This window comes from Numenius arquata, chromosome 7 (assembly GCF_964106895.1).
Source record: "Numenius arquata chromosome 7, bNumArq3.hap1.1, whole genome shotgun sequence".
Lineage (NCBI taxonomy): Eukaryota > Metazoa > Chordata > Aves > Charadriiformes > Scolopacidae > Numenius > Numenius arquata.
In genome coordinates this window covers 36,577,796-36,643,041 of record NC_133582.1, presented here as the reverse complement: position 1 = coordinate 36,643,041, position 65,246 = coordinate 36,577,796, and the positions used below count along the sequence as shown (strand labels likewise).

General features: G+C 41.9%; 1 protein-coding gene across 1 annotated transcript; it reads left to right on the top strand.

The window, feature by feature from the left end:
* The first annotated feature begins 11,535 nt into the window (after window positions 1-11,535).
* DPY19L1 (dpy-19 like C-mannosyltransferase 1) lies at window positions 11,536-63,844 on the top strand. Its single transcript, XM_074150560.1, has 23 exons — window positions 11,536-11,830; window positions 12,827-12,895; window positions 18,676-18,700; window positions 20,310-20,397; window positions 21,042-21,179; window positions 26,747-26,867; window positions 29,480-29,573; window positions 35,383-35,440; window positions 37,278-37,369; window positions 39,968-40,067; window positions 42,091-42,168; window positions 44,846-44,932; window positions 46,446-46,505; window positions 49,048-49,128; window positions 49,932-50,033; window positions 50,431-50,502; window positions 52,608-52,657; window positions 53,771-53,795; window positions 55,486-55,605; window positions 59,899-60,073; window positions 61,065-61,164; window positions 62,543-62,668; window positions 63,688-63,844. The coding sequence occupies exons 1-23, from the start codon at window positions 11,536-11,538 to the stop codon at window positions 63,842-63,844; spliced, it is 2,313 nt and encodes a 770-aa protein (XP_074006661.1).
* The last annotated feature ends 1,402 nt before the right edge of the window (window positions 63,845-65,246 follow it).

The window sequence follows — 65,246 nt, the reverse complement described above, 5'->3', positions numbered from 1 at the left end:
TTTACTATCTACCAGATAGTAAACTTTCTACTTTCTCTACTTCCATTTGTTTGTTTTCTACTTACTGGTTGGATGGCATCCAGACAGGTGTAAACCATAATGCCTTTTCGGATTATGGATGGTAAGATAGATAAGTATTTTTTATTAACACTCTTATTTTCAGCACATATTAGTGTCTTCTGTAATAAATCCTATCTGAAAAAGAGAAAATAATTAGCTTGTACCCACATGTACTACTTGTACTACTTTCTCCCCGGAGACAAAGCAAGTGCAACAGTCCATATCTTAACAAAGAAGGTGTCTTCAAATACTTTTGGAACACGCACTCAACACCATACCCGGGCAGAAAATACACAGCCTGATTTTCATTTACACAAAAGCCAATTTATCACACACAGGAAGCCTCGCGAGGCCTAAAGCGGTTTGTCTGCACCCACTTAAAGCTTCCTTTCCACACCAGAGCCGTGTAACCGGATGGTTGTTTGGGACGTGCTGTTGCTGAACCGGGTGAGTGTGTCACACCTCACACCTTACTCGCAGCAAAACTATGGAGATTGCGTATTTGCATGAAGCTGCCTGTATTTTATTTTGTGGCAATGATTTGCATGCTTTTGCAGACCTTTTCTTCGCGTCTCAGAAAGCATGATGACAGTGAGCTGTACAGAGACTTGGCGATTCCTTCTCTTGCGGTGGTCTCAATGTTTTGTCCTCTTTTCCTTCCACTCTTTGCACAGATCTAAATTGCTATTAAGACAGAAGCCATCTGAATACAAACCCACACCCTACTCTTGTAAAATCTGACTGGTGAATTAAGTTCAGGCCAAGTGCCGGGTCCTGCCCTTGGGTCACAGCAACCCCCTGCAGCGCTCCAGGCTTGGGGCAGAGTGGCTGGAGCTGCCTGGCAGAAAAGGACCTGGGGGTGTTGGTGGACTGTGGGCTGAACAGGAGCCAGCAGTGTGCCCAGGTGGCCAAGAAGGCCACCAGCATCCTGGCCTGTGTGAGGAACAGCGTGGTGAGTAGGACTCGGGAGGTGATGGTCCCCCTGCACTGGGCACTGGTGAGGCCCCACCTCGAGGGCTGTGTCCAGTTTTGGGCCCCTCACCACAAAAAAGACATTGAGGGGCTGGAGCGGGTCCAGAGAAGGGCAAGGGAGCTGGTGAGGGGTCTGGAGAACAAGTCTTGTGAGGAGAGGCTGAGGGAGCTGGGGGTGTTCAGCCTGGAGACAAGGAGGCTGAGGGGAGACCTTCTCGCTCTCTCCAACTCCCTGAAAGGAGGGTGTAGCCAGGGGGGGTCGGTCTCTTCTCCCAAGTCCCAGGCCATGGGACAAGAAGAAATGGCCTCAAGTTGCACCAGGGGAGGTTCAGGTTGGATATTAGGAGAAATGTTTCCACGAAAAGGGATATTGCACATTGGACTGGGCTGCCCAGGGCAGTGGTTGAGGCCCCATCCCTGGAGGTATTTCTAAGCCGGGTTGACATAGTGCTTAGAGACATGGTTTAGTGATGGTTTTATCAGAGTTAGGTTGATGGCTGGACTAGATGACCTTGGAAGTCCCTTCCAGCCTAGGCAGTTCTATGATTCTATTATTCTATGCATGCAAACACACACAATTATATATGCATGAGTATGTGTACGCTCAAAAGCACATTGCTTAGTGAACTCTACTCATTTTGCTGTCACACTAACATGGGAAAATGAATGCTGTACTATATTCAGGCTTCAGTCCATCATCAATATATGCATTGATATATAACATTAATGTAATCTCTCTGGTAGGAAAATCCTCCAGACTCCCACGTGTCATGGTGTGGGGAAATCCTGCTACAAGATCCCCTACTGGGGAACAAGTTGTAGCACCTTGAAGAACTGGAGTGGTTGCACCTGCCTCGTGAAACAGTAAGCCAGCTGCTGCTTTCTGAGCATAACGAGTTGTTCCGTAAAGCTGAAAAAAAAATCAGAACATGAAAGAAACAGTATAATTTCACCAATACAGGTTGGGGTCTGACCTGCTGGAGAGCAGCTCTGAGGAAAAAGACCTGGGAGTCCTGGTGGACAACAGGATGACCATGAGCCAGCAATGGGCCCTTGTGGCCAAGGCCAATGGCATCCTGAGGGGATCAGGAAGAGTGTGGCCAGCAGGTCAAGGGAAGTCATCCTCCCCATCTACTCTGCCCTGAGGAGGCCCCATCTGGAGCACTGGGTCCAGTTCTGGGCTCCCCAGTTCAAGGACAGTGAACTACTGGAGAGGGTCCAGCAGAAGGCTACAAAGATGATGAGGGGCCTGGAGCATCTCTTTCACGAGGAAAGGCTGAGGGACTTGGGGCTTTTTAGTCTGGAGAAGACTGAGGGGGGATCTGATCAACGCCTATAAATACTTCAAGGGTGGGTGTCAGGGGGATGGGGCCAGTCTTTTTTCAGTGGTGCCCAGGGACAGGACAAGAGGGAACGGGCACAAACTTGAACATAAGGAGTTCCACCTAAACATGAGGAGGAACTTCTTTCCTGTGACGGTCACAGAGCCCTGGAAGAGGCTGCCCAGAGAGGTGGTGGAGTCTCCGTCTCTGGAGACATTCCAAACCCGCCTGGACACGTTCCTGTGCAACCTACTCTGGGTGGACCTGCTTTGGCAGGGGGTTGGACTAGATGATCTCCAGAGGTCCCTTCCAACTCCATAGCATTCTGTGATTCTGTGATTTTAAAAAGAAGTACCCCCCCTCCCCAACCCTTTCAGTGCTACCTGCTGCATGCTTCTTAAGAAGTGGGTCAGGCTACGGTTTTTTGTTGGCTATAGATTCTTCTTTTGAATTGAATTCTCTTTGCTAAATCCAAAAGAAAGCAGGATTTTCTGATGGTAGGGATAGGGTGGGCAGAGCAGCCTTTGTCTTGTGTGAAGGTAAATGGGGCTTTGGGGCGAGAGAGGGAGCGTCCCAAGGGGTCTGCAGTTTCTTGTGAGAGATGGGTTGGGGGAGAGCAGGGATGGTCCCAGGATCACTTGTAGGACAGTCGGTGGTGCCCCAGAGGACACTGACAGGGGAGTGAAAGCACCTAAAGTACCCTGTAGTGCTCATGAAGAGAGATGGTGAAGGCAAACACAAACAGGAGAAGAGTTTGTAGAGAACGCTTCCATATGCAGCAGGTGATTTGTGTCTGCGGAGTCGGAGTGATCACCGGGAGCAACACAAACCTGCGGCAGGTGTATTTACAATTTGTACTTGCAACACAGACCTGGTTGTTCTTACTTTGCCTGTACGTCAGAGTGCTTCCTTGCCTGGAATTACTCCACATTTACAAGTCAGGTGTGATTCAAGCTCTGCATAGATCAGTGGTTTAATTTAAATTAAGAGGGACTTGGACAAAGCAGCCTTAGAGTCAGCAAGAAATGACGATGCCCCGGACAACCTGTTTTCTGTCCAATCCAGAAACCTAGTCTAGATGAAAGCGTGTGTCGGGACAGAAATGAATGCGTTAATTCTGGGAAGAAAAAAGAAAAAAAAAAATACTGATTTTCAGTGAGTATATAGAAACACTTGGCACAGTGCTTTTTTAACCAAGACAATGCAGAAGAGGTCGCCTTAGACAGTAGAGGGCACTGTGACCTCAAAAATAAGCTCCAAAGCGGGCTGTAGTTGTACCTATCTGTCAGCACAGCCAACGGGACACAGCCAAAGGCCTTATTCCAGCTGAAAGGGAGCACTGCTGGTTTCACAGCAGCTGGAGAGACCGGCGTGGTGATGTGAAAAAGTAAAGGAGGACAAACCGATAGGTCGTGTAAAGCGGTGATGCCTCCAAACGAACTATCTTTCCACGTGGAAAATTGAAACGGATTAATTCCATCAAATTCTTGGAGGCTGTGGCGCGTCTTAATGTCTTGGGAACACAGTCTACAAAGCCCAATTTGGGTGCTTTTATTAGCAAGGGCTCGGAGTGTATAACGAAAGCACTCAGTCAGGATCGTGCGTGATTTGAGATGGATTATCAAAAAGTTGAAAGGGTGAGGAAGGAGATGAGGAAAATAAGCTGCTGCTGTCAGTCACCAGCAAGGACTCCATATGGGATTTTCAAAATTTTTGTGTGTAAACTTTGTATTAATTTTTTATTTTTGTGTGGCTGTAAATTAAAGGGTTTGTAGCCTCAGCATCATTTCCTCCCTCCTTGATAAGGTCTCTGGCAAAATGACCATACTTACCAAGAAAGGATGCCCTGCAACCCTCAAGGTGACCACGTCAGTCACAAAACATTCACCTTTGCTCAGTCATACGCAGGAAGCAAACATTCCCAAGTCATGGCTTTGTTTGTCCTTTAAGGGGGTGTTTGACGCATAGGATCATCCTCAGTCTGGTCTGCCATTCTGCTTAGTTTGCCAAAGGCACTTTCTATCACTGTCTGTGGGTAATTAATCTGCTTTTTCTCTAGCTTCATTAACCAGAGCAGTAAGAGATATACTGAAATGAATGGGGGTGTTCAGCCTGGAGAAGAGGAGGCTGGTGGGAGACCTTCTCGCTCTCTCCAACTCCCTGAAAGGAGGGTGTAGCCAGGGGGGGGTCGGTCTCTTCTCCCAAGGAACAGGCCATGGGACAAGAGGAAATGGCCTCAAGTTGCGCCAGGGGAGGTTCAGATTGGATATTAGGAAAAATTGTGACACTGAAAGGGTTATTGCACATTGGCATGGGCTGCCCAGGGCAGTGGTTGAGGCACCATCCCTGGAGGTATTTCAAAGCTGGGTTGACATAGTGCTTAGAGACATGGTTTAGTGATGGTTTTGATCAGTTAGGTTGATGGTTGGACTAGATGACTTTGGAGGTCCCTTCCAACCTGGACAATTCTATGATTCTATGAATATCAGGGAAAGCAAAGGGTGAAACAGAAATAAACTTGCTGACATCCGAACAGGCAAACTTAGACCCTGCTGCTGTTTCCGATACAGCTATCTGTAAGCATTTCACAGTGGTCCACAAGCTTCTCTCACTCTCTTGTCAAAGTAGATTTGCCAGTAAATCTCCAGCAGTGTAGCTTTACTAACTTTGATATGGCAAAACATCTCAAGAGCCCTACTGTTTCTCACATATATTCTCTCATATTCTGTGAGCACTTCCAGATCCTTGCTTTTCTCATGCTTCTCTTCTAAATCCATTTGCTGCCTTCCTGTATTTCCACCATAAACGGTGCACGTATCCTCAATCTCACGTAGAGGGCATCTGCCATGAAATACAGTAATAGCACAGCCCATGTTCATATGAATCTGTTTTGTTGTTGTCACTTGGCTCCTGCTTGTCACTGTAAGCTGTTTCCTCCGTCTTTTCCGATGCATCTTTTGGCAGCAGCTACTTAGAGACACACCAGATAAACACTGACTCTGCAAAAAAATGAAGCAAAACCACAGTGGCTGGTAAACCAGGTTAGGATCCGTCCCTTCTGCTTGTAATAGCGAGTTCTGTGGTCCTCGGCTAAGTTGCTCTATAATTTACTCCTCCAAATAGAAGCATAATGAGACACAGTTGCTGTGGCTGTGAATCCTGATATCGATGCCAAATGAGCATGACTACTTGCTGGGGCCAAATGCCACGCAGCGAGAGCGTGGAGCGTACAGCAAGAGACCTTCATTTTGAAAGCTGTAAGGAGATTATATCGTGCAGGGGAGTTAAAAGTCCTCAGAACGGTGAAGAATTACAGAAACATTCCAGGCCCCAGTCGGGAGGAGATGATCACTCTCCATGCCGTAAGAAGGGGCATTGGCAAATCTCCCAAAGCAGCTGCTCAACAGGGCAATCGGATGGCTGTGCTGCTGTGATCGTTCTGTCTGCCGCGAGGAAGGAAGGGTAACTGCAGGTGCGTTAGACCTATGAGGTTACCAGTGTGGCTTCCATTTTTTTCTTGATATTCGTACTATTTCTTGTTCCCCTTTTTTTTTTTTTTTGAACTTTTTTTTTTTTTTTTCCAGAGCTGCAGGGGAGCACTCAAGGGGAGCATGAAAATGGTGCGGGAAACCGAAAGCCAAGAAATCAGAACCAGTCTGGTAGAGAATAATCGGGTTTTCTGAGTCACTAGTGTTCTTCAGCGTTATTCTGGCAGCAGGCAGTTTGAGACTTACAATCATCTTTATAGAAATGAAGGAAGTAATTTATGTGTCAAAGAAAAAAAGGGTCTTCAGGATCTCTCATTCTAAAAATGTGATTTTTTTATTTTATTTTATTTATTTATTTTGTTGCCAGGGTAGGCAAGCTGGGTAAATTGTTCTCATTTGTTTCTAGTAGAAACAAGCTTTCACTTGTATGAGAAGGAAGCCATACAGACATAGAGTTCCAGTTCTATATAGTTTTTTTTATATATATATATATATATACAGCTAAAATACAATTGCAATTGCTCTAGTTATATATAGTTACATATATATATAGTTAAATGCAACTGCAGTTTTAAAAGTAAGAGAAGATAGGTGTGAACAGAGGTATGCAACTAGAGATCAGACTGCTGTATTACTGACTCACCAGGAGTATATTTTTCCCTCTTGAGGGAAAAAACCTTCTTGAGTTTAAACAGGCAACGCATATTTAATGAAATTAACTCCAGTGGGTTATTCGTACCCTGCAGAAGGAGAGCTGGCCCCACAGAACTGTTAAATAGGACAATGTACACACTGTAAGTTGTTTGCCACTATATTCTGCTGGTTTTTCCTGGCAGATTCCTCCACGTACAAACTCCGAGGGCGATCCCGCTTCTTTACTTCTGCCTTAAAAGACTCCGTAACCTTCTGCACTTCTATTCAGCCCGCTCATCACCAGAAGAGGTCCAAATTATTCCTGTTCTCATCAAGTTCTTTCCCTAGGTAAGAACTTGTCTGCTCTGTGACTGAAGCTCTAGTAAGATTAATAATGATTTAAGTCAGATATTGCCATGTAGTCTGGAGCTCAAAATGCCCTAACTGCCTGGCTGGTTTCCTGAGGCTCTGAGCTCCCCATCGCTGCAGCTATGTTGCTGTCAGCACTCAAAATGGCTAGTTTAATGGTAGGCTGAGTACGTCTCACCAGGCAGCAGCCACACAAATGTTTGCTGAAGAGGCATACTTCCCACATTATGCCTTCATTGCATGCTAACCTTGGATTAAATCAACCAAGGAAAGGGAGCCTGAAGTTCCCTAACTTTTATTTAACTCCCTGCTGTTATTAAGTCTGCTGCTGAACGTGTGGAAGTGTGTGGGATCGACACAAACTTTGCAGAAGCAAAGCCCTGTGGTAGGCGGCAACGGCAGCCTTGCCGCAAAAGCTGCAGAATATGCTCTGCTGGAACAAAGCAGAGCAGCGCACAAAACATCATTACAGATATAAAAAGGGAATTCTCTACAGGCACTCTCATTCAGATCACCTGGCGAGGGAGGAGGGGTTGGGATTGGTAATAATCTGCAATGTGACGGTCTCGCGTGAGGCCAGAGGAGGAATGAGAGAACAGGTGGCAAGAAATAGTACAGAAGAGAATAAGTGGAGGAAAAGAAAGAAAGATGGGGAGTATTTGGTGACAAGGTGTGCATGCCCAGCGTCCCGAGGAATGAACTCCGCTAGGGAATATATAGGAAGTGCCAAGGCAACGTGTTTTACTTACAGGGTATGATACCTGAGGGCTGTGAGTTATCTCCGTTGACAGCGTGTCACAACCACCGTCCCACTCAGCACCCTGAGGTTGCTGATCTCAGGCAGAGTAATTTGGAAACATGAAGAGACAGTCCAGTGATTGTGAAAAATATGTGGTCAGAGAGACAGGGAAGACTTAGCAGGAACACGAACATTGTGGTCCATGATGGGCTTTGTCCTGGGACACCAGAAAACTGTGGAGCAATATCTTACGGATTTTGCTGTCCCTGGAGAAAATAAATTAGGATAAGCTGATTAAGCTGATGTTTCTCCCATGGCCTAGTGTATATCCTTCAGCACCCTCCAGAGTTGAGAGAAATCAAATTTACTTTCGGAGTTATCACATTCCCTCCCCCTTCCCTCCACCCACCTTTTTCTTCCTTTTTCTTTTTTTTTTCTTTTTTTTTCTTTTTTTTCTTTTTTTTTTTTTGTTATAAATAGCAAGGTATGTGCTGGCTTACTGGGATCACTGCTTTCGCTGGGATGCGTGGGATTAGTAATGAGCGGCTCTGTATGAAACGTGATGTTGGAAATAAACAGAGCACTTCTGGAAAAATACGCAACTCCTGTCATGATATAAACCCAAGGTTTATTTCTTACTACTCGTGTCTCTTACAGATTGAAGCAAGTGTCGTTTTATTTTTAGAGGTGTACTGCTCCACTGCAGCTCTTTTGAAGTAGCGTTGAGTGTTTTCTTCAGCAATTCACAGTTGCTGAATATGGGCACCTTTACATTTAAGAATGTGATGTTCTGCCCTTGCACCCTGATAATAACTTTTAAAATCATTAGAGTTGTTTAGTTTTGTAGTGTGTGCCTTTGTAATCAGGTTCTGCGGGTGGTATCTTTTGAAATAAATTGCCTAGAAGAGTTTTAATAAAAAGAAAACAGCCTGAAAGTAATTGATTTGCTGCAGCTGGAGCAGGCCCAGTGAATCTTAATGGCTGAGCCATCCCACAGCAATCATTTAAACCTTAATAATCTCAACCCTCCGAGTTCTGAAGTGCCCCCCGACCCTATTGCTTTTTGGCAAAAATTGAAAAGATTTCAGGAGTTAAAAATCAGCACACATACCGTATTGCTCTTTTTCTATGCCAGTTACAGGCAGAACTCCTTAACTATCTGCAGCCTGTACGTTTCAATCACACAGCCAGCAACAATAGACTCCTTTGGTTACTAAATTCATGATAAGCAAATACGAAAAAGAGCAGATTGTGGAACTTTTTCTCTTGGAAAGCAGGCAGGAAAATAGTAAGGAGCTTCCAAACATTCAAATGGTGTTCCTTTCACATTTTCACTTATACTTAATGTATAATAACCACAGATGAATGTTTCTTGAAATACTAAACTGCTCCAGGTAATTCATTTGGAAGGCGGCCCTGCGTGCTTGGGAGACTGGCTGTTGAAAATAACTATATAAGCTGGTCAAATGAAAAATACTATTTCTTCCTTGCTCATTTTTTGCGATCAATGCCCTTTGCGATTATTTCCCCCAAACAGCTGAGGGTAGAAGGACGATTTTCCCTCAAAAAGCAAAAAAAACGTGGAGCCAAGAGCACTTGTGGACGCACAGACACTCTGTCAGTCCCACAGGCTTGTTTGTTTTATCCACCTGTACCAGTTTGCATGTTTATACCCTTATTTTGGTTACAACATTCCTCCTACCACAAAGCAGACAGCAAAGGCCATCCTGTTCTCATACGTCTGTTACCTCAGTAGCTGAAGCTGGACCAAAATTACCTTCCTGTGCTAACAATATGCCAACTATCTATTTACTAAACATATTTTTGAAAATACTTTGTATGGTATTTGCCACTTAAGGCTCAAACCTTGCATTTCACAGGATAGGATTCATAAAAATAAATAGGAAAATGCGATGAATAAAGAAGAGAAGCTGTAAACATTTTAGAAAGAGTCCCGCATTTGTTATGTCAGAGGAAAAGGGTGTAAAGGCCAGGAAAAATAAGCACAGTTGAGTGGAAAGATGAAAACTCAAAGATGTGGAAAGCCTGTCAGCAGAAACGTACAGAGAGAAATGAAGAGTGAACAGGATCAAAGAAAAGCCTCGAGACGGGGACGAAGAGCATCTGGGAAGCAGGGAATATATACGGTCAGGAAGGAACTTCCAGGGCAAAAAAATAACAAGGGGACAGAGAGAAATGAGCGAACTGAATCCGCTCGGAGAGGCTGCAGTTAGTGAAGAGGTTATACTCTGCTATATTTAATCAGTATTATCAAAAAGCAGTAATCAAATTAATATATCCCTATCAGATGAATCAGCCTGACCGCTGTTATGTGCTGGGCAAAAAAGCAGGCGCAGGAGGAGGAAAGATAGTTCTGCTGTCGCTGGGACTTGTTTGACAGTCGTGTTTTATATTCAGCACCTGTAAGGTCCAGTTTCTCGTCCAGTTTCACACCCAGTTTCTCACACCACCCTTAAAAGAAGAGGAATCGCAACGTTGGTTAGTGTAGGGGCCACAGTAACCGCCGCTGCGAGATGCTGAGGGTGACTTGCCTCTAGAAAGCTGTGAAGTGACTTTTCAGGCCTGGAGGGTCTGCTGTGACACGGGACCCTTGTGTGACAGGGGACCTTTCAACCCCTGAGCCCAGAGAAACGTTTTCGCTGGAGCTGCAACAGCACCTGTGGCCTTGTCCCACTGGAAGGCGCTTGTAGCCTTGTCCCACTGGAAGGTGTTTGGAGCCTTGTCCCGCTGGAAGGTCCTTATGGCCTTGTCCCACTGGAAGGTATTTGGAGTCTTGTCCCGCTGGAAGGTGTTTGGAGTCTTGTCCCACTGGAAGGTCCTTATGGCCTTGTCCCACTGGAAGGTATTTGGAGTCTTGTCCCACTGGAAGGTCCTTATGGCCTTGTCCCACTGGAAGGTATTTGGAGTCTTGTCCCGCTGGAAGGTGTTTGAAGCCTTGTCCCACTGGAGGGTGCTTGTGGCCTTGTCCCACTGGAAGGTGTTTGGAGCCTTGTCCCACTGGAAGGCGCTTGTGGCCTTGTCCCACTGGAAGGTGTTTGGAGCCTTGTCCTGCTGGAGGGTGCTCGTGGCCTTGCCCTGCTGGAAGGTGTTTGGAGCCTTGTCCTGCTGGAGGGTGCTCGTGGCCTTGCCCCGCTGGAAGCCTCGGGCCTGCGGGCAGCCCTGGGGCCCAGCTCTTGGGCCTGTGGTGGAAGCCACCCAAGTGTTGCCCCACCACCGGCGTGCAGCGAGGCCAACCCACGCCTCAACTCCCAAAATAAGGCGGAAGGAGTGTTTTCTGTGGCCCCGGGGACACGTCCTCCTGGCAGTTAACATTTTGGGAATTTTGAGGGGGGGTGGGGAGTGGGGGTGGGGACACCACACTCAGATCTCCTGTCATTTGGGGGTGGGCTTGATTTCACCGAGGCCATGCTTACGGAGCTGAACGGGGGCGGGAAGGAAGTGGAGGGGGAGGCCGGGGGAGGCTCCCGCCGTCCCTCCCGGGGGCGGGAAGAGGCGAGGGGGGGGCGGGAAGAGGCGAGGGAGGGCGGGCAGCACGTGCGCCCCGGGGTGGGGAGGCACTAACGGCTCCCCCCCCCCGCCGCCGGGGCGGGGCGTGCGTGAGGGGCGGGGCGGGGCGGCGGGAGCCGTTACCCGCCCCGGCGGGGAGTCCCTCCCCCGCCCCCACGTGGCCAGCCGGGCGGAGCGGCGGCGGCGGCAGAGTAGTGGGCGGCCGCCTCCTCCCCCCCACCTCAGTTCTCCTCCACACGTTCCTACCAGCTCCCTCTCTCCGCTTCCGCTCTCCGCCTCCGTGGCCTCCGGGCCCTTCCCCGGGGGTTGGGGAACCTCCTGGCGGAGGACCGCCCCCCCCCCCCCCCTTCCCGGTTCGCTTCCCTTTTCCGGCGCCGTACACCCCCCCCCACCCCGCCCCGGCCCCGGCGGGGACTATGCGGAGATGGTCGTCCCGAGCCGAGGCAGGAACAAAGAGTCGCCGCCGCTCAAGCCCGGGCAACAGCAGCACCAGTCGCCCGGCGCCAGCCCCGGGAGCGGCCGAGGGCGCCCGCCACACTCCCCGGGCAGGCAGGTCCCCGGCGGGGCCCGCGCCATGCGGAAGGGAGGCGGCGGCCGGCGGGGAGCCCGCAGCGACCCTCAGAGACCCTGCAGGGAGGGGCCGGCGGCCGAGGGGGAGCGGGACGTGCTGGGCCGCGGGCCCCTCAGGCTCCTGCGCGTCTGCAGAGACCGGCTCGGAGGTGAGGTGGGGGCTGAGGGGAGGGACACCCCCCCCCCCCCCGGCTGCTCCCCCAAATCCTGCCCGCTCCCGCTCGGCTGGCAGGGGAACCAGCCCTGTCGCCTGGGGAAGGGAAGCGGGATGGGGCTCAGCCTCTCTTCCCTTCCCTGCTGTGGGGAGGCTTGCCCGGCAGGGCGGGAAAAGCTCCCCCTGGACACGAGGCGGCTTTTCCCTCCCGCCTGGGGAAGGGGAGCGGCGGGACGTCCGTCCCCCTGTCCCTCCGTCCCTCCCTCCCTCCATCCGCCCCTCTGTCCCTCCGTCCGTCCCTCCGTCCGTCCTTCCTCGGTGGCCGGTGGGGGGGGGGAGCTGCGTGTGGCGCCGCCGGGGGCACGGCAGGCGGCTGGTCGCTCGCCCTCCCTTCCCGTGCTCGCCCTCCAGCCGGTCACGGCGGGAGGAGGTTTAAAAAGCAAAAAAAAAAGCTGCCGAGAGCCACGCTGGTATCGGGGGAGAGGAGAAAGGAAAGGGCTTTTTACCGCTTTAGCATCTTTTTTTGGGGGGGGGGCGGGGAGAGAGAAACGGGGGGAAAGCGTGGTGTTGCTGTAACTAATTCTTGTCAAGGCAGCCTCTCTAGTGGCGTTGAGTAGCTCGGCTTGTGTGTGCGTGTGGCCTGAGCAGTTCGTGCCTCGGTAAGGCTTTGCTGAAAAGGGTTGCTTATCCTTTAAGAGGAGGACTTTGGGTTTGAAGGAATTTGTCAGTGACACACCCGTGTATGTGCCTGTTCCACCTATCGCTCTTTTGACAAGTTATTTGGTAAAAAGTTACTTCAGGAATTAAAAACCTCATGACTCGCGTATCTGTCTGTGGTGTTTAAAGCGTTTGTGTGTAGTTGCTGACTTGCTGTATGAAATCTTTCAGCGTTTTTGAAGCCTGGTTGAGATTTTTACAGAAAACTAACAGTGCAGAGTTCAAAACAGATTTCAGGGAGGCTGTTCTTAAGGTATTTGTTTTCTTTCGACAGTATTTGTTGATGACAGAAAGGCCTTCATCGTAAAAGCTGATAGCAAGATATGGCTCACTTTCCTTCTGGGTAAGTAGAAGGAATATGTGAGGGGAAGATACTGTTCTTTTTACCTTTCTTTCTCTGGAATTGTAAACTGTATCAAAGTATAACTTGGAAAAACAAAAAGGCGTAGCTAATGTTGAAAAAAGGGCAGTAAATAACTTCCTACCTGGTAACTTTTGTAAAGCTGTTATTGTAGCAGCTGATGCAGTATCACAACATTTGTAGGAAAATAATTGTCTGGGTATTTATGGATCTCTCCTCTCCAGTCATTAATTTCTAGGGGGGCGGTGGGGGAAAGCAACTCTTACTAAGTCATATAATGAAAACAGCTTGTTTTGTAAGGATTATCTGTGCAAGAACATACAGCTGTAGGAGGATGAAAATTCAAATGTTATTGTCTTTGGGAATATTTTGGAATAAATAATAAAATGGCTGATGGCCAAAGCCTTGGAAAAAGCACCTAAAGTATTTTGCAAAATTAAATGTGAAATCTATTTCTAAATATATTTAACAGATTATTTAACAAATGTTAAATAATAATAGGATATTTGTCAGTTGCGCAATTAGATGTACTGTTAAAGGTATTGTAGTAAAAGACTGTCGGGGTATTCCAAAGATGCTGGAGCTATTAATCACCTTACCAGTAGTCCTTGCTGCTAAAGGGAGTTTCTTCAGTTGAATGAATTACATTGCAAAGTAGCAGCAGGGAAACAACCCTTAGCTTGCAAACTAATTGATGAATAAAGTTTTCCTGAATTGCTTTGCTTACCTCTCTTTATTCAGCTTTTCCTAGATTAGTAGTTATTTAAAAGACATAGAAACGTTAAACTGATGGTCAGAATTGGAAAAATGCTTTCATTTGATAGAAACTGGAGGGCAGATTAGGTCGAGAGCTTTATCATTTCTGGAGTTTGAAGTTGGCTGTGAAACCCAGATAACCAATTAAATACTTCAGGGAGCTATTTCCATTTTTAGTAGGAGTAAACCCTGAATAGCAAAGTATGTAATAGCATACAGTATTTGCAGTAGCAAAGAATGTACATATTCTAAATATGAAATAGTGTTCTTTGTTTAGTTTTAGTGGGATCTGAATTTTTATTCTTATTCAGCTTTAAGGTCCAGATTTTTATAACAGAGGCTCCTACAGCTGGTGCTAGTTTTCGTATAGGGTGTGGATTTTTTTCTCTTATCTTCAATTTATGTGCAACAATAAAGTTGTCAGATTTTCGAGGACAGTCTTACACAACGCTTTGCCCCATTATGTTATGGTTTTGTTTTATTTTAAATTACCTTTGAATTGAGGCCTTATTCTTGAAGACATCCTTTCCACATCGCACACAATCTTACGCCGAAACATCTTAACTAAACTGCAGGAGTAGTTGATACTTGCCCGTTCCTCGTTGTTCCCAGTTCTGCTGTATTCCTACCGAGTCCCTTCGAGGATACATCCAAAGTATTAATCAGTTCCTGTACGCTTCACATACTGTTGCGTTACAGAATCTCACCATTTGTTGTTCTCTTGCTAGATGAGTTCTGTATATTATGGCTTTATTCTGCAGTATTTAATTTCCGGAATCAGAATGCTTTTTATAAGCCACTCGTGCTGCTTTTCTTGGAACAGAACACGGGCGAAAATAGGAAAGCTGAAGAATAAACTGTCAGATTTTATGTAATAGCCCTAGTCTGCAAAAATCTGATCATATGCTTTGCTTTTTGGGGATTCTTAGGTTGGGGTGAGAAAATGGCATCTGCAAGTTCAAGTCCATAGTAGCTGTGTAAGTCTTTGTAGCACTAGGACTCTAGTAGTCCTCTCTTGTCCTCTCCTTCATTCCCTTCCCAGTAACGACATTAGTGGGGTCAAAGGAAGGTAATTTAAGAGACCTAATCTGCATGTTTTCCGCCAGAAACTAGTTTAATGTTAGTCTGAGTGCAGTCTGTTGAAAAACGTCGATTTGGACTCACAGTTTAAGTCCATGAATTAAGCGCATTGTCTCTTGAAATGCGAGTAATTACATGAATTGCTGCGTGATTATAAAAGGTCTTTCATAATAGAGCGATACTGTGAAGTTTTATAAAACTGTATATGAAATTCTCCAAAATACCAATGAATGTATTTACACTTAATGCATTGACTTTAAATAAAACACTTAGCGAAGGGAAGAATCAGATTTAAATATATTGTTTTCTCTATGAAATAAGTGGTATGTTTGAATCTGAAATGTAATTTCCATATTAATAGATAAATTACTTGCAACAGTAAAATGCTGCATATTTGGCTTATTTGAAGCCACATGAATTTGAGATCATGAGCAGTATTGGTAGCTAAGGTGCATTTATTTTGACTTTACTGTATATTCTTACCTAATGTGTAATCTGTCTTAAAATTGATATGTTTTTTTATAGTTGAGTTGTGTATGTAAATGTATTTCAGCATCTAATCGGTGATCTTATTAGGAATCTGAAAAATGTTGCTGGGAAATGAAATAATGTGCAAATTTGAGACACAATAAGTAGTAACTAGGAAAGGTATGGACTGCTCTCTTTCTTTCCGTACAATTACTGCAAATTGTGTTTATTTATGGAATATGCTTTGCTGTTTTGCTGATAACAGCTAATGTGATACGGAATTCCAGGGAAGCGCGTCCAGATCTGCTTTTCTGAAAAAGTTCTCATGGGGAGCTGCAAATTCCTAACGTAAATGTCCTTGGTATATAAAAAAACCCCCAACTCTGTAGCTCCAGAGACTTTCTTAAGACATTAAATTCTATTTAATGTGAACTATACTGAGCAATCTTTCAGTGAATTTTTTTTTTTTCTAGAAAGTATATGTAAAAATGTAGTTTTAAATGAAAGCTTGCAGTATTCACTTTCTAACTGAAATCCAGGCTTCTCTGTAAGAAAACTACTTCAGTGACTGAAGTGGAGCTGAAAAACTCCTAAGGAAGTTTCAGTGTGGTATTGTACAACCTGGAGTACTATGTGAAGTATGTAACTTGAGGTAAATGTTAAATTGTACAGGTAGGTAGCTTAGAAATTCTTTTTCCCCCATAGGTAATTCTTTTTTTTTTCCTTTTTTTTCTCCGTTGTACCCTTTTTCACCTGATACATCATTGTATACAAAACCTTAATATTAAAATTGAGGTTCATAACTGTAGTTTGTTGCATTATGACCTGTGGTGACAATGATAACAAATACTGCCAGCAGCAGCATCGTGGTGACGATGATAATCAGGAACAGCGTGGTGAGTAGGACTCAGGAGTTGATCATCCCCCTGTACTGGGCACTGGTGAGGCCCCACCTCGAGGGCTGTGTCCAGTTTTGAGCCCCTTTCCACAAAAAAGCCATTGAGGGGCTGGAGCGGGTCCAGAGAAGGGCAACGGAGCTGGTCAGGGGTCTGGAGAACAAGTCTTGTGAGGAGAGGCTGAGGGAGCTGGGGGTGTTCAGCCTGGAGAAAAGGAGGCTGAGGGGAGACCTTCTCACTCTCTCCAACTCCCTGAAAGGAGGGTGTAGCCAGGGGGGGTCGGTCTCTTCTCCCAAGTCCCAGGCGATGGGACAAGAGGAAATGGCCTCAAGTTGCACCAGGGGAGGTTCAGATTGGATATTAGGAAAAACATTTCCACGGAAAGGGTTATTGCACCTTGGACTGGGCTGCCCAGGGCAGTGGTTGAGACCCCATCCCTGGAGGTATTTCTAAGCCGGGTTGACATAGTGCTTAGAGACATGGTTTAGTGATGGTTTTGATCAGAGTTTGGTTGATGGTTGGACTCGATGATCTGAAAGGTCCCTTCCAATCTAGACAATTCTATGATTCTGTAACAAGTACTGCCAACAGCAGCAGTACTTCCAGGCCCTGTGTTGGAGGAACGTGTGGTTTGGGGATACATACTGGGGCATGAAGTGTACGTTCAGCCCACTCCTCTTCCACGTACATTTGGTGGTTTTGCAAAGGTGATGTTTTTTCTCATGTCCTGGCTGTTTTCTAGAGACAGACCACCGTATGCATGGAACATGAGGTCTGAACACGTGCACACGCACTAACTCTCTGATGATGTTCTGCATCAGCGTGTAGGAATTTGGTGTGTTTTACCCATGTGCCAGCACCTTGCTGGTGGGCCGTGCCGAGTGTGGAAGGTGTGTGCAGTTCAGCACCCTGGAGAGGGACACGGCGGTCAGCACCTCTGGTTCCAGTTGGGTGTGCGCAGGAAGGGTGGTTGCCCTCTCCGCGTGGTTGCCCTCTCCGCGTGGTTGCCCTCTCCGCATGGTTGCCCTCTCCGGAAGTGGAGAGGACAACCACCCTCTCTGCTCCGCATAGCCCCTGTGAATGAGAAGGCTGAACGTTAACCATAGTAGAGAGCCACTGTGTTCCTAGAAGGCAACCAAGACACCTTAAGTCTAGAAGGAGCACTGTGTTCTCTCTAAATGCCAACTCTTTATCCCTCACTCACTCATGCTGGCTTTGCTTCCGTGGTGAGCTCTGGATATGTTGTGAATACTGCCCAGTACTGGGCAGTGCTGTGAATACTGTCAATAAAATCATAGAATCTATGTTGGTTGGAAGAGACCCTTGGGATCATCGAGTCCAACCATCTACCCTACACTACAAAGTTCTCCACTATATCATATCCCCCAACACCACATCTAAACGTCTCTTAAATACTGTGAATACTGAGCAAAATTCTGCTCTCTGTAGATCTTGTCATGCTCAGGAAGTCAGAGGCCTAGACTGTTTATCCACTGCTTTATCATTGTTTGTCTTTTCCCTCTGTCCCTCAGATTATTTCCCTTTTTCTGTACCTATGTAACAGCAGTGCATATAGTCTCTGAATGGACAAATGGCGTATTACATGCAATTATAGTCTCAGGCTTGTGTTTGTTATCATGGTCTGTTTGGATCTCTCAAGTTTACAGGATAACATACTTTGTAAATTAAACTTTATTTTATGAGCTCACTAGGAAAGCAAACAAACATGACAAACAAGGGCTCGGTCCATTTGTACAGAGTAGTCTAACATGGGAATTCACTAATTCATCAATTAAGGCATGAGGTTTCTAACTTACAAGTTCTCTAATTCACGAGCTCGTAACTTCTTCCTTCTAACTTGTGCACCTATGAGCAAAACAGCTACCTAGTTGATGGTGGGAGTGCTCGTCCTTCGTCTTCCATCAATAGTGCAAGTGTCCCCTGTATCACACAAGGAAGCATGAAAGCTTAAGCTTCAAAATTTGTTTTGGATAAGCTGATGTATTTTATACCTTCCATCTTGGAAGTCTGGAAGTTTGATCTATATAATTTCCATGAGTTAGATTCTGTAGAAACTGCCAGACAATCCATATGTGAGCATTATGGCTGCAGGAGATAACGGCTGCATAATGACCTTTAGCTCTTTCTGGCCTCTGGGTCCTGCCCCTAGCATGTATCAAGTCTTAGCATGGGCTGTGTGTTAGCCAAAATCTGAGTAGGTATTTTAAAGATGTTAAAAACATTTATGCTTATTAAAAATGCTTATAACTCACTTTTCTCATTGGTGACTGAAATGGGTGCATTAGATTCTGATGGATCAACTTGAGTGATGCAGGATATAGGTGGGAACATTGCCTATTGCTGAATATCATCTGCATCATTTCAGATTTTCAAAGAGCTGGCCGTGAAAGTTAATTCATATGTTCCTATTCTTCAGTTCCTCTAGAGGCTGAGTACCTTCTGTGCATCTCTGAAGTAGTACTGTAATTAGTTTAATGAACATGATTTCATGTTCAGTTATTAAAATATTTGAGTAACGTGATGTCTTTTTTTCCTTTACAGCTGCTTTTGCAGGAGTCCTACACTGGTAAGGTTAAATTTATTGCTTGAGAGTAATACGGTATTTTAAAATATAAGTCAAAATGATATTTTTATTTAGACAAGGTATTGGGATAATTTATGTTTAGATCTTTCCTCTCAAAACCAAATTGTTCTCTCTAATATGAATAATCTGTTCTTGGGAAGCTAACATGAAAGGTCTCTTAAACCTCTTCAGTGAGGAGTAAAGCCTGCCATCCAGCTGGAAAATTGTTGCTTAGTTGTACAAATTCAGATGTATTTCCTGTATTTAACAGACCTTTTTACTCGGTGGCTTTTGAAAGTCCAGGTAAATACTTTCAACATTGTCCTATGTTCTGCTTATTTAGATTCTGCTTTAATTTCTTAGTTTTACATCATGTTTTCCCTAACCTCTTCAGAGAAGTCTGGCCACTGTTTTCTTTGTGTACATAAGAATGGCCTTTCAGCTACTTACCCTTGTGTTTCAGGTTCCATCCAGTTTTTAATCTGTGATTCTTTTCATTTGCCAAATATTTAAATTTTTTTTCCTGAGATGGAGACTTGATAGTTTTAGTAACATTAAACTTTTGATCCTTATGTGTCTGCACTTAAGTTAAAATATATCAGAGTATTATAACTAATTCCATAATAGAATTTTATAAATACTCTATGGATGCATATTTTTTCCATGTAAAATAATCTGAATAGAGGAGAATGTTGGTATAATATATGAGTAAATTAAAATGAAGAACATGAAGTTCAACCAGGCCAAGTGCAAGGTCCTGCACCAGGGTCATGGCAATCCCAGGCACAAATACAGGCTGGGTGGAGAATGGATTGAGAGCAGCCCTGAGGAGAAGGACGTGGGCGTGCTCGTGGGTGAGAAGCTCAACATGACCTGGCAATGTGTGCTGGCAGACCAGAAAGCCAACCGCATCCTGGGCTGCATCAAGGGAAGCGTGGCCAGCAGGTCCAGGGAGGTGATTCTGCCCCTCTGCTCTGGTGACACCCCACCTGGAGTACTATGTCCAGCTCTGGAGTCCTCAGCACAGGAAGGACATGGACCTGTTGGAACAGGTCCGGTGGAGGGCTGGAGCACCTCTTCTGCGAGGACAGGCTGAGAGAGCTGGGGTTGTTCAGCCTGGAGAAGAGAAGGCTCCGGGGAGACCTTATAACGGCCTTCCAGTACCTGAAGGGGGCTACAGGAGAGATGGGGAGGGGCTCTTTGTCAGGGAGTGGAGCCATAGGACGAGGGGTAATGGTTTTAAACTGAAAGAGGGGAGATTTAGATTAGATACCAGAAAGAAATCCGTTTCTGTGAGGGTGGTGAGACACTGGAACAGGTTGCCCAGAGAAGCTGTGGCTGCCCCATCCCTGGAGGGGTTCAAGGCCAGGCTGGATGGGGCTTTGAGCAACCTGGTCTGGTGGGAGGTGTCCCTGCCCATGGCAGGGGGGTTGGAACTGGATGATCTTTAAGATCCCTTCCAACTCTAACCATTCTATGATTCTATGAAAGTAGCAGTTTGTAAGTGAACTTTGGGCCTTCATTGAATATTTTGCCAGGTGTTCCTTCGCATGTATGACTTCTTATAGGTTCTAAAACTCTTGATTCAGTTTTAATTATTATTTTTTAACAGGTGTCACATAACTACTCTTTTTGAAAATGACCGTCATTTTTCTCACCTGTCAACGCTAGAAAGAGAAATGGCTTTTCGCACGGAAATGGTTAGATTATGTTTCAATAAAAATTCAATGATTGGAAAACTTTTGTCTGTAATCTTGTTATTGTGGGCTTTCTAAAATTTCTTAATACCTCTGGCTAAGTAAAGATACCGATATCTTGCATATAACATGCATTACACTTTTACATGCAGAGCATTTGTGTGTCTTGCAGCTGCTCACTGTGATTGTACCTCGTGACAGTTCACTTAAAAAGTAAATTAAAAGTATGATTCCAGAGGACCTAAAATACAAAACTACAAGTACCTTGTAGCTTATTTTCAATTATAGTCTTGTTATGCAGACTTGTTATTTTTTTTTTTTAATGATTTTGTACATAAGCAAACATTTATTATATACACCTTTTGGCTGTTTTTGTGTTGAGAATTGTGAAGTAGTGTGTTAGTGCATAGTTACCAGCCCAAATGAGAGGCTTCCAGATGTGCAATGAGACAAGGTGGAAGGAAACGCGTGTTGCTTATTTCAGTGGCACGAATAGAAGAGATGTGAAAAACTGGATAGTCGTCTTGAATCATTTTGTCCTATGTGTTATATTACAAAATTTGATTTAAAAACCGAGCTTGTATGTGGCAGTTCATGAAGCAGAAGTGACCTCTTTAATTGTAAATTATGGATCTGCTCTCCTGCAGGGTCTTTATTATTCCTACTTCAAGATCATTATTGAGGCACCATCGTTTTGGAATGGAGTGTGGGCAATTATGAATGACAGAATAACTGAATATCCTTTAGTGATTAACACCTTACAAAGGTTCAATCTTTACCCAGAGGTGAGCTATGTTTTAAAAATAATACCTTCTGATAAATCTTTGGTTTCTTTAGATTTAACTACAAATTTCTAAGAAATGGAAAAATTTCTACTCTGGAAAATGTGGTTGTAAAGATACAGTGACTAACGAAGTGTTGCTGAAATACTGTATTTTAGTTCCAGATTTAAAATGAGTAAGTTAGTTCAAACATTGTGATCAGTTCTCAGATTTCAAATATGTCCAATCAAATGTGAATACTTTCTAGGTCTTCGTATTTTGTGCCCTAAAGTTGCAATCCAATTTTATACTACTTGTCTTTTTTTTTGTTCTTTTCACTGAAAGCAAGTAAGTTACTGACATTGTGTGCTTCAGGAAATATGACATACAAAGTATCGGTAGTATGTGACAACAATGCCTGCAGTCATACAGGTACTGAGAGGTTATTTTTGTTTGCGTTTTGTGTAGGACAAGGAACTAACACATCACAGTTCACTGTGGCCCTAAAACCATGAATGGTAATAGTTTACTTGCATGTTGCAAAAGAAGTACCCCTGTAGAAGACTGACTGCTGTTCTTTTATCTGTCCTTGATGCTAGACTTGTTACCTGCTTAGGTTACGTTCCTACTCTGATTCTTTTTGTCACTAAAAAGCACATGTCTTTAAGTACAGAAATGTTTGGGTTTCTCTCTCGTGGTTTTGCCAGTGTGTCTCAAACCTTTAGCAAAGAGAAAGCTCCTTTGGTTAATGCACATTTCTGTGACTCCATGTGTCCTTATTTTTTTGGAGAACCAAGGGCTAACAACATTTATAATTGTTAGGTACTAGCATTTATTCTCCTGCTCAGTCAGAGCAGAGCTGCTTTCAGGAACTATGCGTGTAAGAGTTCTCGGCATGGGTGTATTTATACAACTTGCATGTTGTGGTTTCATTTGCTTCTTAATTCCTTGCTCTGGAATAACTAAATGCTAATGAGTGCTTTTTGTTACCCTCTCCCTGGTTTGGGGTTTGTTTTGATGTTTGCAAATCAGACTATAGCTGAAGTAAATAAATCCTTCTCAGCTAAAGAAAGTAACTTTCTAGTGTTCAAATAAAATAAAAAAAGCCACAAAGGTAATGGGTCAAATGAACTTGAAGAATCTTAGAGAATCATCAGCGTCACCAGGAAAGATGACTAAGTAAATTGGATAATGAAATCAAAGCAAGAGCAATCAGGCATAGCAGCTAAGATTCTGCAAGAACGTTAGGTAGATTACTGTCCAAAATGCGTAGGCTTATCTGTTCATTCGGAGCTTTCCAGGATCATACTGGCTCATAGAACTTGGTGATGAAGTATTAATTCATTCATCTTTCCTGTGCCTGCGTGGGCATGCGAAGCAGACAGTCTCCTCTGCTTCTTTCAGTCATTTACTGCTTGATGTCTAGCCTTCCTGTAAATATTTTTTTTAAAAGTGTATTTCTTGAGTACTCTTTCTTTCCACATAACTACATCGATAAACTGTCAATAGGTGCAACTTGACATGTGAAGTATGTTCTCCAAATTTAGGTAACTTTCCTTTTGACTGTAATGGGGCTGGGTGGTGGGAAGATGCTTGTGGATTTATTTTTTGGCAGTGAATTTTTTTCCTCTGATACTCGGTATCCAGTCATGTTTTCTGAAAGTGTTTAATTTCCTTTTGGTATTTTAGGATCTTGCCAGCTCTTTCAGCCCAATAGTAGCATTAAGGCTGAATTTTAATGAAATGTTTGCTTGTTCAGCAGATTTCAAAACTAATTGCATCAAAATTAACCTTGAAATCCAGTTACTAAACAGGATATCAAACCCATTAAGAAAAGTAGAATAATTCACTTGCATGTACAGCTGGTACTAGCCATGAAAACTTCAAAAGAAAGAGAGAAAAAAAGGGTAAAGTGAGTCCATAGCACTCACTACATCCTCTGCGTAAATTATATTTATAAGCAGTAAAAGTATCTGTCAAAAGCAACAAGTCAGTCTTTGTAGTTGTACAATATTATAGTCCCAATAAAGTCTTGATTTCCCAGGTATTTGCTGCACAATCAGGTTGTTCCAGTAGTTGTGGTGGTATTTTCATCTGTGATCCCTGATGGAAAATGGCAGAGAGAATGTGCTAACCCGTTATCGCTCCACAAGGGAATTTCAGTTTCCTCTTTGGCTGTTCGTCGTTACAGAACAGTTGATGTTTCTGTGTGTGGCAGCGATGATGAAAATTTGAGTTGGAGTGATGAGTGTTGCAAGGACCCACGTAGTTGGCCTTAAAGTGCTTACTCAGAGGCAACTAGTAAAAGGGATTGATTTTTCCATGTGTTCTTTTACAGCAAAGGACTGGCTTGGCCCCTAGAGATCTCCTGGGTCTGGGAACCAGTCTTTTGTTTTCCGACTTCTGCATTTACTGCCTCATCCGGGACAGTAGAAATTCCAAAAATGCCATTGTGCTCTAACTGACCTAGCAATTTTGTGCTACTGACTTGCTTCCATTTTGATGCCCATGTGAACTGTTACACGTAAAGTAGCTTTTGGCAAAAAAATATTTCTGTGTTTTGCACGAAGCACCGAACCTGGTACCATTTTAGAGAGTATTCACATGTGGTACCATCTGCAGCACATACAAGCACTTGTGACATAAAAAGGTTAAGTTGGTAAATTAATTTTTTTTTTTTTTTTTTGTGCAGCATCAGTTCAGCAAGAATGTTCTATGTGCTTAGGGTAATGTCACCAGAGGTTAATGTCACCTTCAGGGCTGGCGATGCAAATACACTGGACAGATGTCTCTAAGCTGCCATATGCATTCTATTGGCAGTGTACAAACCACGTTCAGGTGATAGGAGGAAAGGTTTGGATTTCGTTCCTCAGTCCTTTTGTTGCCTATCTGGAGCTGGGTCGAGTGTCACAGTCAGAAGTGCCAGGTGCACAGATCACAGAATGCTATGGGGTTGGAAGGGACCTCTGGAGATCATCTAGTCCAACCCCCTGCCAAAGCAGGTCCACCCAGAGCAGGTTGCACAGGAATGTGTCCAGGCGGAGTTTGAATGTCTCCAGAGAAGGAGACTCCACCACCTCTCTGCGCAGCCTCTTCCAGGGCACTGCCACCCTCAAAGTGAAGAAGTTCCTCCTCATGTTTAGGTCGAACTTCTTATGTTCAAGTCTGTGCCCATTCCCTCTTGTCCTGTCCCTGGCACCACTGAAAAAAGACTGGCCCCATCCTCCTGACACCCACCCTTTAAGTATTTATAGGTGTTGATCAGATCCCCCCTCAGTCTTCTCTTCTCCAGACTAAAAAGTCCCAAGTCCCTCAGCCTTTCCTCGTGAGAGAGATGCTCCAGGCCCCTCATCATCTTTGTAGCCCTCTGCTGGACCCTCTCCAGCAGTTCCCTGTCCTTCTTGAACTGGGGAGCCCAGAACTGGACCCAGTGCTCCAGATGGGATGACCAGGGCAGAGCAGAGGAGGAGGAGGAGGATGACCTCCCTCGACCTGCTGGTCACACTCCTCCTGATGTCCCCCAGGATGCCATTGGCCTTCTTGGCCACATTCACTGGCTCATGGTCATCCTGTTGTCCACCAGGACTCCCAGGTCTTTTTCCTCAGAGCTGTGTTTCTCAAAGCAGATGTTCAGAAAACCTCCAGGAATTCAGCATAGTGTACTTTGCAGGACACAATATTGAGGCAGGGAGTCTTGGTCTAGAAAGATATTGTTGTATTTTAAATATATAAGATTTACATTGTGAGAGTGTAAGGCCACAGGTGAAGTGAGTCATGATGACTGGAGCTTTCGTATTAAAAATTAATGAGAGAGAGTCACAGAACAGTTGGGGTGGGAAGGGATATCTGAAGATTATCTAGTCTCAACACTGCTCGGAGCAGGGTGAAGTAGAGGGCAGGTTCGCAGGGCTTCATTTGAGTACCTCCATATCTGGATAATCTGTTCCAGTGTTTGACCACTGTCAAAGTAAAAAGGATTGTTCTTATCTATAAGTGGAATTTCCTGTATTTCAGTTTGTTCTCTTCGGCTCTTGTCTTGTCAATCGAAAAGAGTCTGTCTCAGTCATCTCTACACATGTTCTTGTCTTGGGCAGCCCAGAAGTGGACTCAGCACTGGAGATAGAGTCTTAGCAGTGCTGAGTAGAGGGGAAGGACATACAGCCTAGGAGACATTAGGCTTTCTTTGCACCAAGGGCTTATCACTGGCTCAAGTACAACTTGCCCACCAAGGCTCACAGGTCCTTTTCTACAGAACTGCCTTTTGGCTGGTCAACTCCAGTCTGCACTGGTGCATGGCGTTGTTCCTCTCTGATGCAGGACTTTGCATTGAGACTCCTATTGGCCCAATTCTCTGGCCTATTGAGGTGCCTCTGAATGGCAACACAAGCGTCAACCACTCCTTCCAATTTTGTATCACGTGCCGACTTGCTGAGGATGTTCTCTTGTGCCATCATCTAGTCTTAATAAAAATGCCAACACAACTGGCACCAGCTTAAAAAAAAAAACAACAACATCCACAGTTGTCCCCTCGTCTACCAAGACAGTCGTCTGGGAAGTGTATGAAGTTGGGCAGACAGGATTTCCCCCTTGTAAATCCATCCTGATCACTTCCAATCACTTTTTTTGTCCTTAGCGTGTTTGGCAGTGGTTTCCAGGAGGATTTACCCCATCACGTTCTCAGGGATCAAGGCTTAATTCCCTGTGTTTCCTTCTTGAAGGCAGAAGTGATGTAACGAGTTTGTTTAATTATATGGAGAAGGAAAAGAGGGAGTCATCCTTCTTGTACGTGTTTTCTGTGGCACACGGTTGAGACAGCTAATACTGTAGTGGTGAAACATATTTTCAGTCTGGGAACCCCTGGGTTATAAGTTTCAAAGCAGCTCAAGTGGAACGGCCACATTACTCATTTAGGAACCCTCTAAAGCCAGTTATACCCTGTCAGAATGGCTCAGTGATGTTAACTAGTGACTTTGCTGTGAGATGAGTTGTCATTTTTCTGTATGTAAAATAATGACGTTTTCTGTGTCAGGTGTTGACACAGAATTTGGTTATTGTTATAAGAATATTACCACCTTTGTATGGAAAAGGGAAACCCTGTCGTACGTTGCATCTGGAAGCCCTTTCTAACGCGTGCTTAAATTTAACCTATCAAAGTTTATCTGAATAAAAACCCTGAAGATTTGGTGCATTAATATTCTTGCTAGGTGGGGGAAAAAATTAACTGGCTTGATTGGTTTTAATTTGGCTAACTGTCTTCTGTCAACAAAATCTGGGATTTTAATATCTAATAGTTAAATGGGGAACCTTCCAGCCAATATTGAAATGTATAATTTTTTTCAAATATTTCAGTTTGATGCATGAAATTATTTCTGTTCTAAAGCAGGCATAATTTTAGTCTATTAATGAACAATTGGTCTGTGTTTGCCTTTAGGAAATGATGGTCAAAAATGCTAAGTAGTTGAGAAATTCTGTGTTTTTTAAAAAAAAAAAAGAATCCTGGATGAGGGCCAGTTGTCCCAAGAGGTTACCTTGGGCGTTGAGCTAATCTCAAAGTTTCTTTTCAGAAACTTCAAATCCTCTTTTCCACCTAGGTGGTCCTCGCCAGCTGGTACCGCATATATACCGCCTTTATGGATTTCCTTGGTGTGCCAACAAAGACGTGTTGGACTGTAAACAGAGGAAAAGGGCTTAGTCCTGTTGAAAGCTGCGAGGGTGAGTTGTGTTTTTGTTCTAGTTTCTTCCTGGAAGCATAGACTGTAGCTTTACGTTATTTCAGAAGTAATAAATATTCCTATGTCTGTATTGCTAATTTGCTTTCATTTGGCTGAGCCTGTGGTTTTGGCAGGTTCAGAACGTGAGAAGCATGAAAAAAAAAGGTATTTTTAAGAACACCAGTGGTGAGAATGTGGGGTTTTGCTTATCAGATAGCTCCTCCTACCTAGGTTGAATTCCTATGCTGCGCTTCAAAACTTGACAGTTGTAGTCTGAGCCTTCACAATATTGGACTGCTATAAAGAATAAGATGTCCTAAAAGTAGTCGGAGGCCACTGTACCTATATGAAGTTTTTGTAACTTCTGCAGAACGCCCAATGCGTTCCAAGCTCCTGCGTTTCCAAACCTGTTTTTCTTCCTTTAACTACAACTTATGACACCAAGCTGTGTGGTGTTGTCGATACACCAGAGGGATGGGATGTCATTCAGAGGGACCTGGACAGGCTGGAGAGGTGGGCCCAGATGAACCTCATGAGGTTCAACAAAAGCAAGTGCAGGATTCTGCACCTGGGAAGAAACAATCCTCAGTATAAATACAGACTGGGGGATGAGGTATTAGAAAGCAGCCCTGAGGAAAGGGACTTGGGGGTGCTGATGGACGAGAAGCTGGACATGAGCAGGCAATGTGCTCTCACAGCCCAGAAGGCCAATCACATCCTGGGCTGCATCAAAAGAAGTGTTGCCAGCAGATCCAGAGAGGTGATTCTGCCACTTTGCTCTGCTCTGGTGAGACCTCACCTGGAGTACTGTGTGCAGGTCTGGAGCCCTCAATATAGAAAGGACATGGACCTGATGGAGCGGGTCCAGAGGAGGGCCACCAAAATGATCAGGGGGCTAGAGCACCTCTCCTGTGAGGACAGGCTGAGGGAGCTGGGGTTGTTCAGCCTGGAGAAGAGGAGGCTCTGGGGAGACCTCATAGCAGCCTTCCAGTACCTGAGGGGGCCTACAGGAAGGCTGGGGAGGGTCTGTTTACAAAGGCCTGCAGTGACGGGACAAGGGGCGATGGTTTTAAGTTGGAGAAGGGGAGATTTAGATTGGATATTAGGAAAAAGTTCTTTACCATGAGGGTGGTGGAACACTGGAACAGGTTGCCCAGGGAGGTGGTTGAGGCGCCTTCCCTTGAGATATTCAAGGTGAAGCTCGACGAGGCCCTGGGCAACCTGGTCTAGTTGGGGGTGTCCCTGCTGACTGTGGGGAGGTCGGACTAGATGACCTTTGGAGGTCCCTTCCGGCCTGGACCAATCTATGAATCTATGAACTTGAGGAGTGGGGAGGAAGGAGGGAGAGGTAACTATGCAGCTCTCTTTTTGGAGAAATCTTGGGTAGCGATTCTGCTGGGAAGAATCCTCTTCCTCTGGTGACCTAATATTCGGCAGAAGAATTTCAATCTTAAAAGTTAATTTTGATACCAAAGCTTGGATGCTGCCTTTTTTGGGGGTTTTTTGTTGTAGGTTTTTTTCCACATTTAAAATATTGGCTTATCAAGTATTATGCAATAAAACTTACTTTTGAGATGTTCTACAATCCGATAGAGCGGAATGATGGATGGTAGCTTTTGAAGCTGTTTCATTTTATCATTTAAAATGTCTTTGTGTGGTGACAAGCGAGCATTTTTCCTTTGCACAAAGGAAAGATTTTTTTTTTTTGGCAAAAAAATCTTCGCACAAAACTTCTTCAGAGCTCGAATGATTCGCTTTCTCTAATTTTGTCAGAAGCAGTAAACAGTGAATAAATGTATAACTTCTCATTCCTGGTTTTTTTTTTTTTTTTTTGTACAAACAAAACCAAACCAACAAAACCAGCAACTATTGAGACTGCCACGTTTGGTGAGCGTATCATCTTCCTTTTAGAGAACTGTCTTGCTGTGTTTTCAGCAGTGGTGAATAATCATTTCTCCATACGAAACTAGGAAGTTTTGCTACTTTCTCTATAACGAATAAGGTTTTTTTTATGCTGTTCTGCTGAAACTACTAGAGCCAGGGGGGTTTAAAGAAATAATGGGAAAGAGAATAACAAGAGAAGGGTGAACGCAGAGGTGTTTATGAATGAATAAACTGAAAGAATTGCATTATTGGAAAATCTCTTGGCTTCTAATGAGACAAAAGAAAGCAAAGAGCATTGTGTGCGATATGTTTAAAGATGGATTTACTCCTGCAAGAGATGGGAAGTGAGAGCATAGGGAGTACAAACCTGTTCTAAAAAGCTCTCTGAAGCCAAAACGTAGTCTGTAGAGAAAGTTTTTAGTGATGCTTATGCCTTCTATATATTGCAGGGTTTTCTTTACAGTTAATGCTTCCCTCTTGGCTTGCTCTCTTGCTGGCTGCCACAGTGCTGTGTCCCCCCCTCCTCATTTTTTTATTTTTATTTTTTTTTTTCCAGAAGTGTAGTCTTCAGGTTGAATCTCCACAATAATCCTGGTGACATTGACTTTTGGTTTTTTGTTGTCTCTTTCTGTAGATGCATTAAGGTATTACGGTGATTGTACGGTGGTTTATAAGCAACGTGATTTTTCTTCTATATTTAACAACATGTTTTAACTGTTTGTTTGTTAGGGTTGGGAGACCCTGCTTCCTTTTACGTTGCCGTGATTTTTCTTTTGAATGGATTAATGATGTCACTGTTCTTCATATATGGTACATACCTCAGGTAAGGCAGTTGAGACTTAGCTATTTAGTTGGTACTAGATATAAGTATTGATATTAAATTTGAAAAAGTGGGATATTATGTATTTTTACAACAGTAGTGCTTTTTATTAAATATACATTGTCACTAAAACATCACTGGGGCAAAGAAGCTTGTTGCTTAAATAATGATACTGGAAAAAGTTGTGGAAAAATTCAGTGAAGTGGTATCTCTTTGCTACCACAGGGTTGTAGATAAAACTAAATACAGGTTTTAAACAGCTTTTTGACAGATTTGTGCTCTTAAAATTATCAGTGTAACTCATTTTTAAGCAAAGTTTGAATGACAGTATACTTCTAACCAATATTGGAGTTTCACAATGCTTTGCCTCAAGTCATATTGCATTTCTTTCAATTTTAATTTAACTGCGAAGGTAGGATATTGTTTTAGCTAATGCATTCTTCTGAAGACATGTAGACACTTCCCCTTTTCTGTGAATTTCTGTTTTCATTATCTGTCCTTAAATTACAGGAACTGTAATCCACATTCATGCAAAACCAGCCTCGCACTCAGCAGAAAAACAGAAGTGGAAATATTTTTCTGTTTACCTCTATTTTAATTTGTTGGTTTTGCAAAAAAAAGCAAAAGGCTGTTACATTTTCCTCTGAGAGATGGGATCGTTTTTCCCCCTCATTCCCTGGCTTCGCTGTCTTCTGTTCTCTTCCTGCTCTCTCTCAAGCATGTGCTGATAATTCATAAAAAGAAAATGCAGGGCAGGAGCTGACAGTTGGGGTAAAGCCTCTGTGTTTGTATTCCTTAATGTAGGAAATTAATGTCTCATGTTTTGAGGAAGGAGATAAACAAATACTGGTATCATTAGCTTGTCGTTTTTCTCCTAAGGGAGGTGTATGAAACCCCTCATTTTATGTGTTAATGTTATTGAAAAATCAGTAAGGTCTTAATTTCTCAGTACTTTCCTTGACTTGGTCTGTGTCGAATATAACTAACTATTAAGTATTGATAGTAATTCAGTTTTTAATATAAATGATCTGCAATGCAGGTAGTCAAGATGACTAGAATATAAATGCAGTTCTCCCAAGGTGTAAGCTAATAGCTATCTGCAGCTATGAAAAATAACAAGTTGGCTATGAAGTTTCCTGCGGGTAGGCCTTTGATCTGATTAGGAATAATATTCGGAGCTGGATACCAGATCTAGATGACTGCCTAGCCGTTACGGCTGTTCCAAGGTTCCTCTTCATTAAAGCAAGCCACAATATTTAGGCTTTTCCTTAAGGTGTGAAAAATAAAAGAACTGAATGTGGAGTAATGCAGTTCTACTTCACTGAAGTAAAATTGGCATAAGTCTCCTTCATAAAGCCGATTTGTTTCTACTATGCATTTTAAAAGGTAGCCTGATTCATTTGATGGTAGGAAACCATCCTCTAATATTTTCTCTATCTTTTCATTTCTGAATTTGTTAGCAGTAATCATCTCAAGCTTACATAATTGTTTTTTTCTAGGGTTTTTTTTTTTTGTCTCCCTATATGTTCATAGAATGTGTAAACTACTTATTTCAGCCTGTATTTGCTTTTAGTTTCTTTGCAACTTTGACTAGTGCTGGAAGGTGATAGCATAGTGGAGGACCACTTTCTTATCATTATTTTCCAAGCCAGCGTGTGTTCTCACAGCTGTGCTCGCTGTACTCTATAATGAGCTTAGAATCATAGATTGGTTAGAGTTGGAAGGGACCTTAAAGATCATTGAGTTCCAACCCCCCTGCCATGGGCAGGGACACCTCCCAGCAGACCAGGTTGCTCAAAGCCCCATCCAGCCTGGCCTTGAACCCCTCCAGGGATGGGGCAGCCACAGCTTCTCTGGGCAACCTGTTCCAGTGTCTCACCACCCTCACAGAAAAGAATTTCCTCCTAATATCTAATCTAAATCTCCCCTCTTTCAGTTTAAAACCATGACCCCTTGTCCTGTCACTACACTTCCTGACAAAGAGTCCCTCTCCGGCTCTCCTGTAGGCTCCCTTCAGATACTGGAAGGCTGCTACAAGGTCTCCCCGGAGCCTTCTCTTCTCCAGGCTGAACAGCCCCAACTCTCTCAGCCTGTCTTCATAGGAGAGGTGCTTCAGCCCTCCGACCATTTTCGTGGCCCTCTGCTGGACCCATTCCAACAGGTCCATGTCCTTCCTACGTTGAGGACTCCAGAGCTGGACACAGTACTCCAGGTGGGGTCTCACCAGAGCAGAGCAGAGGTGTAGAATCACCTCCCTCGACCTGCTGGCCACACTTCTCTTGATGCAGCCCAGGATGGGGTTGGCTTTCTGGGCTGCAAGTGCACACTGCCAGCTCATGTTGAGCTTCTCATCCACCAACACCCCCAAGTCCTTCAAAAAAAAGGAGCTCGTTCAAAGGGTTAAGCTGGCAGAAAGCTAGTTGCTTTTGTAGAACTAGTTTTTTGTTGTAGGATTAGGTTTTGCTGTTTAACTCCCTTAACCAGTTTCCCCACAAGGTTAGAAGGTTGCTAAACACAGCATATCCCTGCCCTAGCGTTCTGTTTATCCTCTCTGGTTATGCAGATGCTCTTGGGAATCTTCTTATATGAGCCAAGTTAATCTCAAGCTCTAGAGCATTCTCTGTTACGATAACTGAAGAAATATGGAGAGAACTCATGCTGTTTTTTAAGTTTGGTTTTGTGGTTTGTTTTTTTTTTAATGGACAAAGGAATGGCATTTGGATGATGAGTACTTTGTGGAATTGTAAGATTTTTGCCTCCCCCCAGCCTTCCCCGCCTCTCTGTTCTTGTAGTCCAGGGACAGAGCACTTAAGCTGATTGTCAAATACTCCATCTTGAGGAATTACCAGTAAATTTCCCGTATCTCTTTCTGACAGTACTTTTTCAGTATTTTGTTTCTTGTGTGTTAATCAACAATGAATTACAGCATTTCCCCAGGTGACTTTAAGCTTCAGCTTACTGTACCCAGGGAGTAAAAAGGCTTAGTTCTTCCATTATTCCAGAGCTGGCTACCAGACAAAGTGTACCTGTTCAGCTCATCTGCAGTTCTCTAAAAATTACAAATTATTTATTAAGTTTAGATTATTCTGTATTAAACATTGGAGAAGTAGGTTCCAACTGAAATTGCCCCATCCCTGGAGGTGTTCAAGACCAGGCTGGATGGGGTTTTGAGCAACCTGGTCTGGTGGGAGGTGTCCCTGACCATGGCAGGGGGGTTGGATCTTTTAAGGTACCTTCCAACTCTTACCATTCTATGAATCTGCCTGAGGGTAGAAAGGCTTCGCAGAGGGACCTGGACAGGCTGGATGGATGGGCCGAGCCCAATGGGATGAGGTTCAACAAGGCCAAGTGCCGGGTCCTGCCCTTGGGTCACAGCAACCCCCTGCAGCGCTCCAGGCTTGGGGCAGAGTGGCTGGAGCTGCCTGGCAGAAAAGGACCTGGGGGTGTTGGTGGACTGTGGGCTGAACAGGAGCCAGCAGTGTGCCCAGGTGGCCAAGAAGGCCACCAGCATCCTGGCCTGTGTGAGGAACAGCGTGGTGAGTAGGACTCGGGAGGTGATGGTCCCCCTGCACTGGGCACTGGTGAGGCCCCACCTCGAGGGCTGTGTCCAGTTTTGGGCCCCTTCCCACAAAAAAGCCATTGAGGGGCTGGAGCGGGTCCAGAGAAGGGCAACGGAGCTGGTGAGGGGTCTGGAGAACAAGTCTTGAGGGGAGGCTGAGGGAGCTGGGGGTGTTCAGCCTGGAGAAGTGGAGGCTGAGGGGAGACCTTCTCGCTCTCTCCAACTCCCTGAAAGGAGGGTGTAGAGCAGTGGGTGTCAGTCTTTTCTCCCAAGTAACAAGTGATAGGACAAGAGGAAACAGCCTGAAGTCGTGCCAGGGGAGGGTTAGGATGGATATTAGGAAAAAATTCTTCACTGAAAGGGTTATCAAACGTTGGAACGGGCTGCCCTGGAAGTATTTCAAAGATACGTAGATATGGCACTTATGGACATGGTTTAGTGATGGACTTGGCAGTGCGAGGTTAACGTTGGACTTGATGATTTTAAAAGGTGGTTTTCAACGTAAACAATTCTATGATTCTGTGAAGGGTGTGCACTTTTCCAGTTAATTGTGGTGTGGTGCGGTATGGGAGTTTCGGTGGAAAGGGCTGTCCTTTATCTTTTATATTGGTGTAGAAGGGCTCAACTACTGTATTTCGTACATGGTAGAATTACGCTGTTAGAAGATGACCAGTCTAACTCTACACTACACGAAACAAGCTGTGAAATAGTCTCTGTTCGCTTCCTTTTCTGGTAAAGGGTTGACATAGTGCTTAGATACATGGCTTAGTGATGGTTTTTATCAGAGTTAGGTTGTTGGTTGGACGAGATGATCTGAAAGGTCCCTTCCAACCTGGACAATTCTATGATTCTATGACTCTAAAGATGCTGAGAAGGTGCATTTCCCTGTTCTGTGCAATAGATTTACCAATCTTTTCTCATGTTTAAAACAGGGATCCCTTGCAGAGGTTGATGGCTCAAAAACATTCATAATGCAATTAAGACCTTTGTATTCCTGACTTCAAGGTTTTATCGCGATCTTAACCTTTAACATAGACTTTGAATTTTGTTTCTGGTTTTGGGTGCTTTTTTCAAATTTTTAGTTTGCTTTGTTTCGAAGACTAGCATTTTTTAATAGTAAACCTGTTCTTTTAGTCATTTTGGGTTTCAGCGGTGATACTTTCAGAATTTTGGAATGAAAGGTTGAGTTTTATATGCAAGAATGCATAGTTCCTGGAGAGTGTTTTAGCACTCGTTATCTGTAATCCTCAGGTGGTGTACTTGGGAACTCGCTGATTGTGTTTGACTTGTGTATTAGTGATGGGTGAAGGATCTGAGAGGATCTGAGGTCTGTTTTTTTTAAAGAATCTTAACAGCTGGCTGATAGTTTTGTTTAGTAGCAAAACTGGTATATTCTGTCATTCAGAGTAGTGCATTTGTGTGCACAAAAATGTTCTTTGCTTTATATCACAGGACATGAGTAATTACAAATCTAGTCAAATAAGAACCTTATCTATTGCTATTTTGAGATGGGATAAATCTAAGTAGTATCTTTGGTTTCAGTGTTGACTCCAGGGTGCTAATCATTCAACAGGTGAATTTGATTGGTTTAGAAATGTAGAAAAATCCCGAAGTCAAGGGCTTAAAAAACTTTCTCGCGTTGATGTCACTGTGTTCCACATAAGAATTAAATTGTATCTTGCACTGACTGTGTCATGAATTAATTTCTAAATATGTTTTTTGAATGTGCTTGATTTGATTACATTAACATAGTCTGAGATTCAGACCAAAATTCCCTGTTGGGTGGTTGAGTATGCAAATTCTAAAGTTTTCTGCTCAACATCCTAGGGAAGAAATACTCCATTTATATTGTCTTGTGTTTAAAAAAGAAAAAAACAAAAAAAACCACACTTGACATTTTTCAAGACCGAGCTCTGGGTACAGCAGATGAAGCACCAGATGTACTGATCGAAAGCAGAGTTTGGGAGGAGTGGAATAACCATTTCCCAAGTTATTTACGTTAAAATTGGTGCTCTGCAGAAAAGAGCTGATATATGAGGAGCGGTCTCCTCTGAAATAAACATTAGCTAACTTATATTTGAATTAATTATTTTCATATTTTAATTAATTTTCAAGCATCATTCCCTTGATACTTGAAAGCATTCCCACCCTGCCAGTAAACTTAGCTCTACATAAGTGATGTTTCACATTTTTTTAAGTAGCATTGACCATTATGAGATTCTCTTGCACCTACTTTTCCTGTTCTTTTCCCAGTGGGAGCCGTCTGGGAGGCCTTGTTACCGTGATGTGTTTCTTTTTCAACCACGGAGAGGTAGGTTTCCCTCCCTAATTCCCCACCCTTTTTCTTTTTTTAAGTTTAAACTCATTTCATTAAATATAGTGGTGCTGCTTATCTTTTAGGGGATGAATTTAAAGGGAATAAGACGTTATTGAAAGCAAAATAGACTATATCTCAAAAACATACAGCATGGTCCAATGCATCACCCTAGATATTAAAAAAAAAAAAAGAATAATTCGGAAGGGAAATGTCTTGTAAAGTGATCCTGAGGTTGAAATCTTAGTAGCGCAATGACTTCCAAGTTTCAAAATATCAAAATAATTCTATTTTTATGCCCATTCCACACATAACTGGGCTACATATGCGATGTGAACAAGCGTCAGAAATTGAGGCGGTTTTCTTTAAATTGCTGTGTATTTTGAAAGAAAACTCGCGGCTTTTATTCTGATACCCTTAGGCAGTGGTTCTGGGGTTTTTTTAATGTTCATTTAATGTATGTAAATTAACATAATTACTTATTTTACTTAAAATGCAGCTGTACTGTAAAGATTTTCTAGATGGAACTGCTACCTTACCATTTTGTTAAGGGTTAAAGTTACGAATTTGTTTAATTCTCTTATTTTACTAAGCTGAACTTGAGAGAAAATTTGCAAGTGGTAAGAATATGTAGTTGCACAGAACAGATGCTTCTGTTCACGGGGAACTTTGACAGTTTTCTTCTAAAACAAAACTCTGGGTGATGAAACAGCTATTTCATTTTGAAGTTTCATTTGAAAAGTTTTTCTCTAAATACCCTCCGTGGAGAATTTTTACCCATGGCTGTGAACTACCTGTTCCAGATCAGGTAAATATTACAGAGTTTTCTGCACTTTTTTGGTGTGGAAAAATTTTACCTATACGAGGGTAAATGCAAATTTTCACACATTTATTTTACACTATTAATTTAACATATTTGTGAAGTGGCAAGGCAATAAGCAAGGAGTTGTAGAATGTTGATTCCAGTGACTTCTTTGGTAAACAGTGTTTTTAAAAATAGTTTTAAAAATATATCTATTATTACTGTATTATAATACAGTCTATTTAAAAATAGACTCTAGGAAGCGAAGGGGAAGGAACGTCCTGGCATCAACATCCTATAAGCTTTCATAGATTCATTCAGGTCTGTGTTAAGATGAACTGTGTTTTTGTCCTATAGTTTTGAAGAACCTGTTTCAAATTTTTAATGCGAATGTATTGATTTTGAACCCATTTTGTTTGTACTTCATCGTATTACGCTTTGCTTTCCTAGAGTTAAAGAGCGAAGGGTGTAAGTTCGTGTAAGCTCTGTTAAGAGCTTAATTTCATCTGTTGGATGGAGGGCAGCTTTGGATTTTTTACTTTCTGTGCTCTTGCTGGTAGAAATGTGAAATGTTTATAAGCCAGAGAACCATAGCATAATGAAGACTATGTTGCTTTGTCCTTCAGATCCTCTCCCCACATGCTTTATCTAAGCGTGGTGAGTCACTGCCTGAATTTGAGAAGGGTTTTAGTTACCTGAATGAGTTGTTAACTTCAGTGGAAGCAGAGACAAGCAGCTGCTGCCCTGGCTTTTTTCTTGGATGTTCTCTACCTGCCACATTTAATTTTGGAAAAGCAGTGATCTATTTTAATTAAATGGCGCATCACAGATCTCAAGTCTGGAAGCTCCTTCCTTTTTCCTCCCCTTTTCAGTTCCTGGCTTGTCTTTTTTTTAAGTTTGTGCATAAAATCTCATGTAGATTGGGTTTTGCTTTCTTGAAGTATCTGTGGTCATTCATTTTGAAATATGAATGCATTGTTTTATGGAAATGTACTGGCAAATGTTATCATCTAACCCAATTCTTATTTTTAGTGCACTCGTGTCATGTGGACTCCACCTCTTCGTGAAAGTTTCTCGTACCCATTCCTTGTGCTTCAGATGTTGCTTTTGACCTATATTCTCAGGTACCTCTCAGTTTATACTTAGCTCTTTACAATGATTAAAAAACTTGAATGTCATGGGATGTTTATTTAAACACATTTATTTAAATATTTATTGAAGTGCCTCTGTGTGCTGTAGCAATGATATCATTATAACGTAGAGACTTCCCTGTGGCTGTGACGTTGCAGACGCTGCACCAGTGGAACTGCAGTCATACTACTCGCTTATTAAAAGGAAGAACTTTGCACTTGAAGGTGTGATTAAAATAAAAATCAGAATTACTGTGTTGGGAAATATGTATTAAACTAAAAAAAAAAATCAGAATTTTTGGTTGATGTCACTTCCTTCCCATGAGACACTGACACTCCATCAGTTGGTTTTGTCCCTCTTGGAAAGTGGTGTGTTGATTGCACTTAGAATAAGCCTATGCTATACAATAGAGGATGCTATAGCACCCATAAGCTAGTATGTTCTGCTGTTTTCTATGACTAACTAACTAGTCTAATTAACTACTTCAATGATTTAGAGCAATCTAATTACGTTAATGCAGGGATGATGCTCTTGAGTTCATTAGCCCAGCTTTTCGGTGGTTGTTCCTGGCTAGCAACGTGATTGTGTTACTGTCTTGCCTCTATTTTGAAAACTAAGCATGATTGTTAATACTTGAGGGCTTTTCCCTCAACTCCATTGCATCAGGTTTGCAGTGTATTTATGATTTAGCTGAACTTTGTACTTGTAACCCCAGATTTTCCTTCATTAGGCCATACTCATTTGTAGTTACTGATGATTAAACCAAAAATATTTCATGCTCATCACTAACCTGTGGTTTTTAGGTGAGGAAAAGATAAATGCTGTCTAGAAAAATATTTTGAGGAATAGTTTGTAGAATCATTGCTAGATTTCTACTCTGCACTGGTGAGGCCACAACTGGAGTATTGCATCCAGTTCTGGGCTCCTCAATTCAAGAGGGACAGGGAACTACTGGAAAGAGTCCAGCGAAGGGCAACAAGGATGATGGAGGGATTGGAGCATCTCCCTTATGAAGAAAGGCTAAGAGAGCTGGGACTCTTTAGCCTGGAGAAGAGAAGGCTGAGGGGAGATCTTATTAATGCCTATAAGTATCTGAAGGGTGGGTTGAAGGAGGATGGAGCCGGACTCTTTTCAGTGGTTCTGAGTGACAGGACGAGGGGCAACGGGCACAAGCTGGAACACAAGAGGTTCCACTCGAATATGAGAAAGAATTTCTTCACGGTGAGGGTGACAGAGCCCTGGAAGAGGCTGCCCAGGGAGGTTGTAGAGTCCCCTTCTTTGGAGATTTTCAAGACCCGCCTGGATGCAGTCCTGAGTAGCATTCTCTAAGCAATCCTGCTTCAGCAGGGGAGTTGGACTAGATGATCTATAAGGTCCCTTCCAACTCTAAAAAAAATTCAGTGAAATTTCATATTAGAAAGATACCTGTTCATTTAATGCTAAATTGTGAGGTCAAATGAAAAATTAGGAAATTCCACTTTAAGTCAGGGTGATCAGAGTATATATATTCTGTACCTATGATTATGACACTTCTTGATTAAATAGATTCATTCCTGTTCTTCAGATCTTGGTACATAAAATAGTACTTGGGCTTGCTTATCAAAGAGAAGTAGGTATTTAATCTAAGCATTTCAGAGTGAGGTTCTAAAAAGGGGATAAAACATCTTAACTTTCTGTTTCTCAGTTATAATTCCTGCTTCAAGAGCAGCTCTGTTTTATGTGTAGCAGTATTCCAATGAAACATAGGAACTAGAACTTAAATTCTCCATTATTTGTATGACTTGTATCACATTTGTAGAACGTATTACTTCATATGTTAGACTCATGCTCAGCGTGACTTCCAACAGAAGTTCATCTCAAGGCTTTGTAAAAGAAGCTGAAGAAAATTTTACAGAATTTGGTGAGACTGCTGTAATCTGTTGGGTTTGGGTTTTAGAGCAGAATATTTACAGGGCCTTCATTTGTTGGAGGCCGCTTGGTGGAATTTAAAGCATGACGTTTTTCTGAAGTGAACTTGAAGCTAATACAGGATTAAATAAATAACGCTTATAGCCAGACATAGAGAATGGGCTGTTTTCAGTTAAAGATGAGTTTCATGTATTTGTCGTTGTCTTCTGCCCTGAAACCTCACTCGGGATTGCTAGCAGACAGTTGCAGAAGTAAATATGGAAGAAATGTGAGAGAGAGGAGGAGTGAGATGACTTTCAAATGCAGACTGTTCTGAGAATAGTTGTGATCCCAGCTGAAATAGAAATGGTTGTGACCTGACTGTAGAGTTACAAGAAGGTGGACCACTGCAAGTGACATAGGTTGGCCCGCTATATTACATACTGCCAGTAGGAGACTTGTTTGGTAATGAGTGACTCATCAAATAGTTAAGAAACCTTAAGCATAAGAACTATTGTGTTTGGAAACCGATGGAGAATGGGCATGACATTTACTTGAGCAGTGTTATTTGTAGTTGATAGATATTGCTAGCTAACTTCCAAGGCAACTTTGTTTTTATTGCATTCTCTATTGTACTTCTCAATAATATGCAAACATCTGTGTAATTTTACTTACTGATGCCTATTCTGTCTCTTTTTCCCAAGGATTCCGAATATTAATACAGGAAGCTTGATTGCACTGTGTATTTCTAATATCTTTTTCATGCTTCCCTGGCAGTTTGCTCAGTTTGTTCTTCTAACACAGGTAAGATGATATTCACCTCTAAGTAGCCTCTTTGTTTATCTAGGCTAATTGACAGCTTCGTATAGACAGCCTTTGAATTCACAGCTGTACCAATCCTTTCCTTTTAGCCAGAATTCACTCTTGCTCTCAGGAAAGATTCACACCATTTACCACATCTGTATCTTTCTAGTCACAGAATCACAGAATGCTATGGGGTTGGAAGGGACCTCTGGAGATCATCTAGTCCAACCCCCTGCCAAAGCAGGTCCACCCAGAGCAGGTTGCACAGGAACGTGTCCAGGTGGGGTTTGAATGTCTCCAGAGAAGGAGACTCCACCACCTCTCTGGGCAGCCTCTTCCAGGGCACTGCCACCCTCAAAGCGAAGAAGTTCCTCCTCATGTTTGGATGGAACTTCCTATGTTCAAGTTTGTGCCCGTTCCCTCTTGTCCTGTCCCTGGGCACCACTGAAAAAAGACTGGCCCCATCCTCCTGACACCCACCCTTGAAGTATTTATAGGAGTTGATCAGATCACCCCCTCAGTCTTCTCCAGACTAAAAAGGCCCAAGTCCCTCAGCCTTTCCTCATAAGAGGGGTGCTGCAGGCCCCTCATCATCTTTGTAGCCCTCTGCTGGACCCTGTCCAGCAGTTCCCCGTCCTTCTTGAACTGGGGAGCCCAGAACTGGACCCAGTGCTCCAGATGGGGCCTCCCCAGGGCAGAGTAGAGGGGGAGGATGACCTCCCTCCACCTGCTGGCCACACTCTTCCTGATGCCCCCCAGGATGTCATTGGCCTTCTTGGCCACAAGGGCACATTGCTGGCTCATGGTCATCCTGTTGTCCACCAGGACTCACAGGTCTTTTTCCTCAGAGCTGCTCTCCAGCAGGTCAGCCCCCAACCTTTACTGGAGCAGGGTGTTATTCTAGTCTTAAATTTAAAAGTTGACCATTTACACCACTCAGTCTTCTGTTTCCAGGACTAAAAAATTTACTTTTCTCTTTAAAAGCAGCCTCTGGCCTAAGCTCAGTATGCTAGAACAAGCACAGAACAAGAAAAAACTTTGTATATTGAAGTACAAAAATAGAAAAGGCATTGATCTTGCGTCTCTTTAAGCTATTCCAAATGTTTAAATGGAGCAATGTTTGCACGGCATGTAATATCTGGCATGATTTTGCATGATTTCCTACTTAATTTTGATGAGCCTGTGAGTAGTGGCATAATCTTACTGTCTGAGAGCGTGGACGATTGAGGTGACTTTAGCTAGTGTTGAGATACGGTAAATACTCACGTGAGCAATAGGATACTGCCTTACAGCGTACTTTCTTAGGGTTTAAATTGATGGAGATGTAGCCTGTTGATGGAAATCCATCTGTATCTCCATACCTTTTCACTCGTCTCTCCTGGTTGAAGCAGATGTTGGTTGGTCTGAGTTGCTAGTTTTGAACAATCAATATATGCCGTGCTGTGCAAATTTTCTAACGGCAGAGGAGGAAGCCGTTAAATTCTGTAAAATATTGTGAGAAACTTACCGCTGTAACCTGTTTAAGATGCTGGGCCTGAAATTTGAAATTACAGGTTCAATTCATAATCTCATTAATTTCCCGTGTGACTTTCAGCAAGCTGTCAAATCAATGAATCTCATTTTCCTCGGCAGCAAATTATGGCTGTTCCCATACTTTGCTGAAAAGTGAAGTTTAAATAATGATAACCATTGACTTTCTGGTTTTCTTTTGTTTTAAAAATACAAGGGGGAAAGATGATGTGTTAGTGCTGTGTTTTGATGACTTGCATTTTTGTAAAACTGAATACCCATTTCTTAAATATTTGAATATGTTTGATAATTGTTACTCAGAGCACCACAGCACGTTTTTTGAAAGAAACCCTTATGAAATGCCTAAATATTTTCTTAGCAAAAAAGTAGCAATAACAGTTAGTTTATGTTTGTGTGAATAATCCCTTTTTTTTCTTTTGTATGAATGTGTATTCTGCTAGAAAGAGTACCCCACTGCAAATTGTTTTAACTTATCTTTCACTTTTGATTCTAGATAGCTTCATTATTCGCTGTGTCTATTATGGGTTATATTGACTCCTGCAAATTACAGAAGATACTCTCTGCTCATATGGTAATACTTTTTTTAAAACTAACTTCAATCCCCTCAAATGTGTCAGACCATCAAAAGAGGCCATTTGTCTGAAGTGTTTTCCTTAGTTGCAAGATGGTTGAAAAGGTGCAATAACAAGGGATGGAGGGGCCTGGATTTGGATATTTGACCTTCATCACGGATTATCACGGAATTGTTGGAGTTGGAAGGGACCTCTAGAGACCATCCAGTCCAACTCCCCTGCTAAAGCAGGGTTGCCCAGAGCACATCACTCAGGACTGCATCCAGGCGGGTCTTGCAGATCTCCAGAGAAGGGGACTCCACACACTCCCTGGGCAGCCACACTTCCAGGGCTCTGCCACCCTCACCGGAAAGAAGTTTCTCCTCAGATTTGAATGGAACTTCCCATGTTCCAGCTTGTGCCCGTTGCCCCTCGTCCTGTCACTGGGAACCACTGGAAAGAGTCTGGCTCCATCCTCCTTCAACCCACCCTTTAGATACTTGGAAGCATTAATAAGGTCTCCCCTCAGCCTTCTCTTCTCCAGGCTAAAGAGCCCCAGCTCTCTCAGCCTTTCCTCATCAGGGAGATGCTCCAATCCCTCCATCATCTTTGTTGTCCTACGCTGGACTCTCTCCAGTAGTTCCCTGTTTCTCTTGAACTGGGGAGCCCAGAACTGGATGCAGTATTCCAGTTGTGGCCTCACCAGTGCAGAGCAGAGGGGGAGAATGACCTCCCTCCACCTACTGGCCACACTCTTCCCTACGCAGCCCAGGATTCCATTGGCCCTCTTGGCCACAAGGGCACAAGACCTTATATATATTTGTATCACAGCATCAGAAACTAGGATCCCTCTGGCACACAGGAATTTTTGAATTCCAGAAAAATTATCAACCTAAAAGATCTGTAGAAATATTTACCTCTCCTTAATCTGTCTCTACTGATTCCTTGGGCTTGAAGATACTGTCTCAAACAACAGTCTAGAAAACATATCAAGTAATAGAGCGTGAGCAACAAAAAGTTGATAAGGCAGCATTTATCTCACGGCGTAGGTTAGTAGAAACAAAAAACCGAGGTGTTAGTACATCAAAAATTACTGTTAGTAAATATTTATCACTGAAGAACCCCAACTAAAATTGAGTTTTGAAGACTACTGTAATGTTGACCATGCAAAGATGTTGTGATCAAACTGTTTGTGGAGATAGTTAGAATGAAAGACAAAGAAAATAAACTGTTAGTCTGAGGAAAAACTTCTTTCAAAAATGGTTGAGAGAGTCAACAAAAGAAGGAGGTGATAAAAAAGAAAACAAGGCATGTGAGTTTCTGCATAATATGTCTGATTTACATTTTTAAAGTAAGATAATCAAGTTTTGCTACCAGGAGTTTTGCTCTTTGAAGCGAGGGTATAGTTTTAAATCTACAGGAAGACGTAAACAGCTTTTTTTAAGAAATGTGTTCGTCTTTAAGAATATATTTTTGCTAAATTTGTGCTATACAAGCTCAGGGGGCAAAAAGAGAACATTTACCACAGGAAAGGAGCTTTGAGCTAAATTGTCTTTCGTAGGTTTTCAAACGTATTTTGAAATACTGTAAATGATAAATTAAGGGCAGTGATAAGTTCTATGCAACTCATTCCGGATAGAAACCTGGGACACCAAATGCTTGTTCCCAGTCAGATTTACCAGGAAAATTCGCAAATCAGCATCTTGGTTTAGTAATTTTTTGACACAAGCAGAATGAAATATTGAAGCCTTTGGGCGTTATGTCAATATAGCTGTATCAAAATTTTGGTGCCAAAGTGTCATAAAAAGCCCATTTTCAGATATATAAACAATCGTGTTGTGTTACAGGGAAAGCTTAATGAGGCTGGGTAAATTGGCAGTCTTTGATTTCAATTTTTGCTCACCCCCAACTTTTCAGTGGAAAAATGAAGGTCTAACTATGTGAGGTGGGGAGTACAGAAGTCTCCATGTTTTACAGATAACATAATTTTTCTGTATTCCTGTGCATGGAAGAAGGCAGAGATCGGTCATTGGTTTTGCTCTACAAGCTAGAAAATGTAATTCAGCTTGCTCTCAATTAAAAAGAAAGCACAGTAGGGGACCAGGGTGGCTGATAAAAGTTGGGTTTCAGCCTTGACTTTTAGCTTCGTGTAGTTAAGTGCGTACGATCAAACAGTTCCAGTTCTGCTTCCTTGACTTTGGTGATGGTTATATTTTAAATATATACTTCTAAGTTTGGAGGAAAGAAGCCCACAAAGATCTTATTCAACGTTTTTATGTTTTTTTCCGGGATTCTGAAAGATAACAAACAGGATGGAGAAATAATACAACAATTTGAAAAAAAAAATAAAAGATTATGTTAGGAATGACTTAAAAGTGTAGCTGGTGTTTCATGTAAGATGAGTTAGTCCTGTGATCAAGCCTTTTTTGTCTGTAAGTACTTTTAAAATATAAACTAACATAATAATCTGCACCTGGCTACCTGTTGCCATTAAGTCATATAATCAGTCATTGATTATAGAATCAATATAATCTTGTAATCAGTGTTTCCAGAACGATTCTGTACGCTGACCTTGCACTTGCTGTGAAGTAGGTGCCTTTAAATTTTAAAGCTGCTTGGTAGAAGGTAAATTCGATACTTGAGCAATTTTTTCCCTTTTCTATTTTGAATTTAATTATTTTTATTTTCTTCTTTCAGGTGTCTCTTGTAGTGTGTTTTATTCTGATGTTTGGTAATTCAATGTTACTGACATCGTATTATGCTGCATCTTTAGTAGTTATCTGGGTAAGTTGTTTAAGAAGAAAATCGTGAGCCATGCTAAGACTGTAATGGTTGTACTGGGATGTGTGTATCGATATAAAACATGAAGCTGCTGCATTGCCTGATACTTGAGAAATATTTCACGTGACAAACTGAATTAGACCTTAAAAGATGTTTGGAGAATGGGTAAATACTAATTTAAAAAATAATGTTTCTACACCAAGACCTCTTCATAAAAGAAATTCATTTAAGGCTCAGTTCTTTTGTTTGTATAGCTCTCTTCTTCTTAGAAAAATAGAATATTTACCATGTGTGTATTTTTGACCAGAATAATTGTAAAACAAGAACTTGAGCAAGGAGGAGTTTGTTTTAAATGCTTCTTTATTGATTGTGAAACTGCAAATGCAGAACAAATGACTAAAACTTACGTAACAAGGGTTTTAGCCTATTTGAACCTGCTGAGTCATACTGCCACGTTAGTGAAATTATTCACCGAAGACTCATAATCTCATCAGTCACTATGTTAATTTTTCCTTGAATAGGAAAAACAAGTCCCAAGCTCTTTCAATTTCGTAGAGTTTCTCTTAAGGGAATTACGTACATCGGAAATTGGAGATGAGATTGTGTGAACAGATCTAGTTGAGCATACTACAAATCATCTCCACTTCTGACTCTTTTTGCCTCTCCTAAAAGCTTGGGCTGAGCTCAGGGATTGGTTTGGTTTTTTTCTTCTGTTTATATTTTTGTCCATCAGCAGAAGATTTATAACCTCTCACTCGTGCTAAGAATAAGATGCCTTGGCTACTGGTATTTTCTGTACTGTAGTTTGCTTGTTATAAAGCCACTATAGTTTCTTGTAGCAGCTTTTTTAATTATATAGTAAATACAGGTACATTGAATTTCTTGCCTCCTTCCTGCTTTGGAAAAAATATTTAACGTTTGTCTGTTATTTGGGTGCTTATAGTGACCTCAGTCCTAGTGTCGCATATGGACTGGGTTTCTGAAAGCTTTTAAATGAATTCTCAGTTTTTCTTAATTACTTTGTTCATCAAATTAAAGTGAGTTTTCCTTTTATCATAAAACGAGGACCATAATGTGAAAGAGAAAAATACCCGTAACTCCTCCCACCTTCTGTCTTCTGTTGCCTTGTTTGAAAAATGTTTGTGTTATGTTGCTAATAATGTATTTATTGCTTCAGGTGCCATTTGTGTAAGCAGACATAATTCAGTTTCCCATTGGTTTTGATTTAAAGAAGCTTAGAACTATGTAATACAGAATCTTACTTGTTTAAGGAGAAGAGTAAGGTTCCGTTAATTGTATATAAACTGCAGTTTTTATGTTGGCATGTTTTGCCGTTGCGGGTTGAAATCACGATATTATCTATTAATTTGTATTTCAGGTTGTATTAATTATGGAGGGTTTTTTATTAAATAGCTGTGTGGTACAATAGGTGCTTACCAAAACCCTCATCCAGGATACTGGAATATTTCTCTGTTGCAATACGTTACCTGAAAATGTGCATTCATTTTATTATTAGGGAATTCTTGAATTGAGTCCAAAACTCTTGAAAAGCAGCAGAAGAGAAGTCTATCTATGGGTAAGGAATTTTGCATATTTTGAAATTCAGAAGAGAACTATGAGTCTTTTTTTTGGTTTAATGAAATACAGAAATAAGTTCTGGTTCAGTTTCTAATAGCTGAAAATCAAGAAATATAGCTGAACTACTCTCTTTAATAAATTGTCCATATTCCGAGAAATTAATCTTAAATTACTGAAGAAGGAAAAGGGGCATAAACATACATTTATATCAGAAAATTGAAATAGCCCTTAAATGGCAACATGTTTAATTTTAAATTACCAATTTAAACATGTTCAAAAAGTCTAAGTTCTGGATGAAAATCCCTTTAAAATAAAGGTCAATTTAGAAAAGGCAAGTAAAAGGCTAACAGTGTTTGGAGACATGGAAATTAAGATGCTGCATTAGATTTTTACTAAAACGTGTCCTGTATAATTTTTTTAGTCTTTTTTATACCAACGGTAAGCAACTTATAATTACACAAATAAGTAAAGGAGTTACAGTAAAACACTGTAAGGTGTGTGGGTGGGGTTTGAGGGCAGTAGAAGTCATGTCCAAACATGGAGGGCACCCTCAAAAATATGACAAATAAAATAAAACATTGTAGTAAACGTGAGAAGCAACTTGCTGCTTAAGACCTAACATTAACTTGTAAAAACACCTGAAATGGGAGTCTACGAAAACTATGCCTGGCTTGAGACAGGCATTCTTGTTAAAGGAGGGGTAGCTTGTTAGCAGAACTGGATTGAATTCATACAGTTATTATAAAGGAATTTAAAATATATATTTATTACAAATTGTAGTGCGTGTATAACCTGCCAGTGCAGTTAGCTGTGGTACTGGGGAAAATGGGGATGTAGGCAAATCCACGTCAGTTTTTCAAAAGGAGATTCCAGGCATTTGTGGAACATCAGATGAATAAGGTTAACTTTTGTAAAAGAATAAAAACTTGACGATGATGAAGTTCTTAAGGCTATATATACATGCAATATAACGACACAGGTCCCATACAGCCTCTGTGAAAGGAAGTCACGCCTCCCAAATGTATGACTTCTTTGAAGGGTGCAGAGAAGGGTGTGAGGTTCAGTGTAATGCACTGGAATTTCAGAAACGTTTTAGGGGAGACACCCAACCGTAACTATAAGAGAAAATAAGCTCCATGGGATAAGGTGTGAATGTTAGAAGGTAAGAAACAACGGGTGGGATTAAATGGTAAATTTTCAAAAGAAGACCGTCACCACCATAACTATGTGTATAAAATCATTTATCCTAAATAAGTCCTTGCCACTTAGCAGAGAAATCTTGGTATTTTTATGAAAAGTTCTTTGAACACATCAGTTCATTACTGAGCAGGTATCAAAAAGGAAAATACATGATGGGAAGTCATGGCGAAAGAACTGCAGAGAAAGTGGAGATTGTTTTTTTTTTTATTTTCTAAGCTCATATTTAGCATCCTAAATATATGCACGCAGTCTCAGTCAATGTGTCTTGCTTTAAAAAAAGAAAAGGGGGGGAGGGAATTAGATTGCCTTCCCCCCAAAATGTACTACCATCAAGTTTAAGTAGAGAGAGTATGAAATTTAATAATTAATGTAGAATTGCTGAATAGCTGAGATTTTAAAATAGGTTTGAATTCTACATCTTGTAAAATAAACGTAAATATGACAAAGCCAGTGAATAGAACTAGGGTATAATTACAGTTTGTTTAGTGCCCCTCATGCTAGCAGCTATAAGCTTGTAAGACATAAGAAAGATACTGTGGAAGTAAAAAAGAAATAAAAAATAGAGGCATTCCGAAAAGGATTAGGTACCTCCTAGGTAGTTGGGTTCATTTGCAGCCATTAAATGTGATGATTGAATGCAAGCAGTCGTCACATAAAAGCCCTGGTTTCATTAGGGTAAAGATCAGTGTATTTTTTTATATTCTCTCCGAAAGCATCTGCTGCTAGTTCCAGATACTAGATACTGAGCCAGGTTGTTCGGATTTTATGAAGAATTAGACAGATTAAGCTCAATTGCCAAGAATTCAGTTTTTCTGGTACAGGGATAAACATGGTATGTAACTAAAAGTAGTAATTGTAAATACCTTCTTTATATTTCCTTAAATTTCTACCTTGATATTATCTTGAGAAGGTACTATAAATCAGCAGATTCCTCCAAAGATTTGAATTACCAGTGTAGTCCAACCTGATAATATTAAATACACAAAAAATTGGGAAATAATTGCTACACACTGGTGTATGCGAAAAAGATGGAATTGAAAATTAGGCTGCCCCTGGTTAAAGTTAACTTTGGTACTTCCTCTGCTACGATGATGTCATGTAATATAAATCAGTTGCACGGTATTTTTTTCAGCAGTAACAGATAATACAAAAAAAAAAATCCCACAACTTAAAACACCCCAGTTTATCGAAATCGGGGAAGTGTGATTGGTTAGAAATTACGGTACTTGGGATAACATAGGAGAGTTTGTAACTAGTAGCTAAATTTAATAAGCCTTTTAAAAAAAAAAAAAAGGGTTGTTGACAAATTATTTATTTATTTCTGAATGTATTTATTTAAGGTCATTGAAGGATGTGCCTGGTTATTTGGGACAGTCACCTTGAAATACCTAACTTCCTTAGCGTTTGGAATAGCTGATGATGTAAGTTCTTTTGTCTGAGCATCTGGGTGGGGTCTTTCAAAAAATTTTTCTTAATTCTTAATATTTTAATTTTGGCACCTTACTGACATACTTCCCTAAAATTCCAAGACTCGTTTTGCAGCGATGGCGGAGGGATTGCATACTTGCTTTCTCATTCATTATGTATTATCACTTTGAGGTGTTATTGCTGAAATGCGTGAAAAGACAAATGTTTTTACTATTGAGTTAGTAAATGTTCTGTGTGTTTGTTTAAGTGTGGATTTATAGATCTTTGTTTATTTTGGATATATTCTACCAACATATTTTCCTTACTATTTCCTTAGTATATTCCTTACCTACGCGAGTTCTTAGTTCGCCTTCCTCTGAAGCTGGTTTTTAAGACAGTTCAGAAAGGCTGGTTGTAACTAGGACTCCTCACTTCCCTTCAGCCCCTTGATTGTCAGATTCTACTGTTAAAAACCTAAACCTATCTGCAGATATGCATCGAGGGGCAACCGACGGGAAGCTTATATCTTAAAATACGAGTATGCAAAACTAGGCTCTTGAACCCATTTGCAATGGTAACGCCCTTTACCTGCTGCTTTCTGCTCTTTAGTTAACGAAGTCCAATTTGTCTTACACTCAAAGATGCCATTTAATAGACCAGAAATATGTTTTTGGTGCTCTTATAATGATATTGTAAGTGGTATAAACTTCTTCTAATTAAAAGTATTTCTCATATACATTTAAACTACTTTGTTGTGGAAAACAGAACAGTTTGGCTTACTACAGCTTTTTTCTTTTTTTTCTGTATATCCTACCAGGCTCATATAGGAAATATACTAAAATCTAAATTTATTGGCTACAAGGATTTTGATACATTAATGTATACCTGTGCTGCAGAGTTTGACTTCATGGAAAAAGAGGTAATTTGATCAAAATGGGTGATTATGGAAGAGGGAGATTTTAGTTTTATCTGAATTTATAACTTAAAACATCTGAGAGCCGTAATCTCCTACTGCCATTATTAGTTCTTGGTGCTCAGTTGTGAAGTTAGAGATATTAATGAACTTAAGCTGAATTTAACTGAGTTCTTGCCAAAGAAATGAAAATAACTTACTAATGACCTCAATATTATGACCTCTTGTGTGATAGCTTGGTGGAGTTTAAATTTGAGTTTCTTTAAGCTTGCTTTGTTCTTGTTGAATGATCTAAATTTACGTTTGACTCGAGGAAGAACTTATTGTATTGTTTTTTTAAAATGACTATTGAAGTAATTATAGGTGAATGGAAAGCAATTAATGCGGTTTATTTGCATTGTAGACTCCAGTAAGATACACAAAGACTCTGCTATTGCCAGTTGTTCTGGTGGTTTTTGGGGTAATCATCAAAAGGGTAAGTGATTGATTTAGTGAGGCACCTTTACCTTGAATTTACTTTTTAGGTTTTTTGAAGGGATCGCTGTTTATTTTAAGATGGGAAGAAGTTAGTGTGATGGGTTAACCTTGGCTGGCTGTCAGGTGCCCACCAAGCTGTGCTCTCCTTCCCTGTCCTCAGCAGGACAGGGAGGGTAAAAATGGGTCAAGACAGGGACAGAGAGATCACTCACCAATTTTACTGTCATGTGCAAAACAGAGTTGAATTGGGGTAGATTAATTTATTGTCAAAAATAGAGTAGGATTGTGAGAAACAAAAAGAAAACTAAAAACACCTTCCCCTCATTCCCACCCCCTTCTTTCCAGGCTCAATGGGTCCCTAGGGCCCACAGACTGCAGTTCCTTAAGAACTGTTCCAGCGTGGGTACTTTCCACAGGGTACAGTCCTTCAGGGTTGTAGCTCCTGCCAGAAAATCTGCTCCTGTGTGGACTTCTCTCCACGAACTGCAGTTCCTGCCAGGAGCTTGGTCCGGTGTGGGCTCTCCATGAGTTGCAGCTTCCTTCAGGGCATGTCCACCTGTTCCGCCGTGGTCCTCCACAGGCTGCGGGGTGGATATCTGCTCCGCCATGGTCCTCCACAGGCTGCGGGGTGGATATCTGCTCCGCCATGGTCCTCCATGGGCTGTAGGGAGAAAACCTACATCATGAAGCCTACATGTGATGGTCTTCACAAGCTGCAGCAGAGTCTCTGCCCTGGCACCAGGAGCACCTCATAGAATTGTCTAGGTTGGAAGGGGCCTTTAAGATCATCTAGTCCAACTATCAACCTAACTCTGACAAAAAAAAAAACAAAGAAAAAACAACCTATCACTAAACCATGTCTCTAAGCACTATGTCAACTCGGCTTTTGAATACCTCCAGGCATGGTGCCTCAACCATTTCCCTGGGCAGCCCATTCCAATGTCCAATAGCCCTTTCAGTGGAAACGGTTTTCCTGGTGATCTGCTTCCTTCACTGACCTTGATGTCTGCAGGGTTGTTTCTCTCCCATTTTACTCACTGCTCTCTCTTAAAGCTGCTGCACAGGGTTTGTTACCTTTTTTTTAAACATGTTACCAACAGAGGCACCACCAGCATCAATGATGGCACCAGCTTTGGCCAGTGGTAGATCTGTTTTGGAGCTGGCTGGAACTGGCTCTTTCTGATACAAGGGCAGCCCATGGTCTCTTCTCAAAGAAGCCACCCCTGCAGCCCCCTTGCTACCAAAACCTTACCACATAAACCCAGTACACTTAGATAAAATACAAGTTTTCAAAAATTATTTGCTTAAAAGTCCAGTCATAGAATCATAGAATGGTTTGGGTTGGAAGGGACCTTAAAGATCATCCAGTTCCAACCCCCCTGCCCTGGGCAGGGACACCTCCCAGCAGACCAGGTTGCTCAAAGCCCCATCCAGCCTGGCCTTGAACCCCTCCAGGGATGGGGCATCCGCAGCTTCTCTGGGCAACCTGTTCCAGTGTCTCACCACCCTCACAGCAAAGAATTTCTTTCTAGTATCTCATCTAAATCTCCCCTCTTTCAGTTTAAAACCATTACCCCTCGTCCTATTGCTCCACTCCCTGACAAAGAGTCCCTCCCCATCTCTCCTGTAGCCCCTTCAGGTACTGGAAGGCCGTTATAAGGTCTCCCCGGAGCCTTCTCTTCTCCAGGCTGAACAACCCCAACTCTCTCAGCCTGTCTTCATAGGAGAGGTGCTCCAGCCCTCTGAGCATCTTCGTGGCCCTGAGTTAGTGGTAAAACTTGCTTTGTTGTTAAATGCAAAAAAAAAATTTCTGTCCCTTAGCTGACGAGCGCTGTAACTGAAGTTTGTAACTGTTTTTGCAGATTTGATTATGTATATTTTGTGTTAAAAGAGCTTACAGTTTACACGGGAACAGATGGGATAACTGCTAACTGCGTGGCTAATTAAACATCCTCAAAAAGAATTTTTTATCTAAAACATTGCATATCTTTATCTCTCTAAATGAGATTAACCAGGTGTAATTTAATTTAACAAATGTTGAAAATGCTTTAGAATGCTTTTGAAAGTTTATTCATACTTTTTGTTGGCTCTTGTTTTCTTCAGGCAATTAAATATCTTATGTGGGCCTTATCTAAGGCAGGCCAATGTGAAAGGTAAACATTGTTGTCTTTTTTTAATGTAGAACTGAATTTTCTGCTAGAAGTTTATTAGGTTTGCTATATGCTTGATAATTCAGAATTCTAAATTATTTGGTCCTTTTTGAAGGGTAAATTATCTATAGTTCAGTAACTGAATGGCTTGGATATACTATATGTGGTATTTTTATAGGATGTCGAAAACTAAGTTTAGCTATTGAACTTAGTTTTAGACATCTTAACTCTCTTACTCCCAAATTTTCTATTTAAACACTTGTTCTTCTGCTCAGTTCCTGAACCAATATTTATTTATGTGCCTGTTCACTTTTCTCTTATAAATAGCGAATGCAAATTCTTTCCTCCCCGTTGTTTTTTCCAGGTTACAAAGATACCCGAGTTTAATCTTTAGGAAGGGATCCCAACTGTATTGATTTCATTTTCTAAATATCTGTAATTCCTGCTCTGCCACAGCTGTTTGGCATCACTTACTGCTGCAGTGCTCAAGAGCAGTCAATTTGTCCAATTGAATCTTGTAATTTCTCTGACATAGCTTTTTACTTCCCGATTTATTTTTTTTTTCCAATTTATCACTAATCATTTCAGTGATCCCTGCTTTCCGTAGTCAAAATCAAAATTTCAATAGATGTGCGCAGGATTCAGCATCCTGTCTTCGCAGATGTTTTTGGACAGCAGCAAGTATACATGATTTTGACTTCCTTCACATTTATATTTCCTTCTGAGAACCCCAAACCAATCTGTGTAGTACCTGAGTAAGCGACAGGCTCTCTTTTTGGTACCAGCCCTGTGCCTGTTTTATGTTACTAAAGTTTCATTCTCTAAATAAGCTGTTCTAGATACGAAATAATTCCTGGAAATAATTTAAAACCTGCTAAAATTATTTTTCAGCTTTCCAAATACATACAGGGAGTGAGGAGGAGAGTTACTAATTAGCAATATATTCCAAACCTTGTTACGGAGAGGGGAAAAAAAAATAAATCTCTGCAGGCACTGACTCATGCTTACTGGATTAGTTCAGTTGTCTAGAGCCAGTAGAGATGACTTCAAAGTAAAACCGGTGCTTCTGTAGTACATAAATAATGTGATTTTTTTTTGTTGTTGTTTTTAATTTAGAGAGGAACGTTTTAACCACGGGGAGGTAAGATTCTTTTTCTGCACAGTGTTATTTGTATGTTAACGCGGACACTCAATATTGAAATACAGGTTGCAATGGTTTATTTGAAGGGAAGTGTTTGCATTTTTTGTTCCCTTGTCTTAAATTGGGTCCAGTACATCACCAAAATAACTCTGGAATGTTGAACAGAAAAAAACACTAGCTAATGGTGGGGTGGCAGTGCGAGAGAGGAGTCTTTTGGGCTTTAGCTGTAGCAGTACAGAAAGACTCTGAAATGATGCTGGACTTTGCATTTTCCCTGTAAAGGCTGAGAAGGAGGTTGGTTCCTTTACTGGGGCTTCACACGGCAGATAGTGTTAAAACTCTGATTTGAAATATGATGAAAATAATTCTGCGTTTGGTTCTTTTAATAAAATTATGTGAAAAATATAATGGAACGGCAGCTTTCTTACGGGATTTCTTTATTTGCAATTAAGTCAGCAAGGGCATTGCAAAACTTCCTCAAGAGCAGTTTATTTGGGGTTTGTGCTCATACCATTCAAAATGTGACAATCAGATTGCGCTGGTTGTGAAAAATGCCTGTGTGATTTCAGCGAATCACAGAATGCTACGGGGTGGGAAGAGACCTCTGGAGATCATCTAGTCCAACCCCCTGCCAGAGCAGGTCCACCCAGAGCAGGTCCCACAGGAATGTGTCCAGGTGGGGTTTGAATGTCTCCAGAGAAGGAGACTCCACCACCTCTCTGGGCAGCCTCTTCCAGGGCTCTGCCACCCTCAAAGTGAAGAAGTTCCTCCTCATGTTTGGATGGAACTTCTTATGTTCCAGTTTGTGCCTGTTCCCTCTTGTCCTGTCCCTGGGCACCACTGAAAAAAGACTGGCCCCATCCTCCTGACACCCACCCTTGAAGTATTTATAGGCGTTGATCAGATCCCGCCTCAGCCTTCTCTTCTCCAGACTAAAAAGCCCCAAGTCCCTCAGCCTTTCCTCATGAGAGAGATGCTCCAGGCCCCTCATCATCTTTGTAGCCCTCTGCTGGACCCTCTCCAGCAGTTCCCTGTCCTTCTTGAACTGGGGAGCCCAGAACTGGACCCAGTGCTCCAGATGGGGCCTCCCCAGGGCAGAGTAGAGGGACAGGATGACCTCCCTCGACCTGCTGGTCACACTCTTCCTGATGCCCCCCAGGTTGCCATTGGCCTTCTTGGCCACAAGAGCACAGAGTTCCATAGATTCAATATTAGGAGTGGTGAGTGACATCTCTGCTTTTTAACCTTTTTTGAGAATATTAAAGGAAGCTGCCTGTGGTTGTGTGAGTACCAAGGATGAATTTATGTGCTGCTTTCATTTCATACTTAGGTATTTTAGGTGTTAAATAACAAGGTCTCCTCCCTTCTATAAAGAGGTTATACAAGAAACTTTACATATGTTATTCCCTGTTTCTATTTCGGGATCATGGCTAGCCATTTCTCCAGCTCCTTTTGGGTTTGTTATTAATGTTTATCCTTCCTGTTGTTCCATACCCTAGCGTTCTACACATGCTTTAGAAAAAAGATGACAGAAAATCCTTATCACTGTCTGAAATGCAAAGATCTTTACTTTGATGCTTTTTCAGACAAGCTCCTCATTTAAGCTATACTGAAAATGAAGTTGTGTGTTTAAGACACAAATGAGAAGTATGCAAATACTATGCTTTTGTGGTTTTGTTTGTTTCTGCAGCTGGTGTACCATGCGTTGCAGCTGTTGGCGTACAGCGTCCTAGCGATCTTAATCATGAGACTAAAACTATTTCTGACGCCTCATCTATGTGTTATGGCTTCCTTGGTGTGTTCAAAACAGGTAAGTTCTTTTTTTAATCCTGTAGCTATCTCAATACTTACAGTATTACCCAGATATTCATCCTGAAGCACATTTCTTGTGTCTAATTTCTAAATCTGAGTGTACCAGTTAAAAATAAACCAGATTATATTGCCTGTCGAAAAAGATGATTATACAAGTTCTATTTTCCCCTCTCCTCAAATAAAGCAAATGTCTTGTTTTATGGGACTTGTCCAATGGCATTATTACATGAGTCAATATGCTGTATATTGAGCTTGAGCACAGGGAGACATGCACTGGATTTCACTGTATTTACACACTTTGGTGCCATTGCATGTTTTTTACTGACTAATAATTTTATCCAAACAGTGTTTGACTTTGTTTACACTGTGTTTTCACAGCTCTCTAGAGTTTACTGCCTTGCATATTTTTTTTGTGTGTGTTTAAGTCTTTCCAGAAGTATGGTTTTGAAGTCTTGTGTGTTGAAAGCATTTCAGCCTTAAAAATCAAAAGTCAAATGCCTAACTCGGATTTAATTTTCCTAGCTTGAAATCATCCATAACATAAAATGTTACTAGATTTTTCTCCAGATCTAAAAGATCTTAGAATTGGCTTTCGGTGTTTTAGTATCTGTGTTATTGTGAACTAGATTAAACCTGTATCTAAATAGCTGTTTTAGAAGCTTTTGCAGTTGCAGCAAAAGTGGGGCAAGCAGTCCTTTGTCTGGGAAGCAGATGGGGAGGTAGATTGAAAACTGGCTGAATGGCTGGGACCAGAGAGAGGGGTGATCAGTGGTACAAAGTCTGATTGAAGGCCAGTAACTAGCGATACACCCCAGGGGTCAGTACTGGTTCTGTTCTACATCGTTGTTAATGATCTGGCGAATCATAGAATTGTCCAGGTTGGAAGGGACCTTTCAGATCATCGAGTCCAACCATCAACCGAACTCTGATCAAAACCATCACTAAACCATGTCTCTAAGCACTATGTCAACCCGGCTTTTCAATCCCTCCAGGGATGGGGCCTCAACCACTGCCCTGGGCAGCCCAGTCCAAGGTGCAATAACCCTTTCCGGGGAAACATTTTTCCTAATATCCAACCTGAATCTCCCCTGGTGCAACTCGAGGCCATTTCCTCTTGTCCCATGGCCTGTTCCTTGGGAGCGGAGACCGACCCCCCCCTGGCTACACCCTCCTTTCAGGGAGTTGGAGAGAGCGAGAAGGTCTCCCCTCAGCCTCCTTTTCTCCAGGCTGAACACCCCCAGCTCCCTCAGCCTCTCCTCACAAGACTTGTTCTCCAGACCCCTCACCAGCTCCGTTGCCCTTCTCTAGACCCGCTCCAGCCCCTCAATGTCTTTTTTGTGGTGAGGGGCCCAAAACTGGACACAGCCCTCGAGGTGGAGCCTCACCAGTGCCCAGTACATTGGGGCAGAGTGTGGTGGGTATATCACAGTGTCATGGGGCAGAGTATACCCTCAGTGAGTTTGCTGATGCTACAGAACTGGGAGGAGTGGGTGGTACACCAGATGGGTGTGCTGTCATCCAGAAGGACCTCAACAGGCTGGAGAAATGAGCTGACAGGAACTTCATGCAGTTCAACAAAGGGAATTGACAAACTCCTGCACCTGGGGAGGAATGACTGTAGGCACCAGTAGATGCTGGGAGATGACCAGTTGGAAAACTGCTTTGCGGAAAAGGACCTGAGGTTCTGGTGGACACCAATTTGCACATGAGTTAGCAATGTACCTTTGCTGCAAAGAAGGCCAACAGTATCCTGGGCTGCGTCAGGAGGAGTTGAAGGAGGTGATCCTTCCCAGCTATTTATTATTGGTGAGGCCACAGCTGGAGCGCTGGGTCAAGTTCTGGGCTCACCAGTACCAGAGAGGCATGGACATACTGGAGAGAGTCCAGCAAAGGGCCACGAAGTTGTTTAAGGAGCATCTGTCCTGTGAGGAAAGGCTGAGAGAGCTGGGACTGTGCAGTTTTGAGAAGAGAAGGCTCAGGGGAATCTTATCAATTGTGTACAAATACCTGAAAGGAGAGTGTAAAGAGGATGGAGCCAGGCTTTTTTCACTCGTGCCCAGTGACAGGACAAGAGGCAATGAGCACACACAGAAACCCAGGAGGTTCCCTCTGAACATCAGGAAACACTTTTTTACTGTGAGGGTGACCAAGTGCTGGCAGAGGTTGTCCAGGGAGGTTGTGGAGTCTCCATCCTTGGAGATATTCAAAAGTCATCTGGACATGGACCTGGGCAACTGGCTCTAGGTCACCCTGCTTGAGCAGGGGAGCTGGACCAGATGACCTTCAGAGGTCCCTTCCAACCACAGCCATGCCGTGAATGTGTAGAAAGTATTACTTACGTCACACAGAGTAAGTATCCCACATTGAGAGAGTGAAAGATTATGATTAATAGTGATCTGGGCTTACTGAAAAAAACACAAATTGGGAAGATGAGGTGGGGGATTTGTGAAAATGTGGATATGGAGAACATCACCATGAGGATTAGTGGGAAAGAGAATCCAGTGCTAAGAACTGTTGCAGAAGAAAGAAAAGAGCACAAAATGTTTGTTAGAGTGGGGAAACCAACAATGGCTGGGGAAGAAAATTAGGATTTTAATAAAAAAACTGAGTTGTTAGGTTTGCTGTTCTTGAAAACTGAAGAAAGACAAGAATAATGTTACAAAGTTCAGTACTCAAAATCTGGAGTGCCGGAACTGGCAATGTATGTACAGCTTCTTTCTGTCTGCCTTGTGCATATGCAGTATGATACAGACTACAATCATAGAATTGGTTAGGTTGGAAAAGACCTTTAAGATCATAGAGTCTAACTGTTAACCTAGCACTGTCAAGTCCACTACTAAACCATGTCATAGAATCACAGAATGGTTAGAGTTGGAAGGGACCTTCAAGATCATCCAGTTCTAACTCCCCTGCCATGGGCAGGGACACCTCCCACCAGACCAGGTTGCTCAAAGACCCATCCAGCCTGGTCTTCAACTCCTCCAGGGATGTGGCATCCACAGCTTCTCTGGGCAACCTGTTCCAGTGTCTCACCACCCTCACAGCAAAGAATTTCTTCCTAATATCTCATCTAAATCTCCCCTCTTTCAATTTAAAGCCATTAGCCCTTGTCCTATTGCTCCACTCCCTGGTAAAGAGTCCATCCACACCTCTCCTGTAGCCCCCTTCAGGTACTGGAAGGCCATTATAAGGTCTCCCCGGAGCCTTCTCTTCCCCAGGCTGAGCAACCCCAACTCTCTCAGCCTGTCTTCATAGGGGAGGTGCTCCAGCCCTCTGATCATCTTTGTGGCCTCCTCTGGACCTGTTCCAACAGGTCCATGTCCTTCCTGTGCTGAGGACTCCAGAGCTGGACACAGTACTCCAGGTGGGGTCTCATGAGAGCAGAGCAGAAGGGCAGAATCACCTCCCTGGACCTGCTGGCAACACTTTTCTTGATGCAGCCCATGATAAAAAGAAATCCCTAAGCACTGCATCTACACATCTATTAAATAACTCTAGAGATGGTGACTCAACTACTTGAGCTGTGCCCGATAGAGATTGTTTTTCCCACAATATCTGTGGTTGGTACCTGTCCTAAAGGTGAATTAGGGTTGCGTGGTGAAGGCAATTACTATCTATGGAACATCTGACACCTGTGTCACAACTGGAAGAGAAGCAAATGAGGCAGAATTATGCAAAGAGGAGAAATGAGGACGAGGGGTTGTGGTTTTAAATTGAAAGAGGGGAGATTTAGATTAGAGACTAAAAAGTTGTTCTTTACGGTGAGGGTGGTGAGACACTGGAACAGGTTTAGATGGCACTTGTTATGTTCCAGTTTGTGCTCGTTCCCTCTTGTCCTGTCCCTGGGCACCACTGAAAAAAGACTGGCCCCATTCTCCTGACACCCACCCTTTAAGGATTTATAGGTGTTGATCAGATCCCCCCTCAGTCTTCTCTTCTCCGGACTAAAAAGCCCCAAGTCCCTCAGCCTTTCCTCATGAGAGAGATGCTCCAGGCCCCTCATCATCTTTGTAGCCCTCTGCTGTCCCCTTTCCAGCAGTTCCCTGTCCTTCTTGAACTGGGGAGCCCAGAACTGGACCCAGTGCTCCAGATGGGGCCTCGCAATAATGTCCTACGTTCAGTAAACATGAATACTTCTTGAGAGGTTTCACTGAAGTTTAGTGGAAAAGCAATAGCAGAGATGTTTCATGCTGTAATAAATATTAGATTCCTTAGAGAAATAAAAACTAATTCTGCTGCATGTGACATCATGGAACTGTTGTCTAGAAATTAATTGATTCTTGCATTTCAGTTGTTTGGATGGCTCTTCTGTAAAATCCAGCCCAAAACATTGGTCTTTGCTATTTTAGCATTGATGGCAATAGAGGGATCGGCAAATCTTCAAACTCAGTGGAACATCATGGGAGAATTTAGCAATTTGCCACAGGAGGAACTTCTAGAGTGGATAAAAGTCAATACCAGACAAGGTAAACTCTTCAATAACGTATGATTCCTCATTTACTGTGAGATGTAACTAGAGCACTTGGTATGAATGACTGCAGAGGTATTGCTACTATCGGTGGCTTTGCCTTGGGACTATCCTAAAGCGATGGTTTAATGACATAGTTTGTGTATGGACAAGTATATCTCAAATGAAAAAAAAAAAACAAAACAACAAAAATCCCACTGAAAACTTGATTTGTTAGGCTCCAGGCTACCAGTCTGGAGGTTCTAGCCACTGGTGTAGTATTTCTGTAGCAAAAGCGTTTTTGCAAAGTCCACTTAAAATAGATTTTTTTTTTTATTTTTTTTTTCCTTAAATGACACTGGTCCTGGCTGTGGGTCCATGATCGTCATTTTTCTAGAAGAGAATTCAAAGCGTGTGGGTTGTGTTTGCACTCATCCTTTTACTAAAATGAGTAAAAGTGTCAGAAAACCAGGAAACCAAGTAGTTGCCTTTTTAGCATGGAAATTCTTTTCTAGCCGATGTGGACTGAGATTTTATTGCTCACGTAAGAATGGTGTAAGAAGTGACAAAAGCTTGTCATGATGAATATGTTATTCTACCCATGCAAGAAAAATAAGATATATTAAATCTCCATTCTTTGATGTTTAGTAATCTAATGACTTAATGCTGAGTTCAAGGCTAAAAAATAAATAGAGCATCCCTTGTTGGTGCATCTGTTGTTGGAGCATCTCTTTGTGCATCTCTTGCTGGTGCCATGTGGGACCTTGTCAGGAGGAGTACTCTACCCTCTTTATGTTTTTCTGCAGGATTACTGTTTAGGTGTTTGAAGATTGCTTCTCTGCTTTTACTGCTTGGGTCTTCATTTCAAACATGCCTTTGGTCAAACAATGGGGCTTTGAGCAACCTGGTCTGGTGGGAGGTGTCCCTGCCCATAGCAGGGGTGTGGGAACTCGATGGTCTTTAAGGTCCCTTCCAACCCAAACCGTTCTGTGATTCATTCCGTGTTTCAGATGCAGTTTTTGCAGGAGCAATGCCTACAATGGCAAGTGTTAAATTGTCTACGCTTCGTCCTATTGTAAATCATCCTCACTATGAAGATGCAGGATTAAGGTAAATTTCGAAGCTGAGGATTTATTTTTATTTGTTACTAATTCTCTTAATGTTGATAATATACAGTACACGTTATGTTGTAAAATTTGTTAAAACCCCATAGAACTTGATTTCTTATTTTAGTCAGATTGAAAATATGTGCAGTATTTCTTCAGGATTTATGTTCATCAGAAAAGATATGCTGTAGGATAGACAGGGCTTCAAACTTACGTACAAAAAAATCAGAATATAATTATGGAATTGGAATTAATGTGTAGTATTATATCCTTTCTTCATTGTAGTTATTCCTGACATGACTAGACAGACTTGATTTTTTTTTTTTTTCTCAAGACAACCAATATAGTTATTCCCATTAGCTATCTGTGGTTGTGATAATCTATCTAATTATTGAAATATTAAGACTATTTAAAACAGAAATTTTGTAAGGGAATTACTGAGGGTTTTACATTTTTATTTTTAAGATCAGGATATTTTTGTAAGTTGAAATTGATTTATCTGAAAAGGCCATGAACTTTTATTTTTTAATTTTAATATCATAGCATCATTTTTTAGCAATTTGGTAAAACTGGTTTAAAAAGAAACAATGAGAAAACACCAAGACAGAGAGCGATAAAGGAGAAAAGGAGGAGATTTGTTTTACATGCCTTATGTCCGTATGTTCTTTGTCTGGCATTAACTGGCTTTAACTTTTTTGGTCAGCCCTGAATCGGACAAGCAGTTGGGCTAGATGATTATTGTAGGTCCCTTCCACCTGAAATACTCTGTTCTATTCCTATTCTAACTACAGAAATAGAGGACAGGGCATGTTTGGGGAAAATAAGCTGGAAGAGGATACAGTCTCAGAAAATGAATAGGATTTAACCACAATCAAAGGAGGATATTACTGGGGAATACAAACAGGATCGTGGTTTACAAGTGATGATTTTGCTTGATTCAGCATTGGCAGACATCAGGTCTTGCACTCTGCATTTAAAAAAAGGCCAAACAAGGGCAATGAGTGTGACCTTTTGCAGAAAGACTGGGCAGATGTTTTCTGCTGATCTCCTCCAGGCCAAGCAAGGTCATTTCTATCCTCGGCTATCACACGGTGAATTGAATCGCGTTGCTTTGACGTCTTTATACTTTCTGTTCACGGTAACCACGGATTTTCTTACAAAGTTGTCTCCTGCTACAGAGAAATCAAAGGGCTGCGTACATTGGTTTTGGAATCATTATATTTGTGAAGAAACAGTCGCATTAAAGCAAATGGCACTATTAATTTAAACTTTGGCTTAGCCTCGTTGTCTCGTGAAATAAAAAACCTTCCTGTCCAGTCCAAAGGTAAAGCTTACATTTTCAAGCTTGTCGCTGGCTAACTTTTATATTTCTCTTTTTGAAGGGCCAGAACTAAAGTAGTGTATTCCATGTACAGTCGAAAACCTGCAAAAGAAGTAAAAAGAGAACTGATAAAACTAGGAGTGAATTACTACATTCTGGAAGAGTCATTGTGCGTCAGCAGAAAAAAGTGAGTCGTCTCTGTCCTTCTCACAAGAATGAGCTCAAATCTGTAATTCTATCAAGTAGTAGTTTTGAAATGTTGATCTGGGCTTTATTAGAAGTGTCCAAAATACATTTTTGTCCAGCATCTCCAGATATTAATAAGTATAATTCTCTTTACCCGCATTAGCAACCTTATGGTCTTTGTGTGCACCTGAGAAGCTGTTGTTGTGTGTATTTTTAAACCTCCCTCTAAAATACAGAAGAGATTCACAAAGGAAACAAGGAATTATTTTGTGGTGGCAAGAACAGATGTGTTTGTATAATGAAAGCCTCGTATGAGTAAAAGATGCAGAGTAAAAGGTAGTTTGAGCACCAAAATATTATCCTATGCTTTTTTCCTTTTTTTTCTCCTCTTTTTGGCCTTTAGAACGTGATTAGTTCGGATGTTTTATTTTCTTTTCTAATATTTCTTTATATTTTTGTCTTATTTATTTAGAATAAAATGACATTAATCTGTTCTATTTCTCTGCTATTATCTTTGACAAAATTAGGAAAGTCTCATTAATTCTAACTTTGAAAGATAACTCTACAGGGAATTGGTGTTGGTTACATACCTTAATAAAAAAGCAAGGAGCTAGTACTTTTTGGTTTGGTTTTTTTTTTTTTTTTTTCTTAAAAAGCTGTTTTATTTCCTGAGTTTTCTTTAGAAACATTAGGAGTGTGAACATCATCCTCCGTTTAAGGGTCCCTGGTGATGCGTATTGTCTAATTTGAGTTAGTTTGTAATGCTTCCCCCTCCAAATTCATTCTTATTAATTATGTAACCACACAAGCAGACACATTTTACACGTTCTCGGTCCTTATTACTACTATATTTATTGATTTTTGTGATCTGATAAGAATGTCTAATGTAAAGACAAACTGGAAAAAATCTAGCTGGCACGATCAAGTATTCGTGAGGGGGGTTTATAAAACTGAGTTCAGGAGGCTGCATGGTTTTTGATGGCATTTCTTCGTTTCTCTTTTCTTATTCCTGTTTTCTAGGCCTGGTTGCAGTATGCCTGAAATTTGGGATGTTGAAGATCCTGCTAATAGTGGCAGAATTCCTTTATGTACCCTTATGAGCCAGGATTCCCGGCCATATTTCATCACAGTATTTGAAAATAGCAATTACAGAATCTTGAAGATTCCAAAGGAATAGCATTTCAATGCAAAGAACCATCAGTCTTTCAACTTTTTAAACTAGTAACTATAAGAATTCTAAGTCAGAAATACCTTTTCTACTAGGCTTAAAATGGAAAAATGTGTATTTTATTTTTTACCATTTTAAGTGAATTCTGATTATAGAAATATCTTAAACCTAACAGTTTGGATTTCTATTTCAGGGTCAGGCCCTTGAGATTTGCTATGCAAATGGTTATATGTTTGCACATTTTATTTAACGTTGATCCCAAAAGAGTTAAAAGTAGCTACAGGAAGTAACTCCGTTCTCAAAACCAACGATGTTGTGAAATGGGACTGTCAGAATGTCTTAGCAAAGCGAGTTTGTTTCAAGCTTTGGTGCTCGCAGCCAGCGACGGAGGAATGGTGCTATAGAGTCTGGCATCGCATTTCTCGTCTTGCTTTCATTACCCAGCTCCCTCCTGGACAAGGCGATACTAGAAGTTCTCTTTCACTAGTCATATTGGAGAGAAATGCATTTTTTTTTTGTCTTTGAGAGGATTAAGAACATTCATCATTTTGGATGACTTCAGACATGCTTTTTAAGCTCGCTTTGGAAATGGAGTTTGTAGGCAAACTTGAAACTTCATTATTTAGGTGCATGTTCTTGGAATCTTATTAAAAAAAGAAGACTAATATGGGTAATATTTGCAGTGAGCAATAGTTTAACTTCTCAGCGTCCGAGGATTTTTAGCATTCTTATGCATTCAGAATAAGCTGGCATAACATACATGAAATTTTTAAGGGAAAATGCTTTATTCAGGAAAAATATGTCATAGCCTTAGAAAGATACTAAAGTAAATCCTTCACTGCCTTAACTAGATCTTCAGCGCCTAACTTGATAAGAAATTACTTTCAAAATTTATGCCCTCTTTTTTTTTTCCCCCATGTATTATTAGATGCTGCCTGGATTTTCTCATCAGCATTAAAGCAAAAGGAAATTTAACCTTATTGTCAAAATGGTAGAGTCAGTTATGTGGGTGTAGTTGCTCCAACAGTATTAGACTGGTTCTGCAATTTGTTGATCATCTTGGTGTCACACCAATATTGTAGGTAATAAAGAATTTAGAGGTTTCGCTTCCCATGATACCCAGCGCAAGGACACCCTTTAGTCGTTTAACTGACTTGATAGAATTTTTGGATGTTTGTTGCCATTGGGAAGTATCACAGTAATTGTGATTCTACAATACGAGGCTTCTAAAGTCTTAATGTTTCTCTGTATATCATTCATGTTCTGCTTTTGTTTTGGCTTGGTTTGGTTGGTTGTTTTTTTTTGTTCAAACATCAGTCTATTGATGAGACTGGTCTTTTTAGCCCTAATAGCATCTAAGGATATTAGGTGCTATAGGAATAGCATCCATCATGCCTATAAGAGTATCAAT

Excerpts from the sequence above, each read along its gene's own strand:
- DPY19L1 (XM_074150560.1), top strand. The coding sequence starts at position 11,536 with ATGGTCGTCCCGAGCCGAGGCAGGAACAAAGAGTCGCCGCCGCTCAAG. Across the intron at positions 40,068-42,090 it reads AGTTTGTTCTTCTAACACAG|ATAGCTTCATTATTCGCTGT; the intron begins GTAAGATGATAT and ends TTTTGATTCTAG. Across the intron at positions 55,606-59,898 it reads CCTTGGTGTGTTCAAAACAG|TTGTTTGGATGGCTCTTCTG; the intron begins GTAAGTTCTTTT and ends CTTGCATTTCAG.